This window comes from Saccopteryx bilineata, chromosome 5 (genome assembly GCF_036850765.1).
Source record: "Saccopteryx bilineata isolate mSacBil1 chromosome 5, mSacBil1_pri_phased_curated, whole genome shotgun sequence".
NCBI classification, from domain to species: domain Eukaryota; kingdom Metazoa; phylum Chordata; class Mammalia; order Chiroptera; family Emballonuridae; genus Saccopteryx; species Saccopteryx bilineata.
In genome coordinates, this window is record NC_089494.1 from 110143572 (window position 1) to 110215660 (window position 72089).

The 72089-nt window shown below is 37.6% G+C and overlaps 2 non-coding genes across 2 annotated transcripts; both read left to right on the plus strand.

The window, feature by feature from the left end:
* Positions 1–2621: 2621 nt before the first annotated feature.
* LOC136307235 (small nucleolar RNA SNORA42/SNORA80 family) lies at positions 2622–2755 on the plus strand. The gene has a single exon (XR_010725897.1). It is a non-coding gene; the product is annotated as a small nucleolar RNA SNORA42/SNORA80 family (small nucleolar RNA).
* Positions 2756–37491: 34736 nt separating this feature from the next.
* On the plus strand, positions 37492–37567 carry TRNAV-GAC (transfer RNA valine (anticodon GAC)). The gene has a single exon. It is a non-coding gene; the product is annotated as a tRNA-Val (tRNA).
* Positions 37568–72089: the final 34522 nt, after the last annotated feature.

The window sequence follows — 72089 nt, forward strand, 5'->3', positions numbered from 1 at the left end:
TGGAGGTTCTACAAGGCCCTGGCATGCAGATCAGTCAACCAAACACACCAGGCTCCTCCCACACACAGGATGTTGAGAAGCTCAAGACATGATTTTCCTAATCAAGAAATTAAAACCTCAGTAGGAAAGAAGAAAAACATATATGAAATGATTAAAAAACTTAATAATATGTACACATGGGATTCAGGATACATAAGGAAGTCTTTAAATCTGCTCTAAAGATAAAGCTTATTAATAATAATTTAAACAATGGACAGAGTTGAGAATTTCTTAGAATTCTTACAGTTCCCAGATTAAGGGTCCTACCCAATGCATATAAAACATCTCTGTGAGGCACAGAGGGCCACCAAGAACAGGCCTGGAATTTAAGCAAATTTTAGTGGCATTTTAGTTGTTTCTCAGCAACTTCTGTTTCAGTGGATTCCCTCAGGGTGTTGGCTCACTCCACTGGATGGTATGGGAACCACCAAATGAATTGCAGCAGCTTTGCAGGTTGACATCTGCAAAAGCTGTGAAGTATATTTTTCCATTGTCAAGAGAGAGATGTGAAAAATCTCACCATCAGAATATTGCCAGTCCCTTCTAAATGGACACTTTTTAAGGAAGCATGTTTCCTTTCTTGTTCCCCACTTTCTCTTCTGTCAGGGCTAATGTATAATCATGTAAGAGATTAGAAGAGGCAAAATCCATCTGAACCTATTTATTTCCCTAGCTGAGACTTTAAAGAATGGTCCATGAGGGCCCTGCAGAGCTGGCTGTTTTTTTGAAACATGACATCTTACTCTGACTCACTGCAGATGTTTTATTCTTCTCATACAAGTATATTTTTATATGTTGGCTCTCACTGAGGACAAACTTAAGAAATAGGCTGTTCTAATATAATCAGGCTGGGCCATCACAGCTCAGTGTTCTATGAATTTCAGCATCATATAGCATAGGCATACTGTGACTCTAAAAGGGTATTAATAAAATCAGTTATTGTTTTGAAAAAAATTCTATTTAAAAATTGATTTTTAAATTTTATTTTATTGATTTCAGCAAGAGCAAAAGGGGGAGAGAAAGAGAGAGAGAGAGGAACATTGAGCTGCTCCTGTATGTGTCCTGACTGGGGATCAAACCAGCAACCTCTGCACTTGCAGACAATGCTCTTACCAACTGAGCTATCTGGCCAGGGCAAAAAAAGTTCTTAATAGTATATTCATACTTTGAATTGAGGCTGTTTAAGAACCCATGTTCTCTGTCTCAATCTTATCCCATATTATATTGAGAAAAAATATCAGGCCATGTCATTCAAGTTGTTTTCATGAATTTCAATATGCTGATCAATTACTCAAGAAATACCCCAGATGATGGCTCTGAGAATCTGTTTGATTAAAAAGTATCAGAAATATGGGTTTTTAGGGAAAAAGAATCATCTCTCAATTGCAAAAGCTGATCAGAAAGTTCACAACAGAATAATTTGCCGCAAACATCCTTGAGTCCGTTTTTCCCTCTCTTCTACAGTTCAGACCTGAGTAGATAAAGTGCCGTTTTACCATTTGTTGTATATGAATTCCACATTCAGATTCTGATTTCTCTTTTTCAAGGTTTCAAGATGGCCAAAGTTTTAGTGTTCTGGATTCCCCTCTGTATCAACACGAAAATGAGTACAGTGGAGACGTCAGGAACACTGCCTGGTTTCACCTCGCACCACATTCTCTTTGAATACACTGTAACCTCCGAGCTATCTGAGAAATATTTATAAAGGAGAAAAAAATCTCTGTTGAATACCATAGTAACTTCTGGCTAAGTTGTCTTCAAATTTTGCTCAATGGAGATCAAAATGAGGAAAGGAACTGATAACACATGTTCATGTAGTCAGATATTTGGGTCTGATTGTCATGGGAGACAAAAATTCTTTCTAAAACACAGTCTTATTATACAGTCCTCTGCTTAATGTTTTCCATTTGTATTGCTAAATCTGTTTGTGTTCTGAACTTTATTATGTTGTGGTCCCTACTTACTTTCAGTCTTTCTGGGCCTTGGTTCAGACTCTGTTCCTTGCATACCAATTTCTAGCAGCTGTATTATTGACAAATTCTTTCAGAATCATACCTGGACTACCTATATCTCTTCCCTACCTCCAAACACTGGTCAGTCCCATCCTCTTCTGCGTATTTTTTTGATGTTATAGTGCAGGGATGACGTCCAACCTTCTTGAGCACCTTCTGTCTCCTTCCTTCTCGTGTCCTAACTGCTGTGTTTGATTTAATTTGTAAATAGCGACACATTCTTATTCATCTCTGTTCTTTAGATCACTACAACAGTACCTAACACAATCATAGCTACGGATAAATATTTCCAGAAAGACTGTCCTAATAAATGAATGAACAAAGAAACAGTTCATCTGTAGAAAATAGATACCATGTGAGTACATCCAGGGACAACCTTTTGCATAAGTGAAGTAAGCCTCTACCTTCTTTATTTACAGTTTGCAATTTGATTAGTCTCAGTTAAAGTTTATCTGCATAAAAGTTACTTCCTAATTTAGGGCCTAATACAATTATCACTCCTTTATGCAAAGACATTGGTTTCACTAGTTAAAGTGCACAAAATATATGGTAGGTCAATGTTATGGTTATGAAAAAACATTTATTTATGGCCGGCCCATCCCCCTGGGTCTCTCATAGTGCCCCATGCCAGAGCAAACTGTGGCTCTGAACCATTGCTCAGCCTCTGCCCACAGGCTGCAGGCACTGAAGCAGGCTGCACGTGAAAAAAATAAATAAATATAAAAGAATATTGGATCATGTTTCAGGTTACAGGCAAACCATTCTTATGGGTATTTACTAACATTAATTTATAAAAATAATAATAACAACAACATTTGAAAGAATTTAAAGGCAATAAGAGAAATTGATAAGTGCTGTGGTCAAGGTCAATGCCAAGGTAGTTCACTTATGCTGCCAAAGAGTATCCAGACCTGAGAAAGGGTTCTATATATCTAGGATAGTAAAGCCTAAAGAGGTGAAAATACATAACCTTGCTTCCAGGTGAGGTATGGAACTGGAAATAATTTGGGCCTTTCGAAGAATAGCATCAGCCCATAAAACAAGAACTCAGATGAATTTGGCCAACAAATAAAAGATAACAGAAAAGGTTGCCGTCTACTTCTCTGCTTGAAAAGAAGAATCTTTCCTGTGAGAAAGCACAATTCCCTGCCTGGTGTTGTGCATGGAAATGAGATCAGATTTACTATACACCAGTCAAAGCCATAATACTGATAGGATTGGGATTCTGAAAACAGAAATTTAAAACTATTCTACAGGAACACTCCCAACCAGGGCACATAGTACTCAAATAGTAAACAAACCTACTCCAAACAAAAATGAGTTCTAATAAAAATTATAGTCCCCTTGAGATGACCGGTACCAATAAGTGAGAGCCAGAGATTTAAAAAATGGGCAGATGATGCCCCCAGGACTATAAAAAAGAGGACATTACTTGATATTCCAAACTTTTGAGATTCAAATACACGGGGTCACATACCACTGGATTTTCATTGAAGATGAACTTGCAAAGTTGAAGTTGAAGAAAATAAAGTCACTCTGATAAATTCTGTGTAGTCACAATGACTACATCAGTCTTGTCTTATCAGAAATCTATTTGATTTGTGGAGAACTTGAAAGGTTTGTTTGTATTTTAAGAAAAAAGAACTTTAGAGTTTAGAAAAGTTTTAGAACAGAAGTGTCTAACGAATAACCTCAAACATTTAGAAGAGTTGCTACAAAATATGGGATCCAGTGCAAATAAATCTCTTCTTGGTACCCATATTCATGCTTCCCAGTTGGTCCTGAATTGGTTGGTTCTGGCTTCTGTCTGATTCTGTACTTTTACTCAGACAACCAAGCTCTTCCTGACTGGTTTCTATGTGGCTGAGTGGTGCCCCAGCCCTCAGACTCTCTGAAATGGTCAACCTCAGTCTCTGTTCTCTTTGCTTTACTGTTTCTGCCAGGTCTATGTATGTGGGGGGTGGGGGCACAAGCATTTATAAATACATTTTGCCTACAGTCACTTCTTAAAGATATCCATATTCCACACACACACACAAAAGGTTATCAAAACGATATTTGTTCATCCTAGCAAAAACCAGTAGGTAGTTTAAGAACACCATTCTCTGTATTACAACATGCCCCAAAGTCATCTAGACAGGACACCATTTTTATTTTACTACACTTGGTCCTGATCCCAGGCACCTTATATTTTTAGGGAGTTAATTGCCCTTATCCTAACATTTTCGAAGAAAATTATATCAGTATTCACCAAAAAAATGACAAATGAATTGAAAGGCTCTTTTGTTTTTAATAATTTTATTTTTAATGGGCCGACATCAATAAATCAGGATACATATATTCAAAGATAACAAGTCCAGGTTATCTTGTCGTTCTCTTTTTTTTTTTTTTTTTTTTTAATTATGTAGTTTTTATTTTATTTTATATTTTTATTTTTATTTTTTTTTAATAAATTTTTATTAATGGTAATGGGATGACATTAATAAATCAGGGAATATATATTCGAAGAAAACATGTCTAGGTTATTTTGTCATCAAATTATTTTGCAAACCCCTCGCCCAAAGTCAGATTGTCCTCCGTCACCCTCTATCTAGTTCTCTGTGCCCCTCCCCCTCCCCCTAACTCTCTCCCTCCCTCCCTCCCAAGTCCTCCCCCCCCCCACCCTTGGTAACCACCACATGCTTGTCCATGTCTCTTAGTCTCATTTTTATGTTCCACCAATGTATGGAATCATGTACTTCTTGTTTTTTTCTGATTTACTTATTTCACTCCTTATAATGTTATCAAGATCCCACCATTTTGCTGTAAATGATCCGATGTCATCATTTCTTATGGCTGAGTAGTATTCCATAGTGTATATTTGCCACATCTTCTTTATCCAGTCTTCTATTGAAGGGCTTTTTGGTTGTTCCATGTCTTGGCCACTGTGAACAGTGCTGCAATGAACATGGGGCTACATGTGTCTTCACGTATCAATGTTTCTGAGGTTTTGGGGTATATACCCAGTAGAGGGATTGCTGGGTCATAAGGTAGTTCTATTTGTAGTTTTTTGAGGAACCACCATACTTTCCTCCATAATGGTTGTACTACTTTACAGTCCCACCAACAGTGAATGAGGGTTCCTTTTTCTCCACAGCCTCTCCAACATTTGCTATTACCCGTCTTGTTGATAATAGCTAATCTAACAGGAGTGAGGTGGTATCTCATTGTAGTTTTGATTTGCATTTCTCTAATAACTAATGAAGCTGAGCATCTTTTCATATATATGTTGGCCATTTGTATCTCTTCCTGGGAGAAGTGTCTGTTCATGTCCTCTTCCCATTTTTTTATTGGATTGTTTGTTTGTTTGTTGTTGAGTTTTATGAGTTCTTTGTAAATTTTGGATATTAGGCCCTTATCTGAGCTGTCGTTTGAAAATATCAGTTCCCATATAGTTGGCTGTCTGTTTATTTTGATATCAGTTTCTCTTGCTGAGCAAAAACTTTTAATTCTGATGTAGTCCCATTCATTTATCTTTGCCTTCACTTCTCTTGCCATTGGAGTCAAGTTCATAAAATGTTCTTTAAAACCCAGGTCCATGATTTTAGTACCTATGTCTTCTTCTATGTACTTTATTGTTTCAGGTCTTATATTTAGGTCTTTGATCCATTTTGAATTAATTTTAGTACACGGGGACAGGCTGTAGTCGAGTTTCATTCTTTTGCATGTGGCTTTCCAGTTTTCCCAACACCATTTGTTGAAGAGGCTTTCTTTTCTCCATTGTGTGTTGTTGGCCCCTTTATCAAAGATTATTTGACCATATATATGTGGTTTTATTTCTGGACTTTCTATTCTGTTCCATTGGTCTGAGTGTCTATTTTTTTGCCAATACCATGCTGTTTTGATTATCGTGGCCCTATAATATAGTTTAAAGTCAGGTCTTGTAATGCCCCCAGCTTCATTCTTTTTCCTTAAAATTGTTTTGGCTATTCGGGGTTTTTTATAGTTCCATATAAATCTGATGATTTTTTGTTCCATTTCTTTAAAAAATCTCATAGGAATTTTGATGGGAATTGCATTAAATTTGTATATTGCTTTGGGTAATATGGCCATTTTGATTATATTTATTCTTCCTATCCAAGAACAAGGAATATTTTTCCATCTCATTGTATCTTTTTCGATTTCCCTTAACAATGCTTTGTAATTTTCATTATATAGGTTCTTTATGTTCTTTGTTATGTTTATTCCTAGGTATTTTATTTTTTTTTGTTGCAATCGTGAAGGGGATTATTTTTTTGAGTTCGTTTTCTAATATTTCATTGTTGGCATATAGAAAGGCTATGGACTTTTGTATGTTAATTTTGTATCCTGCGACCTTACTGTATTGGTTTATTGTTTCTAATAATCTTTTTGTGGAGTCCTTTGGGTTTTCGATGTATAGGATCATATCATCAGCAAAAAGTGATAGCTTTACTTCTTCTTTTGCGATATGGATGCCTTTTATTTCTTTGTCTTGTCTGATTGCTCTGGCCAGAACTTCTAGCACCACGTTGAATAAGAGTGGAGAGAGTGGACAACCCTGTCTTGTTCCTGATTTAAGGTAGAAAGTCCTCAGTTTTATGCCGTTTAATAGGATGTTGGCTGATGGTTTATCATATATGGCCTTTATCATGTTGAGATATTTTCCTTCTATACCCATTTTGTTGAGAGTCTTAAACATAAAATTGTGTTGTATTTTATCAAAAGCCTTTTCTGCATCTATTGATAAGATCATGTGATTTTTGTTCTTTGTTTTATTTATGGTGTATTATGTTAACCGTTTTGCGTATGTTGAACCATCCTTGAGATTCTGGGATGAATCCCACTTGATCATGATGTATTATTTTTTTAATATGTTGTTGTATTCGGTTTGCCAGTATTTTGTTTAGTATTTTAGCATCTGTATTCATTAGAGATATTGGTCTGTAGTTTTCTTTCTTTGTGCCATCCTTGCCAGGTTTTGGTATGAGGGTTATGTTGGCCTTATAAAATGTGTTTGGAAGTATTGCTTCTTCTTCAACTTTTTGGAAGACTTTGAGTAGAATAGGAACCAAGTCTTCTTTGAATGTTTGATAGAATTCACTAGTATAACCGTCTGGGCCTGGACTTTTATTTTTGGGGAGATTTTTAATAGTTTTTTCTATTTCCTCCCTGCTGATTGGTCTGTTTAGGCTTTCTGCTTCTTCATGACTTAGTCTAGGAAGGTTGTATTGTTCTAGGAATTTATCCATTTCTTCTAGATTGTTGTATTTGGTGGCATATAATTTTTCATAGTATTCTACAATAATTCTTTGTATATCTATGATGTCTGTGGTGATCTCTCCTCTTTCATTTTGGATTTTATTTATTTGAGTCCTGTGTCTTTTTTCCTTGGTGAGTCTTGCCAAGGGTTTGTCAATTTTGTTGATCTTTTCAAAAAACCAGCTCCTTGTTTTATTGATTTTTTCTATAGTTTTTCTGTTCTCTATTTCATTTATTTCTGCTCTGATTTTTATTATCTCCTTTCTTTGGCTGGTTTTGGGTTGTCTTTGTTCTTCTTTTTCTAGTTCCTTAAGGTGTGAAGTTAAGTGGTTTACTTCGGCTCTCTCTTGTTTGTTCATATATGCCTGAAGTGATATGAACTTTCCTCTTATTACTGCTTTTGCTGCATCCCAGAGATTCTGATATGTCGTATTTTCATTTTCATTTGTCTGTATATATCTTTTGATTTCTGCGCTTATTTCTTCTTTGACCCATTCATTTTTTAGAAGTATGTTGTTTAGTTTCCACATTTTTGTGGGTTTTTCCCCCTCTTTTTTGTAGTTGAATTCTAGTTTCAAGGCTTTATGATCAGAAAATATGCTTGGTACAATTCAGTTTTTCTAAATTTGCTGATATTGTCTTTGTGGCCCAACATATGGTCAATTCTTGAGAATGTTCCATGTACACTAGAGAAAAATGTATACTCTGTCGCTTTGGGATGAAGTGTCCTGTAGATGTCTATCATATCCAGGTGTTCTAGTATTTCGTTTAAGGCCACTATATCTTTATTGATTCTCTGTTTGGATGACCGATCTAGAGCCGTCAGCGGTGTATTGAGGTCTCCAAGTATGATTGTATTTTTGTTAGTTTTTGTTTTAAGGTCAATAAGTAGCTGTCTTATATTTTTTGGTGCTCCTTGGTTTGGTGCATATATATTAAGGATTGTTATGTCTTCTTGATTCAACTTCCCCTTAATCATTATGAAATGACCATTTTTGTCTCTGAGTACTTTTTCTGTCTTGTAGTCAGCATTATTAGATATGAGTATTGCTACGCCTGCTTTTTTTTGGATGTTGTTTGCTTGGACTATTGTTTTCCAGCCTTTCACTTTGAATTTGTTTTTATCCTTGTTGCTTAGATGTGTTTCTTGTAGACAGCATATAGTTGGATTTTCTTTTTTAATCCATTCTGCTACTCTGTGTCTTTTTATTGGTAAGTTTAATCCATTTACATTTAGTGTAATTATTGACACTTGTGGGTTCCCTACTGCCATTTTATAAATTGCTTTCTGTTAGTTTTGTATCTAGTTTGATTCTTCTCTTTTGTTTTTCTATCATTTGTTTTTGTTTGTTTGTGTTCCATACTTCTTTCCTCTGTTGCTACCTTTTTTAAGTCAAGTGTTTTTGTGGTGGTTTTTTTAAGGGTGGTTACCATTAAGTAATGAAAAGGGTACCTACCATATTCATTGTAGTACCCTATCTTATAAGTATTTCTGCACTTCATCATCCTTTGCTACTGTTAATCTCCATCCTCTCCCCCCTTTTTTTCCTTTGTTGTCACAGTTTAAGTTTGGTTTTATTGTGTTCTTGGTGGAGCTGTTACTTGTGGTGTTGTTTTCTTTTGTTCTTTGAATCTGGTTGGAAAACCCCCTTTAATATTTCCTGGAGTGGGGGCTTTCTGTTGATAAATTCTCTCATCTTTTCTGTATTTGTGAATGTTTTTATATCTCCTTCATACTTGAAGGATAGCTTTGATGGGTATAGTATTCTTGGCTGAAAGTTCCTCTCTTTCAGGGCTTTAAATATTGGGGTCCACTCTCTTCTAGCTTGTAGAGTTTCTGCTGAGAAATCTGATGATAATCTAATAGGCCTTCCTTTATATGTTGTACTCTTCTTTTCCCTGGCTGCCTTGAGAATTTTTTCTTTGTCATTGGTTTGTGTCATCTTTATTATGATGTGCCTTGGAGTGGGTTTGTTGGGGTTAAGAAAACTTGGTGTTCTGTTTGCTTCTTGAATTTGAGGCTTTAATTCTTTCCACAGGCTTGGGAAGTTCTCGTCTATTATTTGTTTGAGTATATTCTCCATTCCATTTTCTTTCTCTTCTCCCTCTGATATACCTATTATTCTTATGTTATTCTTTCTGATGGAGTCAGACAATTCCTGTAGGGCTTTCTCCTTTTTTATTATTTTTGAGTCTCTTTCTTCTTCTCTCTGTTGTGCCTCAAGTTGTTTGTCTTCTATTTCACTAATCCTATCTTCAATCTGGGCTGTTCTGTTAGCTAAGCTTGTTACCTCGTTTTTCAGCTTGTGAATTGAGTTTTTCATTTCTGTTTGATTTGTTTTTATAGTTTCAATTTCCTTGGTAATATATTCTTTGTGTTCATTGAGTTGTTTTCTGATCTCCCTATATTGCCTTTCTGTGTTTTCTTGTATATCTCTGAGTATTTTTAAGATTTCTATTTTAAATTCTCTGTCATTTAGCTCCAAGGCTTCCAATATGTTAAGTCTTTTCTCCATAGATTTTTCCACATCTATTTGTGTTACCTCTCTTTCTTTTGTATCCATAATATTCGATTTCCTCTTTCTTATCAGCATCTGAGGGTGGTCTTATTGATAGCACTAATTAGAATTAATAAAGAGTAAAAAGTAAAAAAAAAAAAAAAAGGTAAAACACCCCACAAAAAAAAAAACAGTAATAATTTATTATTTCCCCTTTTTTTCTCTCTTCTCTTTCCCTCCTCTCCCCTCCTCAGGGAAATATCGTGCCTATAATGGAGGGCCTGATTTGGGGTGAAGAGTTCAAGGGGCAAAAAAAGGGAGTAGGGACCTACTAAATGCAAAAAAAAAAAAAAAAAAAAAAGGAAGAAAATCTTAGACAAGCATAAGATGATTTGCTTGTAAGTGATGGTCAACTAAGAGATATAATGAGAGGGATAAGAGGGAACCAGAAAAAAGGACCAAAAAAGAATAATAAAGAAGAAAAAATAAAAATAATAAGTAAAAATCTGTTGTATTAAGTGGAGCGAAGACTAAATACAATGGAGACCTTGGGTTGGGAGGACCCAAAATGCCACAAAAATAAACAAACAAGAAAAAAAATAAAAACAAAAGCAAAAAAGAGAAATAAAGCCAAAAAAAAGCCTTGAGTCCCAAATTAACTAATTTGTTCGTGATTGAGGATTACATAGGAGGAAAGTAAAATGAGAAAAGAAAAAATGAATAGAAAGGAAAAAATAAGAAAAAGAGAAAAACAAAGGAAGAAATAAAATAGGAAGAGAAAAAAACAAATAAAGCAAGACAAAAAAAAAAAAAAACAAAAGAGGAGAGAGTGAGAGTTAAGTGTTTTGGAGTATAACCTTAAAGGAGGGTGAGGATGAAGAAGAAAAATAAAATGCAACACTCATGGGTAGTGTAGTTCAAGAAAGGGGAAGCATAAGATGGGCAGAGAATAGAAGGACTGAGGTGGAGGAAATAAAGGCAAAAAGTAAGAAGAAACAAACAACAACAACAAAAAATTAGTGGATCAAGTTGTAAAGTCTGTGGGTTTTTCTTGATTTTGAGAGGTTAACTTCTTCCTTTTTCTTTTCTCTCCCTCTTCCTGGTCGGTGACTCTGTACCCCAGGCTCTGCCCCTGTGTCACTCTTAGGTAGGGATTTGCAGTTGATGGGATTCTATGGCAATGTCATATAATTGGCTTTAGTCTTGCTGGAAGTAAAGGCTTGTTGGCGTTTGCAGGGTCCAACGATGAGAGAGTTTGCTTTCTTGGATTCTCTCTCCTAGTCCCCCCTTTCTGAATTAGCAGCCTGGTGATCCAGCTATAAGGCTGCAACTGCTTCTGCCTGGGGAGTAAGAGGCTCAAAGAGCTGGGAAATCCCCACTCTATCCCCACTCAGTGCAAGGCTTTGGGAAAGGCTCTGACAGTCAGGGCCTCCAGTGTAATCAGGCGGGGGTGGGAGTCAATTGTTGTCAAGGTGACTGTTCAGCGCCTATCATTTAGTTGGACCTCTCAACCCAGGCTTTCCACACTTTGTAGCCTGTTTTTGCAGGGAAAAAGAGGCACTAGTCTCTGCTTACGACTAGTGTAGTATAGACCTTATTATCTGCCAAGTCCTTCTTGTTAGCGTTTATCCCTGAATATGGAGGCTCTATCAATCAGAAGTTGCCCCCGCCCCTTTAGCGAGAGGCACTAAAAAATATCACGCCTCTTGTCTTGGATCGCTGAACTGAGAGAGATCTTATCAATTAGAACCGAGGGTGCGCAGATTTTATGGGTTAAGCTAATTTCAGTGATTGGGTCGCAGCTGTGCTTCCAAAGGTATTTTAGGCTGCCTGCGTGCGCCCCTCCCCCAACGCTTGATTGTTAGCTTGAATGGCTGGGTGAGGTGCCCCGCCCACGGAGAGAATCTCCCAAGCCTCTCCCGCTCGCCCCGCCGCTGGCGGCTGGACCGCACCAGGCGCAGGATAATGGAGCCCCCTGGGTGTGCGGGCCAGCAGGGCGCCCTGGGCGGGTGGAATGCCCAAGGAACGCGCGTGAATGGGGCGCTCCGGGCACCGGTGGCCGGCAACCCCCACTCACAGTGTGCGGGCCGCTGGAAACGTCAGCGGTGCTCAACCGGACCGGGCGCGGGCGCGGCTGCTCGCGGCGGCTCGCGGCGGCTGCTCGTGGAGGCCGCTCGCGGTGGCTCGCGGTTCCCAAGTATATGGGCTGACTCACCACAGGCGCACTTCCTTGTGGTTTGAAAGAACGTCCCTGTGGTAGATTCCTCCACACCCTCGTCTCTCAGATTCAAGTGATAACAGTCCTTTCGCTATCAGTTTGTGTGGAACTCCGGAATGCTCCGAGGATAAATTTTTCTGTTTCTAGTTGATAAATTTGTTGTGATTTAGGGGAGAGCTGTTGGACGCGCTGCTCACGGCGCCATTTCCGTGACGTCACTCTCTTGTCGTTCTCTTATGTTGCATACCCATCACCCAAAGTCAGATTGTCCTCTGTCACCTTCTATCTAGTTTTCTTTGTGCCCTTTCCCCTTCCCCTTTTCCTCTTCCTCTCCCCCCTCCCCCCCGTAACCACCACACTCTTATCAATGTCTCTTAGTTTCACTTTTATGTCCTACCTACGTATGGAATAATGCAGTTCCTGGTTTTTTCTGATTTACTTATTTCACTTCGTATCATGTTATCAAGATCCCACCATTTTGCTGTAAATGATCCGATGTCATCATTTCTTATGGCTGAGTAGTATTCCATAGTGTATATGTGCCACATCTTCTTTATCCAGTCATCTATTGATGGGCTTTTTGGTTGTTTCCATGTCCTGGCCACTGTGAACAATGCTGCAATGAACATGGGGCTGCATGTGTCTTTACGTATCAATGTTTCTGAGTTTTGGGGGTATATACCCAGTAGAGGGATTGCTGGGTCATAAGGTAATTCTATTTTCAGTTTTTTGAGGAACCACCATACTTTCTTCCATAATGGTTGTACTACTTTACATTCCCACCAACAGTGTATGAGGGTTCCTTTTTCTCCACAGCCTCTCCAATATTTGTTATTACCTGTCTTGTTAATAATAACTAATCTAACAGGTGTGAGGTGGTATCTCATTGCGGTTTTGATTTGCATTTCTCTAATAACTAACGAAGATGAGCATCTTTTCATATATCTTTTGGCCATTTGTATTTCTTCCTAGGAGAAGTGTCTGTTCATGTCCTCTTCCCATTTTTTTATTGGATTGTTTGTTTGTTGTTGAGCTTTATGAGTTCTTTGTACATTTTGGATATTAGGCCCTTATCTGAGCTGTTGTTTGAAAATATCATTTCCCATTTAGTTGGCTTTCTGTTTATTTTGTTATCAGTTTCTCTTGCTGAGCAAAAACTTCTTAGTCTGATGTAGTCCCATTCATTAATTTTTGCCTTCACTTCTCTTGCCTTTGGAGTCAAATTCATAAAATGCTCTTTAAAACCCAGGTCCATGAGTTTAGTACCTATGTCTTCTTCTATGCACTTAATTGTATCAGGTCTTATGTTTAGATCTTTGATCCATTTTGAGTTAATTTTAGTACAGGGGGACAAACTGTAGTCCAGTTTCATTCTTTTGCATGTGGCTTTCCAGTTTTCCCAGCACCATTTATTGAAGAGGCTTTCTTTTCTCCATTGTGTGTTCTTGGCCCCTTTATCAAAAATTATTTGACTATATATATGTGGTTTTATTTCTGGGTTTTCTATTCTGTTCCATTGATCTGAGTGTCTATTTTTCTGCCAATACCATGCTGTTTTGATTGTCGTGGCCCTATAATATAGTTCGAAGTCAGGTATTGTAATGCCCCCAGCTTCATTCTTTTTCTTTAGAATTGCTTTGGCTATTCGGGGTTTTTTATAGTTTCATATAAATCTGATGATTTTTTGCTCCATTTCTTTAAAAAATGTCATTGGAATTTTGATGGGAATTGCATTAAATTTGTATATTGCTTTGGGTAATATGGCCATCTTGATTATATTTATTCTTCCTAACCAAAAACAAGGTATATTCTTCCATCTCATTATATCTTTTTTGATTTCCCTTAACAATGGTTTATAGTTTTCATTATATAAGTCCTTTACATTCTTTGTTATGTTTATTCCTAAGTATTTTATTTTTTTTGTTGCAATCATGAAGGGGATTGTTCTTTTGAGTTCCTTCTCAGTTGTTTCATTGTTGGCATATAGAAAGGCTATTGACTTCTGTATGTTAATTTTGTATCCTGCGACCTTACTGTATTGGCTTATTGTTTCTAGTAGTCTTTTTGTGGATTCCTTGGGGTTTTTGATGTATAGGATCATATCATCTGCAAAAAGTGATACCTTTACTTCTTCTTTACTGATATGGATACCTTTTATTTCTTTGTCTTGTCTGATTGCTCTGGCTAGAACCTCTAGTACCACATTAAATAAGAGTGGAGAGAGTGGACAACCCTGTCTTGTTCCTGATTTAAGGGGGAAAGCCTTCAGTTTAGTGCCATTTAATATGATGTTAGCTGATGGTTTATCATATATGGCCTTTATCATGTTGAGATATTTTCCTTCTATACCCATTTTGTTGAGAGTCTTAAACATAAAATTGTGTTGTATTTTATCGAAAGCCTTTTCTGCGTCTATTGATAAGATCATGTGGTTTTTGTTCTTTGTTTTGTTGATATGGTGTATTACGTTAACTGTTTTACGTATGTTGAACCATCCTTGAGATTCTGGGATGAATCCCACTTGATCATGATGTATTATCTTTTTAATATGTTGTTGTATTCAATTTGCTAGTATTTTGTTTAGTATTTTAGCATCTGTATTCATTAGAGATATTGGTCTGTAGTTTTCTTTTTTTGTGCCATCCTTGCCAGGTTTTGGTATGAGGGTTATGTTGGCCTCATAAAATGTATTTGGAAGTATTGCTTCTTCTTCAATTTTTTGGAAGACTTTGAGTAGAATAGGAACCAAGTCTTCTTTGAATGTTTGATAAAATTCGCTGGTATAGCCATCGGAGCCTGGACTTTTATTTTTGGGGAGGTTTTTAATGGTTTTTTCTATTTCTTCTCTACTAATAGGCCTGTTTAGGCTTTCTGCTTCTTCTTGACTCAGTCTAGGAAGGTTGTATTGTTCTAGGAATTTATCCATTTCTTCTAGGTTGTTGAATTTAGTAGCATAAAGTTTTTCATAGTATTCTACAATTATTCTTTGTATATCTATAGTGTCTGTGGTGATTTCTCCTCTTTCATTTTGGATTTTGTTTATATAAGTTCTTTCTCTTTTTTCCTTGGTAAGTCTTGCCAAGGGTTTGTCAATTTTGTTGATCTTTTCAAAGAACCAGCTCCTTGTTCTGTTAATTTTTTCTATAGTTTTCTGTTCTCTATTTCATTTATTTCTGCTCTGAATTTTATTATCTCCTTTCTTCAGCTGGTTTTGGGTTGTCTGTGTTCTTTTTTTTCTAGTTCCTTAAGGTGGGAAGTTAAGTGGTTCACTTGGACTCTCTCTTGTTTGTTCATATATGCCTGAAGTGATATGAACTTCCCTCTTATCACTGCTTTTGCTGCATCCCATAGATTCTGATATGTCGTATTGTCATTTTCATTAGTCTGTATATATCTTTTGATCTCTACGCTTATTTCTTCCTTGACCCATTCATTTTTTAAAAGTATGTTGTTTAGCTTTCACATTTTTGTGGGATTTTTTTCCTGTTTTTTGCAGTTGAATTCTAGTTTCAAGGCTTTATGATCAGAAAATATGCTTGGTACAACTACAATTTTTCTGAATTTGCTGATGTTGTTTTTGTGGCCCAACATATGGTCAATTCTTGAGAATGATCCATGTACACTGGAGAAAAATGTATACTCAGTCACTTTGGGATGAAATGTCCTGTAGATGTCTATCATATCCAGGTGCTCTAGTGTTTTGTTTAAGGCCACTATATCTTTGTTGATTCTCTGTTTGGATGACCGATCTAGAGCCGTCAGTGGTGTATTGAGGTCTCCAAGTATGATTGTATTTTTGTCAGTTTTTGTTTTAAGGTCAATAAGTAGCTGTCTTATATATTTTGGTGCTCCTTGGTTTGGTGCATATATATTAAGAGTTGTTATGTCTTCTTGATTCAGTGTTTCCTTAGCCATTATGAAATGGCCATTTTTGTCTCTGAGTACTTTTGCTGTCTTGTAGTCAGCATTATCAGATATGAGTATTGCTACACCTGCTTTGAAATGCTCTTAAAGTAACATTTTTAATAATACAGAATCCCTTAATATGAATAATAAATATTAGAAATTAAATAAACTGATACTTATTTTTTTTAAAAAAAAAAAGTTGTACTGCTAGAAAGAAATAAAAAAAATTAATATCATGCCTTGGGAGGATGTCATTTCATTGTTTTAGTTAATTACTCATTTTAATTAGGCTGGGGAAAGAGTCAATACAGATCCTGGAAATAAGAGCTAGAAGATAAAGATGGGTAAGAATTTTGTGGAAGATGCTCAAGTTGCATACCCTCAGTTTCTGCTGCCAGGCGCAAGAATGGGGTTCTACTGGTCCCCATACACCAAAGAGGTTCAAGAAGGAGAGCCCACGCCCCATGAAGGGCCTCGTCTCCTTAAGCTAAGAATAGCAGAAGACTCCCACTTCATATTAATGTTTATTTAGTCTTAAGGATTTTTTTTCTTAAACTGTCACTAACATTGTTACATTAGTGTATTTGCTCCCTTTGTTTTTTCAGCTTCTTTGGAAACTTTCTAGAGACTATTTTGTTCAGACTGTTCTGTAGGGAAGGAATTTTTAACATTTATAACTGATAGAATCAAAAATGTTTATGTGATGTGAATGAATTCTCTAGACAGAATTTTATATAACTGCTTCATTTTGATTTAATACCTTGACTCACTTTTTCCTCATTATATTTTTATTATAGAGAGGATAAAAGCCTGGTGAAGGGAAGATCAAAAGATAATTAAAAGTAATCAAAAACTTTTCTTTCTACCATTTATTCCTGACAGCAATTTTGGCTCATATCATTTGTAGCATTTTTAAAATCAATGTTAGGAAAATTATTATCATTATGCTTATTCAGGGTTTAATGATTACCTTATAGATATTGTTAAATGGGCATTTATGTGTGGTATTGAAGGCAAGGCTAATACGATTAACATCTGCTATGTACTGAATTCTTACTCTGTATCACAAAGTATTGAGTATGTTAATTCTGTACTTTACTACTTTACTTTAGCTTAACTCTCATTTTATACTGTATTAACATCCCCATTCTTGAGAAGCTGTTTGTAGTTTGGTTACTAAATTTAGGCATTCTATAAGATGTTGAACAACAAATACCTGCCAGGCACTATGCTAGTTTAGGAGTTTAAGTACAGATAAGTAAAATCCCTACTCTTTTTTTTCTTTAGTGCACACGCATGAGAGAGAGAGGGAAAGACAAGGACAGGCAGACAGGAAGGGAGAGAGATGAGAAGCATCAACTCAGAGTTGTTACACCTTAGTTGTTCATTGGTTGTTTTCTCATATGTGCCTTGACCAGAAGGCTCCAGCTGAACCAGTGACCCTTGCACAAGCCAGAGACCTTGAGTTCAAGGAATCATATCTATAATTCCATGCTCAAGCCAGCAACCTCGTGCTCAAGTTGGATGAGCCCATGCCCAAGCTAGATGAGCCAGTGCTCAAGCCAGCAACCTTGGGGTTTTGAACCTGGGTCCTCAGTGTCCCAGGCTGATGCTCTAACCACAGCACCACTGCATGGTCAGGCAAAATTCTTACTCTTAACATTCTCATTTTATTGGCATAGATACAAAATACAATTTAGGTATTATAGATAACTAAATTGTTTGGTAAATAACAAGTCTTGGTTACACCGTAACATACATAAACTTCTCTTTTGCCTCAACATATTAATGGTTTTTTAAGCAATGATCTTAAATGTGAGTCATAAGCCTCAGCTTAGGAAAAGCACATCCCCACCTCCACAGTGTGAATGCCTATAACTAACACAATGTGTATGCCTGTAACTAACACAATTGTCCATGCAATGTCAATAGACTTGGGGTCCTCTAGAATGCCATCTGGGAAATCTCAGCATTCAAAGATGGCTGGGAAGACCATCTGTGAGACATGAGAGTTCTGCCTGCAAAGTCTCCCAGGGAAGGAAGCAAAGGACCCAGTAGTGCTGCTGTCAGGAACTGGGGAACCCTCAGGTACATCTCTGAGATGCCTTTCCTCCATTTAACGCCCACTTGCGAGCAAGTCTAGGCCCTTCTTATCTCTTACACACATCATCATTTTCCAGCTTTCTGGACATCTTGTTTCCATATTGTGCTTTTTCTAACTCATCTAAATTGCTGGCAGAATTATTTTCAAGCCAATCTGATCATGCCACTTTTTTTTTAAACCTTCCAAAGGCTTCATGATGGCCTCCGTGGGAAAACAGAAACTCACAGCCATGGTGCACACATGATCTGCACACCACTCACCTCAGCAGCCACACTTCCCCCCTCACCATTTCATCCATGCCATCTCTAAAATATGTTATGCCTATTTTATGCAAATTTGTATAGTTACTGCATATTTTTCTTTAATATAACCCTTGTCTTTTTATTGAACTCCGAGTTACTCCGATGGAACCTGAAAGGCACAGTTCAAACATCCTCTGCCTCTCCCATCTAGACAGTTAGGGTTTCTGTTCTCAATCTGCCTACTTCCATAATAGTAGGTGTAATATTTGTTATTACTGGCTCTGTATCAGTAAGCTGGAGCTGTTTTTGAATTCAAACTATACTTATGGATACTTCTATTTCAACCATGTATTTCAATGCCTGGCACATAGGAAAGACACAATAAATATCTTTATTTTAAAGAAAAAAATCCAGATGTTTACTTTAGTGCCCAAAGACACTACTCACCATGCTACAGCCAGAAAGTATATGCCTGATATCTTAAGTAGTGAATATTTGTGAGAAGAATTCTAAACACCTACATAAGCTGTATTTTAATCAAATGACCTTCTGTCTGGACTCAGGAAAACCACCCATTACACTTATAAATAAAGTGTCTTGATCTAAATAGGACAGATAAATAAACAGTCATGGTTTAATTCTATGTAAAAGAAATTTAAACACAAGCAAAACTAATCTGTAGTGACAGATGTCAAAATAGTGGTTATCTTTGGAAGACAATGGTGTCTAGTAAGAGACACGAGAAGGCCTTTGGGCATATTGAAAATGTTCTATGTCATGATCTACCTGGTAGTTACATGGGTGTAAACATAGGTGAAAATTTACCAAGCTCCAATGAAATACTACTACTATTATTACTACTAGTAGTAACACTTTCTCTAAGTAAGGCCCATAATAAAAAAAGGCTGGCTCTGACTTTCAATATGTCATCAAGAAGGCCACCATTCACATGTGTCACTAAAAGGGAGACATGGTTTGTTGGCTTTTAGAAATCTTAAAACCCATTTTTGCAATATTTGGGAGATTTTAAGGACTCACTGAACTCAAACCACGGCTCTCACCCAATTAAATTTTAAAGATAGCATGACAGTTTAATTCAATGATATGCCACCTCAAGAGTAGGGCCTAATTTCCCTCTACTTAAGTGTGGACTGTACTTAGTAACTTGCTTCTTTAAATAGAGAAAAGCTAGTGAGAAATGAGGAAGTGATACTTCAGTCTCGAGGTTACAAGAGGGAGCCGATGCTTCTCTCGGCCTCACACTCTCTGGCATCACTCATGGCGGAGGAAGCCAGCCGGCATGTTGTGGCGGGCCTGTGGAGGGGGCAGTGTGGTCAGGAGCTGAGGCCTCTACAGCGCGGGTGACAAACTGAAGCAGTCTTCCAACAACCATCTGAATGAGCTTGAAGATGCATTCCCAGCTCAGGTCAGGCCTTCAAGGTGTCTGAAGCCCTGGCCAACATCTCAGAAGTAGAGAACCTGAGCCTTTCTTGGGTTTGTGACACCAGATATCCTGTAGTATAGTAAGTATCTGCTGTTCTCAGACATTAACTTTGAGATGATTGGTTATGTAGCAACAGATAACTAATACATACTGGGAAACCAAGACCCAAAGAGGTTAAATTTCTTGTGTGAGATCACACATGAAGATTATCATAATTAAGATTAGAATCCAAACTCCTCTCCTAACTCCTAGAGCTATTATAAATCTTAGAAGAGATATGTTGGCAAAGCAGTTAGCACAGTTTTAACACATAGTGAATTGTTTGCTTTTTAATTTAATTATCATTTACAGTTGACTTTCAGAAATTATAATCCAATATAAAATAAATGTTAGGGTTTATATCTCTAACTTAACTAACTTGCCCTTCAGTGTTTTGCATAGAAAAATGAATAAAAAGATCTTCCATCTGTAGCATTCAAAAGCATCAGACTGTTCAATTTGTATGGGTACTGATTGCAAACATAGAGCACATCTGCCAGAGAAACCTGTTGGTACTCAAAAGCTTCAGGAAGACTTTACAGCCTCAGAGGAACAAGAATAAGTGCAATAGTTGAGGGCATATATGACCTTAAGTGGTAAAGAAACAAGGTTTGAAGAAGCTCTCTAAAAAGAAAAGCTATCCTTTCCTTTGTTATGGAAATTGTAGGCTTCAAGGATAGAGTTTTTATGTATTGCTATTGAATAGTCAAAATATTGGGTATTGGCTCACCCATGGGGGCATCAGATATATGGCACCTTTATTTCTTTTATGTCCTTTAATTTGTCATTAAAAAACATTTATACTTCAATGTACATTATTTTGAGAATAGAAGTTTGCAAGTGGCTGAGTATTTTACAGTATGAGAACATGCACACATTTGTGTGTGTGTGTGCATTTTTGTATACTTGTTTTAATTTAGAAATTATTTTTCTTTTTTTAATTGACATATAGGTAGTTTATATACAATATCATATTAGTTTTAGGTGTATAATATGATTCAATATTTGTATACATTGAGTAATAATCACCTCATAATTCTAGTTAACATCTGTCATTCTACATAGTTAAACATTTTTTTATTATGATGAGAACTTTTAAGACGTACTCTCTTAGAGAATTTAAATATTCAGTGTGGTACTGTGCATTATCCCCATGTCTTACTTATTTTGTACGTTTTGAGCACCCACACCCATTGTCCCCCTCTGGCAACCGCCAATCTGTTTTCTGTATTTATAAGCTCATTCTGTTTGTTTGTTTTTTTTAATTTTTGAATTTCACATAAAAGTAAGATCATCTAATATTTATCTTTCTCTGTTTGATTTATTTCACTTAGCATAATACCTTCAAGGTTCGTACATATTGTCACAGATGGCAACATTTTATTGTTTTTATGTCTAAATAATATTCCATTGTATGCGTATATACCACAATTTCTTTATCCATTCATCCATCAGTGGACGTAGCCTGTTTACATGTTTTGGCTAATGTAAATAATGCTGCAATTAACATGGGAGTACAGACATGCTTTTATGTTAGTATTTTTGTTTTCTTCAGAGTAATACCAAAAGGTAAAATTGCTGGATCATATGATAGTTCTGTTTTAATTTTTTGAGGAACTTCTATAACTATTCATTATGTTGGCTGCACCAATTTACATTCCCCCAATAGTACACAAAGATTCGCTTCTCCAGGTCCTCACTAACATTTGTCTAGCCTTGTCTTTCTGAGAATAGACATTCTTAAAGGGGTGAAGCAATATTTCATTTTAGCTTTAATTTGCATTATTCCTGATGTTTAGTGATGTTGAGCATCTTTTTATGTACCTGTTACTATATGGCTTCTTTGAAAAATGTCTACTCAAATCTTCTGCCCTTTTTAAAATTGAATTGTTTGTTCTTTTGCTATTGATTTGCATGAGTCCTTTATATATTTTAGATATTAACTCCTTATCAGATATATAATTTATCCCATCCAGTAGTTGCCTTTCTGTTTTGTGGATAATGCTTTTGCTGTGCAGAAGCTTTTTAGTTTGAAGTAGTCCACTTATTTATGTTCTCTTTTGTTGCCTTACTTTTACTGTCAAATCCAAAATATCATCACCAACACTGATATCAAGGAGCTTCCTGCCTATGTTTTCTTCTGGGGGTTTTATGGTTTCAGGTCTTACATTAAAGTCTTCTATCCATTTTCTGTGTGCTCTCAGATAATCCACAAAAATAATTTAATGTAGAAGGATTACTTTCTGTGTGAAATCGTAATTCTGATTCTATCTCCAACCTATAGTGAGTCCACAAAAAAAGAAAAGATGAAATGTATCTATTGATATATAATACAACAAACTCACTTTTTTATTTCAGGTAGATTCAATTGGAAATTCAGTCAAAGAGGAAATGTCAGGGGGGAGAAGGAGAAGGGAATGAAGAAGGGGTAGTGGGGGTGGGGAGAAGGGGAGGAAAGGAAAGAAAGAAAGAAAGAAAGAAAGAAAGAAAGAAAGAAAGAAAGAAAGAAAGAAAGAAGGAGAGAAAGGGAGGGAGAGAGGAAGACAAAAGAAAGAAAAAAAGGAAGAAAAAAGGAAGAAAGGGAGGGAGGAAAAGAAAGAAAAAGATAAAGAAAAAAGAAAAGGATTTTTAAAAGATATATAAAATGGCAGTGAAACAGATCTTTACTGTAGAACCTCTTAAAAGCACTATTTGACATAAAACAGGCATAACTTTAGAAATTTCTAGTATATGTTATCCAAATTAAAATGTGCTCTTTGAAACTTCTCCAAACTATTTGAAGCCCATATATGAATGTGATTTTCTTCTCGGTATAATATAACATAGCAGAAATCTCAAAATGTTTTTGTTTCTGCCATACACAGACCAAGGTGACTCTGTCATCTAGTATGCATATAACATATAAAGCTGAGTAGAGACTAGACTACTACCACACGTAAAATCAGCATCTTATACAATAGAAATAATTTATAAGAGAAAAATGTTAAACCCCATAAGTGTATGCAAGTTATAAATTTTTTTTCCTTTTGGAAATTCAAATTTTTCAGTGGCTTATCTTAGTATATAGTCTTGAGTGAGATGCTCTGGTATCTTAGATCTTAGATAAATTTACTTACAACAATTTCTTGAATATTTGTGTGCAAGGAGCATTTGACAGAGGTCACATGTTCAGGCATCAATGAGAGTAGTAAAATACCACCTTATTAATATTTTTTTTCAATTGGCAAATTATTTGTATCCTTAATATATAAAAAAAGTAACAAACCAGCAAGAATTAGGAAAAAAATAAGAAAAATAAGAAAGATTTGTATATTTCTTTTTTTTTTTTTTTTTTTTCATTTTTCTGAAGCTGGAAACAGGGAGAGACAGTCAGACAGACTCCCGCATGCGCCCGACCGGGATCCACCCGGCACGCCCACCAGGGGCGACGCTCTGCCCACCAGGGGGCGATGCTCTGCCCATCCTGGGCGTCGCCATGTTGCGACCAGAGCCACTCTAGCGCCTGGGGCAGAGGCCACAGAGCCATCCCCAGCGCCCGGGCCATCTTTGCTCCAATGGAGCCTTGGCTGCGGGAGGGGACGAGAGAGACAGAGAGGAAAGCGCGGCGGAGGGGTGGAGAAGCAAATGGGCGCTTCTCCTGTGTGCCCTGGCCGGGAATCGAACCCGGGTCCTCCGCACGCTAGGCCAACGCTCTACCGCTGAGCCAACCGGCCAGGGCCTGTATATTTCAACTGTCATAATACATAAGAAAATATTAAAATGGCAAGAAATATATTAAAAGGAGTTCAACATTATTAGTTATCAGTGAAATGCAAATTAAAATCCCATGAGATGTCATTATATACCCACTAGAAATGGCTTGCTTCTTAAAACAATTGAAAATACTAAGTGTTGCTAAAGTCACAAAAAATAGGCACTCTCATAAGATGTTGGTGGGAGGGCAAATGGAAGAATTCCTATTTAAATTGCCTTACGCCATTATCTAACATTAAATATACATATGCTCTGACCAGAAATCTCATACTTAAATTTATAGAGAATAGAACTGTGTACATAGGTGACAGGACAAGTAGGAGAAATTTTCAAGGCAACAGTATTTGTAAACAGCTAAAAACTGGAATTATTTCAAATGTTCACTGACAGTATAAATATTTGTTAGAAACAAAATATAGTAATAAAAATGAATGGTCTACTGTTACATGCAATAACATAGATCTCATATGTGTAATGTTTTGTGAGAGAAGCTAAATATAAAAGAAGACAGATTTCTACATTTTTAAAAGTTTCAAAAACATGCAAAACTTATTTCTCATATTAAAAGTCAGAATTATGATTACATCTGAGTTGGTTGGGAGGCTGCAGGAGAGTTGATTTTGTTTTTATCTAGGTGGTGGTTATATAAGTGTGTTCCCTGTGATAACTTATCTAGCTATACACTTGTGACTTATCCACTTGTCTGCATTTCAAATTGTACTTTAATAGCTAATGACAATGATAGTAATGACTACTGCTTTAGAGTGCCTATGCCTATCCATTATAATAAATATTATATAGCAGTTAATTATTATAATAATTTTGCTAGATACATATTATTATGCCCTTTTTAAAGTAAAGTTGCTGAGGGTCAGGAGGGGGTGTAACCATCTCATATCTTCCAGAACTAGAAATTGTCAGAACTAATTCTCACCTAGATCCATCTGTGTCCAAAATCTATCACTTTTCCTTCTTTGTGCCTGACTTTAAACAGACATGGATTTAGCTTCTAGTATGTCCAATAGAGCTTCTAGATCTATAAACAATCCATTTCTTTAAAATATTACATTTTTTCCTTACTTTAGTCTAGAAAAATAAAATGCCCCTGGGTTTTTTATGAAGTTGCCTCTGCAACACAATGGGAAGTGGATGGCAGTTTTCTACCTTCTTCCTTGCTGCCTGGCCTCTTGCACACCTGACCTCACTAGTCCGCAGGAACTTGGACGAACCAGAGCTGCTGGTGATGCTGGTGTGTTTATGACTGTACATTTGACCAACCCCGCTGGATGAATGCTCAGACAGACTGTCTGCTGAGCTCAGTTTTTGTGCCCCTTTTTGGATGTTGTCTCCATGCTTAGGAAATAAGTTTCTCTACCTCCTCACAGCCACCTCAGGACCTGCACATTTTCCTTGAATTTTTTCGGAAGGGAATTTTAGATTAGTACAGTGGCAGGATGCAGCCAGCCAGCACCAGTTCAGCAGACCATTACCTAATTTTTTGTTGAGTTCAGCGAACCGGTTGTAAAATGGCACTTGTAATCAAAGTTCTCTCTAAGGTGGGGCCTGGGCAGCTGCCCAATGTGGAAATCACAAACTTACATTCCTTACTCTTTTTTAACATTCATCTGCGCAACAGCATATTCTAAGCACCCATAGTAATGTTCATTCTGTCCATAGGTGAAAGAAATTGCAAGTGAGGATGCCGATCAAGAAGCAATATGGAAATATCTTAAATAACAGTTTTATTGTTTTTTGTCAGGTATTATTTGATATGTTTTCATTAGTATTTTAAAACTCTTATTACATAATCTAGCTTTGTGTACTTCTTTTAGTGTTCTTAGTTAAGTATTAAATGCATGAAATAATAAACTACCTTTAGGTATATATATTTTTTTATACTTAAAACGGTCATTAGGGCAGAGAAAACAGCTATTAAATTACTTGAATCCCACCACTGGATCAGTATTAGTAGCAGTGTTCAAGTGTGAAGACTCACAGCTATGGAGAAGTTAGATGCTGGGATAAAGGTAAGGTATCCGACTGCAGTAAGTCCATAGAGAAACTTAGAGGTGAAACGGTGAACAGTCTCTAAGAAGCCGTTGTCCTTATTTTAATCAACAGTCACTCAGTTAACATTCCACCCTACATTGATATAGCTGCTTCCTGAGCTTTTGTGAAGCAAGTGCAGGATAGTGAATTCTGCCTGCTTATTGTTCACATGACCTTGAGAAAGAAACTTGGTTTTTTAATCTTATTTTTTTTCACATGTAAAATAGGTATAATTGCATCTGACATATAGCTCAGTGATAATTTAATGAAGCAACATATGTAAATGCTTTGTTACTCATAGAAACTCTGAAAATATAGGGGTTTAATTAATATTATTATTTAGTTTTAACATCTATTCCTTCTTCCTGAAATTCTAGGCTATGATAATACATTTTAAGTGCTCTGTATCTTTACTTTTTCTATTTTTTTATTCTTAAAAAAACAATTCAGAGCCTTCTATGTTTCTATGAGTTAGTTCTCTGTCTCTGTCAGAAGTAAGTTGTTCTCTCTTCTCTCCAGTAGGTTGCTGATGAAATGCACATAGTTGTATCAAGACTGAACATTTTGCATTTTCTTAAAAAGAGTTTTGCAAATATGGCAACATCCTCCGTGCTTCACTTCAAGCAGTGATTGAAAAGTGCATGATCTGCTGAAACTCTGAAAATGATCAGATTATTTCATGAGTGTGACAGTTGTGAACTGAGTTCCAGTTAAGGTTTCAATGAGACATAGAAAAATGCTAGAATTATTATAATACCTACCATAAGATGTTTATAATTCATTCTGCAGGAGTTCTCATTTCTCAAAATAAGCCTGTGAGGTGCTCTTTAATATTCTCATTTTACACAAGTAGAGAATTGTGGAAAACTATTTGAGGGAATTTAGAAAACTGGATATATAATAAGAGGTAGAACTGTGATTTATATTGAGTTTGTGTGATTCTGAATCTTTTGCTCTTGTTCCCATATAAAGTTTATCAACATCACCTATCTTTTGTTATAAATCTCAACAAGGGTAGCATCTGAGATTCAAAGTGTGTTTACACAATATCATAACAAATTTTGAGAAAAGAATTATTTAGTGAATCAGTAGGTTATTAAATGTCCATCTGACCACACCATATTTTTGACAGATTTCATGTTTTACTTGATTGAAAGTGGTTTTAAATTTATATTCTTGCAACCAATTTGTTTCTATAGATTATGCAAGGGAAGAAAGAGTCAAACTAGTTATTTGATTTAGATATAACAATAACATATAATTTGAAATAGAACTCATATCTTAAACTCATATACTAGCTAAAAGTAGTACAATATTTTCCGCACACAACACAGAAATGCACACATATGTCTCACTGTGGCTCTTTTTTGTATCCATTGCCTTTCTGATTATTTATCCATCTACCCATCCATTTACCTACCTGTCTAAGATCTCTGCCTCACAAGTGATTTGGGGCATTTTCCAATTTTTAGTTAGTTGTTTTGGGGGTCACCAGAGACATACAGTGAGAAGCTGAGTTTCGTGACTTAAGGGTGAGGGCTAGAGAGGCAGCTGTTATTGTCTTTGTGCCGAGTGCTCTCCAGCACAGCCAGCAGACAGGAACCATCTTTTCTGTGTTCAGCTCTTCCTTCACTTAGACCAATCTGAACCTGCATTAACCTGGTGAATACCACTTGCTGTGCCCTGGTGAGGACCTGAGACCCTGCCTCATCCAACTTGTGAACTTCCAAGGCTCTAACACTGACTGAGCCTTACAGGCTTCTGGTATGTGGTAGCAGCCCTCATGATGCCCTGTGACATTTGCTAAGTATTCTCAGAACTGGTGCTGGCAGCAGTCAGCCTTGGTCCCCAGCATGGCCTCACCCATACTCCTCCAGGTCCATTACAGGCAGCTAGCTTCCAACCCAGGTTGTTTTATAGCTCCTACAAGGTGATGCTGAGCCAGTCAAAGGCATCAGCTGACCAGAGCCTGTACCAGAGCTCTTCCCAAGAGGCCCCAGAACCAAAACATCTGGTACACAGCATCAGAGCCCTACCCAACTAGATTCACAAGCAGCACACCTAAAAGGAGATATCATCAGGCAACAGAGCCTGCTGGTGCAAATCCATTCCATGGGATTAACCCCCTCGCAGAAGCTCATGGCTAATCCTTATAGTCACTCAGCTTAAGGGTCAACCCATTCACCAAAATTCCAACAGCAATCAAGGCTCAACTATAACAGAAGGGTGCACACAACCCACACAGGAAACAGTCCTGGAGCACACAGCGCAGGTGCTCAGAGAAACGGGACCAGTGGGCTTCACAGGACACCTACTACATACGGCCTCCCTGCCAGACAGAAAGAAGTATCAGGTCTGTCTAATCCACAGAAATAAACACAGAGAGCCAGCCCAAATGGAGAGACAAAGAAACATGTCCAAAGTGAAAGAGCAGGGGAAACCCCAGAACAATAACTTACAAAATGGAAACAAACAATCTAACAGATACAGAATTCAAAATACTGGGTATAAAGATGCTCAAGGAACTCAGTGAAAACTTCAACAATGAGATAGTATCACAAAGAAAGGACATAGATATCATTAAAAAAAGCCATTCAGAAATGAAAACACTGCAACCTTAAATGTAAATGGATTAAATGCTTCAGTCCAAAGACATATGTGGCTGAATGAAAAAAACAAAACAAAACAAAAAAACAAGATCCAGACAGGTGCTACCTACAAGAGACTCCCTTCAGATCTACATACACGCACTGAGTGAAAGTAAAGCGATGTAAAGGTATTTCATGCAACTGGAAACAACAAAAGTTGCTGTAACAATACTTATCTCAGATGACCCAGCAATTTCACTTCTAGGTACTTATTCAAAGACATTCAAAATACTAATTCTAAAAGTTATATGTACCCTTATGTTCATTGAAGAACTATTTACAATAGTCAAGATATGAGAACAACTTAAGTGCCCACCAACAGACAGCTAGATAAAGAAAATGTGATATATCTACATCTATCTATATATCTATATCTATATCATCTACATCTATACACACACACACACACACACACACACACACACACACACATTGGAGCATTACTAAGCCATACTATTTGCAACAACATGGATAGACCTAGAAAGTGCTATGTTAAGTAAAATAAGTCAAACAAAGAAATAAAAATACCATACAAAATAAATGAAGACACAAAACAGAAAGAGCCTTAAAGATACAGAGAACAAACACAATATTACCAGATTGGAGGGATGTTTGAGGGCTGGGTGAAAAGTCTAAAGGGATTAAGAAGTACAAATTGATAATTACGAAATAGTCATGGGGATGTAGAGTTCAGCATAAAGAATATAGTCAATAATATTTTAATAACTATATATGATGCCAGGTGAGTACTTATTTGGGAAATCACTTTGTAAATTATATAGATTTCTACCATGCTGTGTCCCTGAAACTAACATAAGGTTATATTGAATGTCAACTGTAACTGAAAAAAATCCATTTATTCAGTTTTATATGCAGGTAGTACAAAACCAAGGGTTTGATTAATATTTTAGGCACAATGACCTTTGAATCTTGAATAAAATGGCCTGCAAATCCATGGACCATCAAATCCAAAATTTTATTATCCATTTCAGAATTCCTCTTTTCAATGTAATGCTATCATAGACAGTATCACGAGACATAGATGGCAAAGTCCATTGAAGAAAGGCAAACAAGATAGACCTTTACACTCTGCAGATACAACTCCATCTAGAAAGCTATCACATACAACTGTCTAAGTAAAAAAATTAAATACAAAAAACTAAGAACTCACAACCTATGAAATGTAAAAATATGGTTTTTTTCCTCCCTCATAAAATGCTAAAATTATTTTTTGCTATTTTCTCCCAAAGTTTGAATACTGTGTGATACAGTATTGGTGATGTGTACACTAGTATAGTAGAAAAAAACTAAATCTTACACTTGAGAACCAGATGCTGAGAACTTTTTAGAAAAACAGACTCTGATTTTTCTTTCTATGTTCTCATTAAAATGATTCTTGATTTGGGGGCAATTATAAAAGCAAAAAGAAGCTACATGAAGAGCAGACAGAAAAGTTAAAACAAAATGAAAAAAAGAGCAACAGAAAAAGATAAAGGCAGGTGATAAAAATATATCAGAAATATATCATAAAGCCATTTAAACAGCTGGTCAGAGGAAAGTAGAAAAAGAGAAATGTAGGCTGAAGATTATGTGAACAGGAGCAATAAGGAAACAAAAATACTTGGCCAAAGTCAGGCTATGATGCATAAAGTTTATTTACATTTTGTAATAAACAAATCTCTCATTTTACTGTCTGCTTTAAACCCAGTCATTTGATAGTATATGTTGAGAGTGTTTATTTTAGGACCAAAAAAACTCCACTTTTATAAATTTGCTGTGTGGTTCCTCCATTATTCAGTAAACATGAACTAAGCTGTTTGTATGTGCCAAAGACTCTGTGGTAGAATTTATGATAAGTAGATTTACAAGTGAATGTATGTGTATGTGTGTGAGAGAGACAGAGACAGAGGTACAGAGTCAGAGAGATACAGAGAGAGAGAGAAAGAAAGAGACATTCATAGGCATCTGAAGAGCACCTCAAAATCAACATACCTATCTTTTTTATTAAGTGAGAAGTGGGGAAGCAGGGAGGCAGAGAGACAGATTCTCACATATGCCCCAACCAGGATCCACCTGGCAAATCCCTTACAGGGCGATGCTCTACCCAACTGGGGTCACTGCTCCATTGCTCAACAACTAAGCTATTTCAGTGCCTGAGACAAGGCCATGAAGCTATCCTCAGCACCTTGGGCCAACTAGGTTGAGCCATTAGAGCCATGGCTGTAGGAGGTAAAGAGTGGAGAAGCAGATGGTTATTTCTCCTGTATGCCCTGACCAGGTCAACATACTAGTCTTAATTTCTAGATTGACTAGGCATTCTCAGTGCTCCATGTTTCACCTTGAAACAAGTATTCTTTGCCTTGATGGTTACCATTTTCAACTTAAGATAACTGACAAGCTTACTGTATAAATGGCAAGGGCTAGGTTAGCCAGAATCTGGTTCTTCATGGGGCAGTGTGCTGGGCTGTTCTTGAACTTGGTTATTCTGGGGACTACATTTCTGGAGATCCCTTTTCTGTACAATTTCCTTTATTTCAATGGTTTAAGTTGATTGAATGTATAGTTGCATGAGGTTGGTAAGGCAAAGTGCAACAGAGGCCATCATGTTCTGAAGATGCAGTTAGTGGTGGGATACCAATAGGGAGGTGTTAGGAGTTCTGGTTTATCTGCACTCTTCCCTTCCCCACTCCCAGCTGCCCTTCCCAATGATCATCCCTGTTGACTAACAGTGATCAGCCTCAGGTCTGATGCTAGACATATGGATACAGACTCACAACCACACAACACCAAACCTGTTGCTGACTTCTTCATCAGCCCCTTTCATGATTTGAGTACATGTGCTTTCCCTGTGAGCTTTGACTTGTTCAACAGCATTTGTGTTGGTTAGTGATTTCAGTCTCCTTTCAGGAGCATTATTCCCTGGTTCCTCCCACAATTTTCTAAGGCTGAATTACTGAAATAAATTCACAATGTCATATAAATCATAGTGGCTCAGCTTCCCTGAATTAATGCTGATAAATACAGACAGGATGGTCTAGAAAACCATGTGATTTGATACAGGACAAAGTTAAGTTGAAGTTCAACTACATCTTTAGATACTGGAAGGCTATGGCCAGGGATGGGGGCATGAACCACATTTGCACTTCCATTCATTTGTTTATGACTAGAAGGAGAAAGTATTTTTCCCTCCCATATTTACCTCATCCTATCTCTGTCTTCTGCACACTAAAGGGAAGATGTGGATGAATAATTTGATCAACTGCTTGAGACGGGCTGAATGTCTCAAAGTCATGTATGAATCATGTAGCTGGTTGTTCATTGGCTTTCTAGGAAATGTGAGTTCCATTCATTGAAGGATTCTTATTTTGCTGAAGAGGCAGGCAATTTGGAGATGGAGCTAAAATACTAAGAGAGAATATTGGAAATACTGTTTTTAGAGAAAAATGGACTAAAAGAATGGATAAACTAATGCTAAAAAGGAAATACAGAGGAAAAACAGAAATATCCAACAGAGATTTTTATAAAGTTGTTTGCAATATTCTATAAGATATAAACTCTCTCATTTTCCTATGGAACCCAATACATTCCTCGTTGCTCACTCTTTGGCAGTGTAGATTTACTTTATCGATGTGATACTTGTTGTAAACACAGTGATGGGTAAACAGTTATTAAGGGTTCATCCAAGCACTGCTCCAACACTGGGAATATGATGTTGGCCAAAAGAACCATATCTGCTCCTTGCCAACTTTACAACCATCAAGACTGAGCAGATAAGGATGTCATTAGCAACTCACAGTCCAGGCATAATAAATAAATAAATAAATAAGCAAGTTATTAAAGAAAACAGAGAAGGAGATCAAGGGAATACACACAGTCTCACAAGATCTTAACAGCCCACTTGTAAATGCACTTGAACTCATCACAGCTAGACACTGCATTGATTGTGCTCCTGGAGAAGGAACCCGCTCATATGCTGTTTTACTTATTGATATGGATTTTGGGAGGAGTCAAGTAGCACGCGAGCAAGTAACCAAGGATCACTAGGAGCTGCCTGGTCTGTGAAACACCTTGCTGGGAAGAGCTATATGTACGTTTTGGACCTCAGTCCCCAGGGTGGTGTGTGTGCCAGCTGTGAACCTTGGAGCTCTTCTGCTTGATCGTTTTGCTAAAGTTAGGAGAGAGGTAGTCACAAGGACATTCAGACTTACCTTCTGCAGTTATTTTTTTTAAGAAATTAATTATTTGGGTAGTTAGTGTAGAGAAGTGAAGGAGGAACTACTGCTAGCATTTAGTTACCTCACAAACTCACTAGACATTTTTCTTTTTATTTTTTTAAATCCAATAGGGCTCCCACAGGTAAATGGCTGAAAACAAGCTTAGGACCTACTTTCAGCACTTCAAATATAAAATTTCAAAGATTGGCATAAAGATGTTAATGCTAGAAAGAATTCTCAGAACAATTTCAAGAGATTCATTCAAGTTTAATTTAGAGAGATATATTACAATGTTTTCCAACTGCTTAGTGACCTATCTACTCAGTTATTATGAAAGTCATCTTTATCGAGCACTGAAATTTGGTTTGGACACTACCTAAACAAGTGGAGAGTATATTTAAACTAATTTGGACAAAATAGAAGTTGTAACAAGATTCTGCTTTGTGAAGACATGCACTTCATTTAAAGTAAGTAAATTACTGGCAAATATGCACTGTAAAGCCTTATTTAAGAGGCAAATACCTAGTACTTAATTGAAAATCCATTACTTGGAGAAACATTTTTAAATTTCTCAAAATGAGATTACCAATGTTTCATATCCTCTCTCCCATCTCTCTCTGTTTCTCTGTCTCTCAAATACCTAATACATCTGATTATTGTTAGGTTTTTTATAAATATTAATTGAAAAATAAATGGTAGATCTCTAGATTTACTTTTCTATGGGTAACTTCTTACTCCAATTTTTGTTTTCTTTTTCTTTTTTTTTTCTTTTGTATTTTTCTGAAGTGAGAAACAAGGACGCAGAAAGACAGACTCCCGCATACGCCCAACCAGGATCCACCCAGCATATCCACTAGGGGGCAATGCTCTGCCCATCTGGGACATTGCTCCATTGCAACTAGAGCCATTCTAGCGCCCGAGGCAGAGGCCACGGAGCCATCCTCAGTTCCTAGGCCAACTTTGCTCCAATGGAGCCTTTGGTGCAGGAGGAGAAGAGAGAGATAGAGAGGATGGAGAGGGGGAAGAGTAGAAAAGCAGATGGATGCTTCTCCTGTGTGCCCTGGCCAGGAATTGAACCTGGAACTTCCACACACCAGGCCAATGCTCTACCACTGAGCCAACTGGCCAGGGCTTCTTGCCCCAAGTTCAACAAAACAAATCTCACAGTTTGGGGGGGAGACAATGGGCCATTCTGAGCAATAATGTAAGCAGATTCTTTTTTTATAAAAATGAAAGATTTTTTATTATTGTGCAGTCCTCCTAAGACAGGGGTCCCCAAACCTTTTACACAGGGAGCCAGTTCACTGTCCCTCAGACCATTGGAGAACCGGACTATAAAAAAAACTATGAACAAATCTCTGTGCACACTGCACATATCATATTTTAAAGTAAAAAAACAAAACAGGAACAAATACAATATTTAAAATAAAAAAACAAGTAAATTTAAATCAACAAACTGATCAGTATTTCAATGGGAACTATGGGCCTGCTTTTGGCTAATGAGATGGTCAATGTGTTCCTCTCACTGACCACCAATGAAAGAGGTGCCCCTTCTAGAAGTGCGGCAAGGGCTGGATAAATGACTTCAGGGGGCCACTTGCGGCCCATGGGCCATAGTTTGGGGACCCCTGTCCTAAGACATAATAAATTCTTGGAAAATATACAAAGAACAATAATTCATCCTAAAACTGAGGCTTGAGATGGGCACTTTGTTTATTTACTTGAGAGAGACAGACATTGATTTGTTGTTCCACTTATTCATGCATATGGGATGACACTCTAACTAACTGAGCTACTTGGCCAGAGCAGCACTTTTTACATCTATTCTAATTGTGAGTAAAAGTGACTGAATATCTGATACTATGAAAGCAGAGACAGATGCTATTAAAGTTATACTATGGTTAAAATTTTGTATTTTATATTGAGGATCTCCAGGTTTTTACACATCTTGGAAGATTATAGTTTTCATGCAGAAGTCTCAGAAGTAGAATGATGAAATAAATCCCCAAATTTTAGTTATCCACACTAATTGGGCTGAAAATAACAGTTACATAAAAATTTCAGGGTCAGACATCCACATTATTTATTGGTGGAGCAAGCTTTTCAATTCTTTATGCAGAATAAAAAAATATTTGCTGCCTGATTTTCTTGCAGAAAAGTTGAAATAAATTCATAAAGAAATTTATTTACAAAGTCCAACTGAAAACTAATGGTCTGGTTTACACATTAGGACTTAAAATGCAGCACTCCATAATGGGAATGGCATTCTTAATCTCTTCACTGTTACTTAACATGTTGAGCAACAGGTTCATTAATCATTATATATTGATATTCAAGCAAGAGAAAAGATGCTGAAACATGTTCTTTTCAGATAGTAATTCCATTTGGCTGGGTGTTGTCTTAGGCATGATGAGTAGGAAACAGGAAGGAAGATTAACTCTCTGATGCACCAATTTCCGCTTCATTATTCCAAAATTTTTTTCTGAGCCATTAAGGAAACTTAACCAGAACAAAGTCAATCTTCACATCTGCCCAGGTCTAGTAAATAGAACTTCTTTTATTAAAAAGCTTATGCTTCCTGACCAGGTGGTGGCGCATTGGATAGAGTGTCAGACTGTGATGTGGAGGACCCAGGTTCGAGACCCTGAGGTTGCCAGCTTGAGTGTGGGCTCATCTGGTTTGAGCAAAGCTCACCAGCTTGGACCCAAGGTCACTGGCTTGAGCAAGGGGTCACTCGGTCTGCTGTAACCCCACGATCAAGGAACATATGAGAAAGCAATCAATGAACAACTAAGGTGTCACAACAAAAAACTGATGATTGATGCTTCTCATCTCTCTCCATTCCTGTCTGTCTGTCCCTATCTACTCCTCTCTCTGACCCTGTCTCTGTAAAAAAAAAAAAAAAAAAAAAGTTTATGCTTGCTTATTCAAAATATCATTACACTTATAAGTCATGACAAAAGAAGAATGATCATTAATTTTATTCTAGAGTTTCACTTATTTTGAGGCATATGGTAGCTGATATGAAAAGAAAAAGAAAATGACTATTTATATTGAGATCTTATGCTGGACCCTGTATGTGTTTTTTAATATTATAATTCATGTAAATGTCCACTATCTACTATCTACTCTATGCAAAGTAATTATATGTCAACTATGTAATGTAAGAAAGGCACTGTGTGTAATCTGTAATGTTTAAGTTGACTGGTGTGAGATTAAATAACTTGTTTAGTAAATATAAAGCTTTATGAATATTAATAATAATGTTTGGAGCTTTAGGAACTTAATCTTATTTAATTTTCACAAGAGCCCTACAAAGTAAATATTTTTTATCTCTAATATTCAAGACAGCTGAGGTTGAGTAACTTGCACAACTAATAAGTGGTGAAGTTGAAAAACAAAATTAAAGCCTGTACTTTAGCCACATATGCAAGAAATGGAACAGTATTTTCTTCAGTAAATTTGTCACCCAACACCAAGTACCCTGTGACCTACAGAAGGGGGGAACCATGCTGCACAAGAAGTCTAGGACTTTCCCTTTGCTCTCTGGCTATCAGGGAGGACTGGAGACTCCTGGGTGTAGATAAAGGTCTTTAATAGCCCACATGTGATCATATTTATATGGGCAGGCTTTAGGCTTTCCTGGCTTGTTAATACTCACTTTCTAGGTTAGGGGAGATTGTCACTGGTTCCCTCCTTGACCCAGCATGTAACTGTCATTCGCTTTCATGAGAATTTTGTGTTCTGTATTAATGAGTACCATAGAGAAGGTGAAATGCAGAACTCATTAAATTTCTTTGCTTCCTTCAAGATCTTTGTTTACTTTGACTTGAAACAAAGTAAATTGTTATTTCAGGTCTTGGTGCCATGTATAAAATGACAATTCTTGAGACAGTTCAGGCACAGGTCAGAAATCTGGGGTAGAAAGTGTCCTTAGTGCATGCCTGCTTCTTGTTTCCTTTACTGATAATCACTTCCTAAATAATCTTATTCAATACAGTTTGATTGGTGGGACCTTTTTAATTATCCTTTTTGGAACCTATTGTTCAAAAAATTTTAGTTTAGTTTTCAAAAAAATAATGCCATCAAACTAGACTTATTAGACTTAAAATGTCTTCCTGAGTCCCATCCTTTTAGAAACACAAATGTCAGTTATGTCTTTTAGCTTCTTTTGCCCTCTGGGCATCAAGTGTCAGTCAATTATATTGCTACAAGTTTCCTTATGTCTCTTTCTTTATAGGTTAGAATCTCATTAAATTTTTAGCATAAGTTTCAGTAATATGTAGTGTATTGCAATTACAAGCTTTGACATCTGTTTTAACATGATCTTGCACAAATTTTGAGAGTGTTTAATTTCTGACCGTATGTCTCATTATGTGCCAACCTACAGTTTGCAAAAACTGAAACCATTTTTATGCCTACACTATGTTATGGAAGGAAGGAAGACTCTCCTGACATATTGCTCTTTTCTTCACTAAAGAAGCCCAAGAGCACAGCGAGATGTTGCTGATTGTGGGGGCACCCCGAGAAAAAGGAGGTCATGCATCACCAGTAAAGGGTCTTGGGTTGAGTTCTCCCAGACTTTACATCTGACCCTCAGCTCCCAGGCTTAGAAACTTAATCTTGTGGAGAGTATCTCAGACCTGATTAGGTCTGAACACTGAATCAAATTAACACAGCTCTCATCAAATGGTATTCAAAGCAAGAATGGCTAGCTATTCATTTGCAACTAGAGAGATTATTCCCAGAGAAATCTTACACACCCCTCGTCAACACTCTCTCCTTGTAGCCCAGTACCAATGATGGTCAAAAGCTGATTAACCTTTGAACAGGGTGAATTCCAGTTCCGTTTTCAGATGATGACAGAGGAATACCCTTAACTCAGCCCCTCATGGGGACACAACAAATATATAGCTTTAGATGAAACTGGTTCCTCTGGAAAAAAAAAAAAAACTACCCTGAAAACTGGTGGAATGACTCTTTCACACTGAGCAAATGAGAGGGAAATTACATCAAGGTGAATGTTGAAGACTTAGACACAACCTTGCCATAAACCCGACCTCCAGGCCCTGGCCGGTTGGCTCAGTGGTAGAGCGTCGGCCTGACGTGCAGGAGTCCTGGGTTCGATTCCCGGCCAGGGCACACAGGAGAAGCACCCATCTGCTTCTCCACCCCTCCCCCTCTCCTTCCTCTCTCTCTCTCTCTTCCCCTCCCGCAGCCAAGGCTCCATTGGAGCAAAGATGGCCCAGGCACTGAGTATGGCTCTGTGGCCTCTGCCTCAGGTGCTAGAATGGCTCTGGTTGCAACAGAGCAACGGCCCAGAGGAGCAGAGCATCGCCCCCTGGTGGGCGTGCTGGGTGGATCTCGGTCGGGTGCATGCAGGAGTCTGTCTGACTGCCTCCCCATTTCCAACTACAGAAAAATACAAAAAAAAAAAAAAAAACCCGACCTCCCACACGGTGGCCCACAGCCAGGAGGAAACTCAAAACCCAAAGATTCCCCCTCGGGAATAAAGTATTCAAGTCCACATTGGGCACCCCAACTTTTAAGCCTGGCACCTGATATGAGCCCCCAAAATATCTGGCTTTGAAGACCAGTGGGACATTTGTCCACAAGGCCTAATGTCGTGGTGAGCTCAGGTATGGCTTGGTTTATTCCTCACCCACATGCAGACTCACCCACCCTAAGGCCCAGCTCAGAAGAAGCCGATGAAAAAGCACTCAGACTTTAAGTGAATGAGACCCATTTCCTAACTTTAAGGAGTTGGTTTGAGGGAAAGGGCCCGTTAGGATACCCTCTCGGGTTGGAGGCATCATGATGGACACCATCTTCCTGCGCTCCTCTGCTTTGTTAAAGCTGGTAGGCACCATTTTTCTTTTCTGTGTTTCTTTTTTCCCTTCAACCCTGTTTTTCTTCTTTGCATTCATTTCTCTTTTCTCCTTTGTTTTCGGCAGTGCAGTGTTGGCGCTGTCCCTCTGCCTCACTCCAGTCAGTGCCACCTTGGTGCTCTCCCTGCTATGCCCCAGAGCACCAGCCTCTCTTAGATGGGGCTGCCACGCGCAGCCGGCACCCTGGCTCTCACGGGCGGTGACCTGGTGTTTGCCCAGGGGCCACCGTGGTCTCCTGATTCTGGAATCCAGGGGTCCTTTCATTTCATTGGAGAGACAGCTCTGGAAAAGCTACAACTCTCAGGGTCTGGACTAGATAGCAGACTGAAAGGCAGCTTTGGTTTTGTGATGAAAGAGTCTTACTTGCCTGTCTGAGAGCTTTGGCCAGAGAGACAGACTTCTGGTTTGGCACTTACAGAAGCTTATGAAGGTGCTTTTAGGGGATGAAAAACAGGAGATGCAGTCTTTGTATGTTCCCTCTGCCTCGCTCTGGCTCACCAGTGTCTTCCAGTAAGGTACGTACAACTTTGTTGGGTGCCCTGATTTCTGTGATTGCTGCTGGCGGAGACATGTACATTGCCTGGCTTGGTGACCAGCAGGGCTTATAGAGCAGGACGCACAGGAGTGTAACCAGTAGAGAAAAACTTCTTAACCAGCTACCACCTGCAGGGTCCAACAAGAGGCAACAGACCCAGAAGCTCAGAGCCTATTAGCTTATTATCATAGCTGTAGCCTGAGAAGCAGGCTTCTAATTAAATACAGATGTGAGGCCTGACTAAACCTTTTATGAGGTCATGGAGGGTGGGCACTGTCTTCTCGCTTTTTCCTTGCTGTACTGCAGAGCCCCAGAGTCTCTCAGAAGGAAACTCTTCCATCTGTCTGGTTCCCCGGTTTTTAAATTTGGTGACTCAGTATTGCAGCTGCCATTCAGGGGATACCTTTTGATTGCCTGGCTCTTGAAAGCTGGGGTTTTTTATCCTGGTGTCCTAGTTTTTTATACCTGCTACCCATGGGGATACCTCTTGCTCATGTGGGTAAAATGGCCAGGGGCCTTCCTTTCCTCGACTCGATCCCAATCAGAAAAGACAACTCTCACCAGACTATCATTCTCACGGTACTGCCCAGACATCAGACTCAAGCACATCCCCAGATAAATGATAACTTTTCTGGGTAGAGTATTTTTGGCTTGAATTATTTTTTCCTTATCATTTTGAATACACTGTGCCACACTCCCCTGGCCTGCAAAATTTTGACAGTCAAGCTGCAAATAGTTTTATGGGCATTCCCTTGCACACTACACGCTGCTTTCCTCTTGCTCTTTGTAAAATCATCTCCTTATCTTTAACTTTTGACATTTTAATTATGTGTGTTTTGGTGTGGGTCTCTTCAAGTTCATCTTATTTGGAATTCTCTGAGCTGTATGGATATGAATGTCTGTTTCCTTCTGCAGGTTAGAAAAGTTTTCAGCCATTATATCTTAAAATAAGTTCTAGGACCCTTTCTTTCTCCTTTCCCTTTCTGGGACTCCTATAATGTGACTGTTAGTCCATTTGACATAGCCCATAAGTCCATATAGGCTTTTTTTAAATTTTTTTAAAAAATATTATTTTTTCTTTTTGCTGTTTGAGTGAGTTCCCCCACCCAGTTTTCAAATTCATAGATCCTTTCTTCTGCTTCCTTTAGACTTCTGGTGAACCCTGCTGGTATATTATTCAGTTCCATTATTGTATTCTAAGTTCTGTAATTTTTGTTTGGAACTTTTTTATATTTTACATTTCTTTATTAAAGTTTATGCTGTGTTCATTCATTTTATTCCCCAGTTCACTGAGCATCTTTATCACTGTTTTATGAATTCTGCGTGTGTGTGTGTGTGTGTGTGTGTGTGTGTGACAGAGACAGAGAGAGGGACAGATAGGGACAGACAGACAGGAAGAAAGAGAGATGAGAAGCATCAACTCTTCATTGCAGCACATTAGTTGTTCATTGATTGCTTTCTCATATGTGCCTTCCCCGGAGGCCTACAGCAGACCGAGTGACCCCTTGCTCAAGCCAGAAACCTTGGGCTCAAGCTGGTGACCTCAGGGTTTCAAATCTGGGTCCTCCACATCCCAGCCCAAAGCTCTATTCATTGTGCCACTGCCTGGTCAGGCTGTTTTATGAATTCTTTATCAGCTTAATTATTTACCTCCATTTCATAAGTTTTTTTCTCCAAGATTTTTATCCTGTTTTTATATTTGAAAGAAAATATTTATATATTTTTTTATTTTACTTAACTCTCTGTTTTAGTTTCTATGTGTTACATGAAACAGCCACCTCTCACAATTTTGAAAGGTTAGCCTTCTGTAACAGTTACAATTTACTGTTCTATCCAGCCCTAACTTTTATTTTTTTCTTAAAATTTTGTACTGTATTTATCCAAGCAGCCATTTTTAATTTTAACAGATTATGATACTCAAGGGTATGCTAAGACTAGTCAGTGTCAAAAGAGGAGGAGCCTAGCCAGCACCTAGATTCAGCTTTATTGAAAGCCAGACCTTCAGGCATCAGCTTTCAATAATGTCAATCTACCCATTCCTGTGAGACAGCAAGCATATATACTGCTGGCCTCAGGGCTGAGAGTCGGGAAGTATGCCCTGGTCAGCAACTGGAAAAATTGTGGCCCCAGACACATATATAAGTTCCTGTCTGGGACATACTAGTAAGCTGTAGTAAAGGAGTTAGAAAGTAAAAAGATGGCATTGCATGGTCTACGTTCATGGGAACAGCTCTTTAGTTTTTAGATGTGTGCCAAACCTTGAGTCTGCCCTCACTAGGGCCAAAGCTCCAGGGCTAGAAAGAGAGCCCCTTTCACAGAAAGGTAGAGATGTGCTTCAGTCTGATATCTATGCAGTTCCCCGAAACTTGTGGTCTAGTGAGAGCTTTCTCTCTGATTGCTATCGTCTCTGGGATCCAAGAAGAAGAGATAAGGAAGAGTTCCCTGGATAAACAAATGCTAAAGGATTTTATTATTACCAACAAGTCTTTTTTTATTTTTTTGTGACAGAGACAGAGAGAGACAGAGAGAGGGACAGACAGACAGAAAGGAAGAGAGATGAGAAGTATCAATTCTTTATTGTGGCACTTAATTGTTCATCGATTACTTTCTCATATGTGCCTTGACTGGGGGACTACAGCAGACTGAGTGACCCCTTGCTCAAGCCAGTGACCTTGGGCTTCAATCCAATGACCTTGGGCTCAAGCTGGCGACCTCAGGTTTTCAAACCTGGGTCCTCCGTGTCCCCGTCCAATGCTCTATTCACTGCGCCATTGCCTAGTCAGGCTCACCAACAGGTCTTATAAAAATATTAAAGGAACATTAATTAATAACAAGAAACTAAATTAATGACAGTATGAATCTCACTATTAAAAGTAGACATATAGATAGTAAATTAACCACTCATAAAACTATGTTAACATGTTAAAGGAGAAAGTTGTAAAAAATAATTATAATGGCAATAATTAGTTAATGGATATACAAAATAAAAACATGTAAAATTCACATCAAAATATAAAATGTGTATGGAGAGATAAAGGTAAAAATGTATGGTTTTAAAATACACAAAATATTTTATCAACTTAAAACAGACTGTTACATAAATATAAGTTGTTATTTGTAAGCCTCATGGTAATCAACAAGAAAAACTCATAGTAGATACACAAAAGATAATAAAAAGAATGGAATTTATGTGTACCACTAAAGAAATCCATTGGCCCTGGCAGGTCGCTCAGTGGTAGAGTGTCAGCCTCAGCCTGCATTAGACATTGCAAGGTCAATTCCTGGCCAGGGTGAACAGGAAAAGCAACCATCTGCTTCAAAAAATAATAAACCTTAGAATACATTTAACCAAGGAGGTAAAAACTTATACTCTAAAACTATTAGACATTGCTGAAAGAAATTGAAGAAGACACATATAAATGGAAATGTATTCTATGATCATTGATTGAAAAAAAAAATTATTAAAATGTCCATACTCAATCAATCTACAGATTTAATACAATCCCCATCAAAATTCCAGTGGCATTTTTTTCAAAGAAATAGAGAAAACAACAATAAAATTCTAATGAAAACATAAAATACCCTGAATAGTCAAAGTAATTCTGAGAAAAATAACCAAACAAATAAAACTGAAGGTATCATGTCCCTTAATTTCAAACTATATTACAAAGCTATAGTAATCAAAACACTGTGATATTATCATAAAAACAGATATATAGAGCAATGGTAAAGAACAGAGAGCCCAGAAATAAGCCAAACCATATATGGTCAACTAATTTATGACAAACGAGTTAATAATATACAGTGGGGATAGGACTATCTCTTAAGTAAATAGTGTTGGAAAAACTGAACAGCATTTTTCAAAACATAAAACTAAGCAATGACCTTACACCATACACAAAAACATAACTCAAAATGGATTAAAGACTTGAATGCCAATCTGAAGCTATAAAATTCCCAAAAGAAAATATAGACAGTAAGTTCTGTGACATCAACCTTGTTCATGATCTGCTGGATTTGAAATCAAAAGCAAAAATAAAGGTACTACATCAAACTACAAAGCACAGCAAAGGAAATCTCCAATAAAATTAAAAGACAATTTACTAAATGGAAGAAAATATTTGTAAATGGTAGATTTGATAAGGAGTCAATATCCAAAATATGTAAAGAATTATACAAGTCAGTAGCAAAAAAACAAAACAAAACAAAAACAAAAAAAAACACAACTAAACATTTTTCTGAAGAAGACATACAAATGGCCAACAGGTACATGAAAGGATGCTCACCACTCATTGCCCCAGAAATGCAAATCAAAACTATGATGAGATATTGTCTCACACCAGTTACAATGGCTATTAGCAAAAAGGCTAGAGATAACAAATGTTGGCAAGCATGTGGAGAAAATGGAATCCTTGTGCACTGTTGGTGGTAATGTAAGTTGATGTGGCCACTTTGGAAAATAGTATAGAGATTCTTCAAAAAATTAAAAGTAGACTACCATATGATCCAGACATTCCATTCCTGGGTATTTATCTGAAGAAATAAAAACTCTAATTTGCAAAGATATATGCTCCACAATGTTCATTGAAGCATTATTTCTAATAACCAAGATATGAAAACAACCTGTGTTTATCAACAAATAAATGGAGAAAGAAATTGTGTGATATATATATACACACACAATAGAACATTATTGGACCATCTAAAAGAATAAAATGTTATCATGTGTGACATGTATGAAACTTGAAGGTATTATGCTAAGTGAAATAAGTCAGATAGGGAAAGATAATTACAGTATAATCTCACTTATATGTCTGGTATAAAAATGTTTATTATAAAAAATATGTTTATAGATATAGAGAACAGATGGGAGGTTGCCAGATGTTGGAGGTGGCATGTGGATAAAATGGCTAAAGGGAGGCGAAAGCTACAAACTTCTAGTTTTAAAATAAATTATGGGTATATAATGTACAGCATGGTGACTATAGTTAACAATAATGTATCACATATTTAAAAGTTGCTACAATAGTTAATTTTAAAATTCTCATCACAAGAAAATATTCTGTACTATGTACACATGATAGACTTACTGTAGGGATCGTTATGAATCCAACAATATTGAATCGTTATGTCATATACCTGAAACTAATCTGATCTTTTATGTCAATCAAACCTCAATTTTTAAAAATGGTGAATTCATTTTGATTCAAGTCTCTCAAGATATTTTAACCTGATGCCTTTATCTAAAGAACCACTTGTTACCCAGATCGTAGAGATGAGTCTTTGATTAAGACCTCTTCTCTCAGGGCACAGCTTCAACATTGCCAGATTTTGTCTCTGCCTACTTGCTATTCTCATGTTTTACTATGAACTAATCCATTCTTGTGATAGACACTTGATTTAAAAAATACAGCTTTTGATGTGGTCACATTTAAATATTGCTAGCCTTGGGACCATTATATTGTAAGAGGTTTTTGTAAAAAGGACATTATATAATAAGCTGATGGTGACCTCATTTATAAAGTCTAGATTTACAGTTTAATCCTCAAAGGGCAATTTATTCCCCCCTTGTACTGCTTTCACCTTCAGATCAGCCCATGATGGAGTGCTGGGAATGGGTGTTTTATCACGTAGGAGTCGTGAGGCCAACATCAAGAGACAGGGACTAAGCATAAGGCACATTCTTAATACGGTCAGACAAACGACAGAATTTCTAGCTTTTTATTAGATTGAACTGGGAAGATTTCTAGGATTCAAGGTAGATCTGGATGATAAATCCTCTAGAAAAACCCCAGACCTACACCTATATCTGACAGAAATTTCAGGGGTACTTGATCTAGGACTCAAACTTTAAGAGGGATGTAAACTGAAAAAAACATTGCTAAATGAATCCTGTGCATTATTTAAGATTATGAGTTATAGTCTCAGGGATAGCTGGCCCTACCACTTTTTCAGCTGTGTGAATCTGATTAACTTAAATAACCACTCTGAGCCTCTCTGTTTCCTCAGCTGCAAAACTGGGACAATAATGCCCACCTCATAGGGATGGATAGGTCTCATGCAGAGCTTGAAGGCAGTGTTTGCACCATAGAGAGAGCTCAGCAAATGAAAAATGCTGTCCTGTTTATTGGGTTTAAGTGTAGGTTTAATTTCATTTGAGGATTATCAATTGATTAAGAGGAACACTCTGCTTTAGTATGTGCAATAAACTGTGAGTTTAGGCAATATTGGATTATGAGATTTACATATATATATTTCATACTTAATTTGAAATCCAAGAATATTGTCTTTAGCTGCTAGATAGGTAGACAGAACTATAGTGGTACCTTGACACACGAGCACTTTAAATCACAAGCAATTTTAGAGACGAGCAGTCACTTGCAGGATTTTTTTGCATTAAGTCACGAGCGGATATTTGAATCACGAGCTTCCAACACCCTCCACTAGATAGCCTGTCAAATGTTCTGAAAGGGAGGAAGAAATAAACTTCCATGGAAAGGTTTTTGTTGAAATAGCCTCTAAGTGAAAGCAAGGAAAGTGGCAAAAAAGCCAAAAGTCTGTGAAGAAAATTATGATTGTTGGGCAAATAAGTTTATAAAATTTGTATTTTCTGAGTTTGCTCACTTTTATTGTTAAAAATTCACTGAGCAGCTATCTGTGAAATTGCTAATTACCTTCCTGCTTGGGAAGTGCCATTGTTATGCTAATCTTTCTGGAGGAGAGGTTTTCATGTTAAAAAGTTTTGAAAAGAGCAAAAAAGAAGGGTAAGGAGAAGGAAGCCATTCAATGATGATTAAGCAAAGTAAAAAAATAGCAATTAAGTTTAGCGGTAAAGTTACGTATCATATGTAGTGTGTAAGTTAAATTTTGCAATTAAATGTAGTGTTAAGTGTGTAGAGAGTAAGTTATGTTAAGTGATAGCTCATGAAATGATAACTTCCTTCATCAGTCTCCTCCCTCTCCGCCAGCATCTTCGCCTGACCTTGACGGTAAATATACGTCATAAATCAGTTTATTTCTTTACATTCTCTCTTATAATATATATATGTATTTGTTGTTTATAATGTACATTTTCTTATTTAAAAGCATATAAAACAAAAAAAAATCATGTGGTTTTGGGGGGCCAGAATAGATTAATAGCATTCCCATTATTTAAAAGGGGAAATCTGATTTGACACACAAGCAAACTGAGTCATGAGCTCAGCCATGAAATGGATTAAACTTGTGTGTCAAGGTATCACTGTAGTTGCAACAAACCTATATGTCATGGAGATGAAGCAGTTGAGAGCACAGACTCTGGAGCCAAAATGCCTGGGTTCACTCCTTGCTTGCTGTACAGACTTTGATAAGTTGCATATTCTCCTTGTAATCAAATGGACATAGAAATAGTCCATTTGTGAGACTAAGGATTGTGAGAACTAAGTTAACAAATATAAAACACCACAAAGATCTCCTGGTTCATAATTGGCACTACATAAGGGAACCAATTATCACAGGGTTGCTTCAATTAACAATGGCAATATATTGACATCAGCTCTTACCATAAATTAGATCTCCTACTACACATACTAGTCTAAAGTCTGTTTTCTCTTCTCGTCAAAACAGAATCCCTCGTACTATTTCTGCAGTATCTATGAGGCTTTCCCGAGTTACTTGTCCTATGAGACCCTGCAATCATAAGCAAAGAAGCAGTCAGAAATTCTTTAGACCCCAGGACCTAACCTCTACCCCACCTTCACCAGTGTAAAAACCTGTTCTACTTCTAAAGAAAAGAAGAAAGAGAAGTGAGAAAGAATAAGCAGAAAAGGAGAGAACTGCCCAGTTCCAGGGCTGATTGCTAGGTGTTTTTGTAGGCTCACTCGGTGTTACGGAAGGAGAGGAGGATACAGCCATATCAGTGACAGTTATGTAGTCAATCATTTGTTCAGTAAGTATGTACTTATCACTTCTGAGGAGCCACTGAGCTACTTCACCCACAGGTGTTGTAAGGTACCAAAAACTACAGAATTAATATTAATATTTTGGGAGGCTTGAAGAACATTTTATTAATTTGGGTTAAGGTGTGCAGAGAAATTGTGAGAATAGTCCCTGTACTGTGTGATTGGCATAACCAGGATGGCCCTTGGCATTGTATTGTAAATGCAAGGGGAGGAAAACATGGATTCCCAGACATTCCACCACACCTGTGGGGAAAGGGGTGAATGGCTAGCCAGGTGCAGGAAGAGAAAAGCCAAAATAAACCTTTTCTTACAACTATGAGCCATTTGCGGGCATTTGTCCCCACAGAAACTACCTCTCCTATGTAAATGCATGTGGTTAATACGTGTGACTCTGGACAGAGAGATAGCAGATGAACACTAGATAATATAGGAAAGCCTTTTAATATGTAAAGAGACATCTTTCTGCCAATGTGTTGATTTGTACATTTTGTTTTCTCCAAAATGATGTATGGCTTGCAAATTGAACGTGGTCCTATCATGTTAAAGGACATATGACTATAACCAATAGTGGTAGGGGCTCCTAATTACAATTTTTCCTTCTGTACTTCCCACTTACAAAACTATAAAAACTAAGTAGAACAAAAGGCCGGAGCGCTCTCCCTCAGAGCTCTGTGGGAGTTTCCTCCGCTTGGCCAAGCTAGACAATAAAGCTTTGATGTGTAATCAACGGACTTTGTTCATGTCTTCAATGTTTCGGGTCCCTCCAGATTAAGTTTAACACTTCTAAGAGCCTGTACAGGTGGCTGGTGAATGATAGACAAAAGCTCACTCTTTTCCCTGGAGATGCTCCAACTCCAGTGATGGTGACGGACTATATTAGTTTTCTAGGACTGCTATTACAAGTGCTTTAGTCTCTGAGGCTTAAAGTCCAGAAACTTATTTTCTCACAATTCTAGAAAACGGAAGTCCAAGATCAACATGTCAGCAGAGTCGGGTTCTTCTGAGGCCTCTCTTCTTGATTTATAAGTGTCTGTCTTCTCCCTGTTTCTGCGCATGGTCTTCCCTCTGCACCTGCCTGTTCAAATGTCCTCTTCTTATAAGGACACCAGTCATATTAGATAGAGCTCATCCTAATGATCTCATTTTAACTTAACTACCTCTTTAAAGTACCTAAATAAAGTAACTTTCTAAGGCACTGAGAATTAGAACTTTAACATATGAATTTTTGGAGGATACAATTTAGTTCATTTCACTGACTAATATATGGTATGCAATAATTATGAAGACAGAATAAGCTTATAATAATAATGGAGCCTAACTCTGACTGGAGGACAGAGTTGGTAGAAATTAAAGAAGGAGAGAGTGAGAGAAAGTAGAAACCCAAGGACGTCCTGCTATTATCGTTTCTCACATTCAGATGCACTTACAGGGCCCCAAGTGGAACCAGACTATTCTCTCCTCCCACTTACAGGACTTTCTTCTACAGAGAGTAAAAGCAGACTGACCCGACCTTCACCTACTGCTTTTAAAGAAGGACTTCTGCATTTTTGTCTAACTACAGAAGGGCAATGTGATCTTACACAAATTCTCCCAACTCATCTGAAGAAAGTACAAAGCTCTTTGAAGACTTTAATCCTGGGGGGAAAAGAGATAAAATGTCACAGTTATAGAAGAGCAGTTAGAATGAAATTTATACCTGATCTTTGTAGGAATCTAAATGACTCTTGATTCAAACTTGTTGCTTCCTGGTTGTTCCTCTAATCTTGGACATGATTTTCTACAAAGATTGTCATCCTTAACAAATAATTTTTGTTCTTTACAACAGAATATAGCATAATAGATCATTTCTTCTTAATATTCAGTTCTGTCTTATTAATATGTGACCTTTGGAAAATTTCTTTTCTTTTTTTTAAAATTTTTTTTATTTATTCATTTTAGAGAGGAGAGGGAGAGACAGAGAGAGAGAGAGAGGGGAGAGACGGGGGGGGAGGAGGAAAATTTCTTAAAGCCTCATTGTAGTTATGTATGTGAGAGAGAGAGAGAGAGAGAGAGAGAGAAAGAGAGAGAGAGAGAGAAGTGGTATAATATATGAAAAACACTGTATATTTGAATATAAACATTAAATAAATTTCATTTCCTACTTTAGCATAGAACATATAACAGTGGTTCTATGTAGGGATGAGAATGTAGTTTAAAAAACTTGCTCCATATACCAATACAATAGTTGACATGGGGAAAAGTCTATTATTTGAACTATAGAAACTACAGAAAGTAGGAAAATAGATGGGAAACTCTTGATTGGAGGAACTATACAAAGGGCTGATAAAACATTGAAAGGTGAAGATACTTCCCTGAGTGTTACAGAATCTCAGGAAAATAAGAGATTTTGATAATTATCACAACAGAGGATGGGTCTCCATTTTTGCTAAAAATGGATTTCATTGGTCAGGTAAAGAAAGATCTTAAGGATAATGAAACATTTATTAAGCAATGGAACTAATGTCAAGTACATTTTTATTTCAAATGAAATGCTAATTTTAAGTACTTTTTTTGTTAGCATAGGACATCTGTCAGAACTTTTTCATGAGCATATAGCTGGGATGGGGTGGAGAACGATGCATTTAGCACAGCATAGTTAGATTTGTTGTGGAACTTGTTGATTACATGATGTGAACCCTCCAAAGCAGAGTCATATTCCCATAGGATCAGAGGAAAAAAATGAATGTCAGCAATATCTACTCTCTTTCTTTTATGTCTAACTTTTCTTTTTCATTCTTCTTTTTATTTTTTTTAAATATTTTTATTTATTAATTTTAGAGAAGGGAGAGAGAGAGAGAAGGGGGGGAGGAGAAGGAAGCATCAGCTCCCATACGTGCCTTGACCAGACAAGCCCGGGGTTTCAAACCAGCAACCTGAGCTTTCCAGGTCAATGCTTTATCCACTGCACCACCACAGGTCAGGCTATTTTTTTAAAAAATTTAAGCAGCACTCATTTGTTCTTCTTTGTCTTTCATTTATTGCTTTTTGCAGAATGGTCAGTACATGGCTATGGCTTCTCTAGTTCCAGTCACTGGTGCTACCTAGTCGGAGGCCGATATTTACTGCCTGGCTTTCCATACTTGGGTTATGTCAAATGAGCACCTTACCCTACCTAGCTTTTGCCTGGGTTTAGAGAAGTTGCTGCCATGAGCCACTTTGCCATCATTCCTTATAACAAGGAAAGAACATTGAAGAAACATGACTTATGTCCATGAAGAAATTACAAAGAAATTCAAGATGTGAAAATTCTAAAGTGCCCCAGTCCTTTTCTAATCAAACTGTGCTAAATACATAAAGAAAGAAATTAAAGTGAATGGGAAGAGTCCTAAGGAACATGGAATAAAGGAGGTAAAGTTCACTTTGAAAAATGACCATAAAAGCTAATCATCGTGCTAAACTAAAAAGAGTTAACATTTACTGAGTTCTTGGTATGTCTGAAATTGTACTCATGACTTATTTTCAAATTTGGAAATTACACATCTCTGTGATATATATATAAAATATATATATATTTTATTATTACCTATATTTTATAGTGAGAAAACTGAGGCTTAGAATTGTTTTCTTGTCTACTGCCACACAGCTTTAAATGGAGGAGCAGACTCTTGATCATGGGCACTTAAACTCCAGAAGAGCTGTTATCAACCTCTTCTTGTACTAGTAGGGAGAAGCCGGTGATTTTGGGGGGTTTTGTTTTTCTGTTTGTTTGTTTGTTTTCTATTCATATATGCCAAATTGATAGTCCTCAAAGTCATGTCTTTATAAAACAACAGCAAATAAAAAAGAATTGATGCACAATTAGCCTGTAACCTGGATGTTAAGTCGTATTCTTCCTTGAGAGCATTGTTGGAAAGAGTGGCTCTATGATATAAGTTGGAGTTTTGTAGTTTGCCTTTAATTCATATTAATTTCTATCACCCTGAGTCAAAAGAAGTAACTGTCAAAGGTTTTGGAATTATTTATACCAGTGATAATTTTCTTCAATATTCACTCATTTATCAGACATTTATGAAAGTCTTATAAGGGGCAGGATGTTATAAAGGAGAGGAGACGGATTGAGAGGCATACAACATGGTATCTACTCACAAAAACCTCACAGCCTAGTGGGAGAACAGACACGTAAAAGGTGTAAATTACAATATATCATACTGAGTATCATTAATGCAAATTGCAATTTTTTTCTTGTTTCAGCTTATTTTAGAACTGAAATTAATAGCTTTATTTTGGTTTGACTTGTAATAAATATTACTTTGCTTTATGGGACAGTAAAAGCTTTGTTGAGAAACTATTAAGCTCAGCTCAATGTGCTTAATGAGAAATAAATTTTGAGAAAAAAGGTAAGGCAGTTCAGTTTACTAGAACTTGATCCAAATATTTAGAGAAAAATTTAGACTCTGTTTATTAAAATAAGCAGGTGGAGACAGTTGAGAAATTAGCATCAGTCAAATAATGAACAATTACTACACAATTGAATTACTGAAATTCTTGGCATAAACACATTTCAATGTCATGTGCTGTTTCATTGTTTCTAATAGAAAGGATTCATGTATAATTTAAAGAGGTATTTTAATTAGAAAATCAATTACTTTTAAATATATGTAAATAATAAAAAAATAGACAAGGGTGTTTTGAAAGCTGTAAATTTCAACGCCAACAAAATGTAACAATTTAGAATGAGTTTTCAGAAGTTCTAATATATTTCTATACTTTGAATTTTTATAAAGAATAATATATGGGTGACTTTTTAGGGTTTTGATACTATATTCAGTTTTTTTTTTGCAAACTATGGATAAAGTAAATGACTGTTCAAATATTTGACAAGGCGTTTATAAAGAAAAATATGAATGATATAAAATAGAGAACATAACATAATGAAAAGCCACAGCAAATACTTTATGCTTTATACACTCATATTTCTCAATTTCTATAACTATCTTCTAAGATATGCAGTATTGGGAGACAGATGGATTGACAAGACACAGTGAAAGTCATATTCATTATTGGCATTGCTAGCAGAGCAGGAAAACCCACAGATCAGCACAGACAAGGAATAAAGTTCTGTGCTCTATTCCACAGGCTTCAGTTCACAGTTTGCTCCATGGTTTGTAAGTGAACATCATTCAATCTGCTTGTTTCCCTTTAATTAGGATAAGAAGAATAACCAGTAGGACATGCTCTGTGCACTCCAAAGACGGGATTTTACTTTTACTAGCTTTGGAATTTTTAATTTTTGTAAATTTATTTGTTGATTGATTTTGGAGAAAGAAGAAGGGAGAGAAAGAAAGAGAGAGAGAGAAACATTGAATTATTATTCCACTTATTTATGCATTCATTGGTTGATTCTTGTAATGCACTGTTGAACCCACATCCTTGGCACATCTAGCCAACTGAGCTACTTGGCTAAGGCTTGGCTTTGGGATTTTGGACAACCAGTTTCATCTTCTTTTTATGAAATGAGAAAAATAATATATATCTATCACTGATATAAAGACAAAATGAGATGACTGACATCATCACATGGCTCTCCCCTACTTTTCCAGTTACTCCAGCCCCAAACTAGCTATCCTTGGCCCCTCTCCTTTGCTCAGTGCTTTCAACTTGAACTCCAGAATAAATCTTGTCTCTGTCTACTTTTCTTCATTTTCCCGAACATCCTCTGGACCAGACATCCTCTACTCATTGACAGTATTGATATTTGGAGCCAGAATCAGCTACATAATTTGCAGAGCTCAGTGCAAAATGAAAAGGTGGAGTCCTTTGTTTAACATATAGAAGAATATATTGATAGCATGACAGATATGTAAAGTATAAAGCTTTTTCTTTTCTTTCTGTCTCTTTTACTGCCATGGTGTTAATTTTCTAGTTAATGTCTTTCTAGTAAAGAAAACCAAAGTGTTAAATAATCACCATGAATTTTGGCATTCATCTTTATATTGCACAATGCCAGTTTTATATGCAAATATAACAATATTTAACTCATATACAGAATCATCAAAATTACACGATAAACTATTTCACAGCCTTTGCAAGATACATATTTTGTTCTTACCAGAATGATGGAAATGCTGCAGAAAAACTATCTCAACTACTTTTATTTTATTTCTTGATATGTGCACAATCTAAATTCATTCTGAATAAGTAGGGGAAATAATGGAACAAGTATGTCCTAGTTTTCTTTCATCAGTATATCATTTTCAAATAAGTCAGGTGAAACATGAGTACATGAGTAAGAAAGGGTATATAAAGTTTCTTGGTCATGTACATTACTTAGAAAGTCATTGCTTCCTTATTGATAACAGCCAATCTAACACGTGTGAGGTGGTGTCTCATTGTAGTTTTGATTTGCATTTCTCTAATAGCTAGTGAAGATGAGCATCTTCTGTTGGCTATATCACAGCATATTCACAGTGGCCAAGACATGGAAACAACCAAAGTGTCCCTTGGTAGAGGACTGGATGAAGAAGATGTGGTAAATATATACAATGGAATGCTACTCAGCCATAAGAAATGATGACATACTGACATTTATGACAACATGGATGGACCTTGAGATCATTATACTGAGTGAAATAAGTAAATCAGAAAAACTAAGAACTGTGTGATTTCATACATAGCCGGGATATGAAACTGAGATTCATGGACATAGATAAAAGTGAAGTGGTTACCAAGGGGAAGGGAACTTGTGGGATGGGGATGAGAGGGGGTGGGGAAAAGGTATAAAGAAGGACAAATATAAGGTGACGAAAAATGATTTGACTTGAGTGATGGGTACACAGCATTATCAACAGTTCAAATGCTATAGAAATGTTTACCTGAAACCTATGTACTCTTATTGATCAAGGTCACTATGTTAAAGTAAATTTTCTAAATAAAATTTAAAAATTAAAAAAAAAAGTCATTGCTTTCTTTCTGCATTAGGAAAATTTCCAGCACCATCTATCTGCAATCACTTGAGGCTCTCAGCTCTGCTTCCTCAATTTTTAATGTAATGTGGTTACTTTGTACTCAGTTTGAGTCTTGCTAAAATTCCACAGGTCCACCAGAACTCTGTGCTCATCAAGTATGGCAAAACCTGTGTGTCACCTGGTCGCCCAGAAATGGGAGAAAAGTCTATTGCACATACTTCTTTGACTTACTGGCATGCTTATTTCCCCAATGGACTTTACCCACAAATCACAATTCAAAGAAGGAGGCTATTTTGTTTCAACTTTTGGCTTCAGTCAATCTTGGCAACAAGGAGCTACTCTACTATGTGCCCAACACTAAATTCAATGTTGCAGACTCTATTGTAAACTCAGGTAATGTTTGTATCATTAGAGACATTTTTGTTGTTATTGTGGCATAAAAACGGATACTCGGCTGAGAATCAGAAAATTTAGGGTCCAATTCTTGGTTCTGCTACTTACTAACCTAATTTGGACTAGCTCCTTTTCTAGCTTTTACCCTTGTCATCTTTAAACATGGGCTGAGTCTGAAAACTCTCCAAGTTCTAAAATTCTGTAGCATTTAGAAAATGTAAAGTATTGTTTTAGAATAAATAAACTTGTAAAATGATCAGAAATAGGCTACAGTAGGTAAGTAATTTTTTTATATCCTTTGGTAATATATATTATATTTGTTTTATAAAAATCCACTAGGCTTGGTACCCAATCTTGTTTAAAATTGAACCTTTGGGAAACTCATAAGAACTTATAATTGAAATTAAACATTAATTAAAATATGTCACACATGTCAGAGTAAAAGCAAAGTAATTGACTTCAAAAATCATCCCCTTTTTAATGAAATGGTAGGCAAAGCTATTCGGAAAGAACTGGTTCTGCTGAAGTAAATTTTGAAAATTAGATGAATAAAACTCTGTCTCTAGTGTAATTTTCCAGTTTCTCCGTGTGTGAAGGGGAAGATGTAGGAGAGTGTGTATACAAATGGATTCCTTCAACCCTTAATGAGGACAAGATGTAGTACCTGCTGTTGGCAAAATTGTGGTTGACCATTCATCTTGGTGGCATACTGTCAATTCTCTATCACCCCAATCAAACTTCCATTCACCCACCATCAATTTCCACTTGAAGGAAAAGATTTATAATTGTCATAAGTCAAGTTGCCTCTTGAAGGTGTTTCAGGGTCATAACTATCCCATACACAGGCTGCTAGAGGAGGTGGCTGGCATTATTTAAGAAGTCACCCCTCTGGTTATCGCACTCTGCTTTCCTTCACCTGAGTGTGCCCTGGGCTCTGATATCATCACCCTTCTCAGGCTGTGGGTTTTTCATACTCCACAGTGGACCTTTGTTGAGTTCCAACAAACACGTATGGTTACCCTTTGCCATTTATTTCCCTCTGCTCTGCCTTCTTGATCTTTGATGTAACTGACTACTGCTTGTGGACTATTAACAGGGCCCACAGTGTCCTAGTACTTTGCATTCTATTTGCCAGAGCTCTATGATATTTGTCATCTTAGATCCATTCCTTTAGAGTTGGACAGCATTTTAGAATTAATTTTTCTAAAGCCTTATACACTGCAGAAAATTTCTTTATCATATCTCCAAAAAAGAATATATCTTATAGTGTCTGCTTGAACCACTTTCAGTGATAGGAAACTCACTGGTTTTTTTAGGCAGTCCATTCTACTGTTAGATACATCTAATTGGTAAAAAGCAGCTTCTGATCTTGACTCAAATTAGAATTTCCTCTGGCATCTTCTACAGATTTCAGTTCCATCTCATCTGAAGCAACACCGAATAAGTTTACTCTTTCTCCCTTAGGTATCAGGTTACCATGTTCCCCTAAATCAGGAGTTTAAAACTCATATTATGCAGCTGGAATACAATTTACAATTATACTTTGTTTGATGTTGGTCAAAATAAGTTTGTAAAATATGATTTTTACGTTTGCTCGCTTATAGTTTGCATTGGGGGCTGGGCAGCACCAGGTATATGTGGGTCTATGAAATTGCAAATCACCTTCCTGCTTGGGAATGGCCATTGTTTTTGCTAATGTTTGCTGAAGGAGGGCTCTTTGTGGCCCCAGGTAGTTTTTGCAGAAGGAGGAGAAAAGAAGCCGTGTTTGCAGAGTGAGCATAGAGAGAATGCAGAGTGCTGAGGAAGAAGCCTTGATGGCACAGAGAGAGAAGGTGTGCAGATGGGGAACCAGAGGTGAGGGGCTTTTGTGAACTCCGCTGAGACTGGTGGGGCCCTTGATTCTAGGAGAAACCAGAGAAGATTCTCCTGGTTGTGGAACCGGAGAATGTGTCAGTGGCTTTGGGAGCCCTGAGTGAAAGGGAAGTGTTTCCTTGTGCGTTGCTCATCAGCCAGCGTGAGACTTAAAGGCATGGCCCACCATTTTTTGGCTCCACTGTTTCTTTACCATCTGTCCGAATTCAGTGAGAACCTGCAAGTGAATGGTGGCCATGGCCGTGACTACTGGCCATACATTTGGTTTCTCCAACAATACTCTTGCTCTGTAGTTTAAAGTTTGCTGGACTTGTTTTTCTTAAATTATTATTATATAGTGCTTACTTACTATGTGTCAGCCATTTTTTAAAAAATGTTCTACAAATATTAACTCATTTGCTGCTCATAGGAAATCTATAAAATAGGGGTTTATTTCTATTACTGCTATTTTTTAAAAAAGATTTTATGTTTTGATTTTAGAGAGAAAGAGAGAAAAAAAGTGTGGGATGGGGAGAAGCAGAAAGCATCAACTCATAGTTGCTTCTGTATGTGCCTTGACTGGGCAAGCCTGGAGTTTTCAACTGGCAGCCTCAGCATTCCAGATCAATGTTCTATCCACCGTGCCGCCACAGGTCAGGCACTACTCCATTTTTAAAGATCAGAAAATTGAGAGACAGAGAGCAGGTCAGTAGTGTTGCTGGAATCTAATCCCAGGCAAACTGGCTTTAGAGTTCCTGTTCCTCATAGTCAGAATGTTATGCTGCACTCTTTAAAATGTTAACTTCTGTAGGGTAATCTGGACTTTTTGCTCTCTGATAAAACATGAGATATTTTAGTTATACTGAGTTCACAGACCCATAAGGTAAGAAAAGTAGAAGTGAGAGCCAGCCTCCACATTTAAATGGAGAAATGAGCTGTTTACTTTGCCTCCATTTTAAACCATTCCTCTGTATTTCCAATTTGTTGATGCTTCCTACCTATGTCCTCTAAGTATTTATGACATCTGACATTCAAGCCAAACTATATATTTCCTGTGTTAAATATATATTTTTAAATAACTGCTTGTAAGTTCAGAGGTCACAGTTCTTGGACGAAGAGACAGTGGAAAACTTTGCATAGCAAAGATGGGCCTTGGGAAGTCCACATGTACTTTCTTTTTCTTTTCTTATATGAATGGTCATAAAGAGGAAAAAAAAGTTGACCTGATGATAAAACAGTTTATAAAAGTAATAGTATGTGAAAGAATTTCAGCCATAGAGAATTAAAAATATTGGAATGCATTGAAATAATATAAATGATTTGAGATTTCATGGAGGACATGGCATTGTGAATATGATAAAGACCTCTGATTAGACTTTCCAGTTACTATGTTGAATGAATATCTTTGCCATTGAGAATAAGGGTGGGAAGAGCAAAAAGTACCTTTAAAAATGTTAGGTTAAGAAATGTCACATGTAAAATCAACCTATCAAACAACTGTATGATATACTTAATAGTTATAAAATGATAGCAAAATATAAGAGAGAGAGGGTCAAAAATGTCCTCATTAAATACAGACAACTTTCAGAATGGTGCATTTTAAAACATACAACTTTAGCCTTAAGGATCCATTATAAAATTGTCGGAATAATTCAAGAAAAAAACCCTGCATATTTGTCTACTATGCATCTATGTGTAAAAATTGCTTTCACATAGCCTTCTTTTTTTGTTTCCTACAACAAGCCATTGAGTAGGTCTAGTAAGTACCTTCTATACCGGATCCAGCTTTCTTTCTGCTTGCTCTGAACCCCTCCATGCTGACACAGAGAGCCCTCATTTCTCAGACCAATTTAGCTCCAAATGTGGGATTAATTTCTTTATCTAGTCTATCTAAATGGAAGTTCTGGCTTTGTACTATTTGCACTGGATCGCCTCTGCTGTTCATGTGGGACAGACATTCAACTCAGGCTGCAAATGTTTCCTAATATCTCGGGCTCCTGGCTCAAGACCCCAAGTCTCAGTCCCAGTTTTGCAAGGTAAGGGATCAGACAGTATAAAATGAAAGCAAACAAGTTCAGTGATTGGGCTATGATCAACACTGTTACCTGTCACTCAATCACTTAACTAACCAAATGGGAGTTTTGTGACTTTTAAATTAAATTGATTGGTTTAAAGTATGTAGAATAGCCTGTGCCTGTCCCAGAAGGTTATCGTCATTATCCTCATCATCATTAACAAAGCCATTTTCATTGTTATTATGATTAGTATTAGCTGATTAGTTGTAAAGCTTCTTTAAACCTTTGACTTTTGGTATCGAGGTCTCTATTCTTTGTATCTTATTTAACATGTACCTAAGAGGTACGATAGTTGCTAAGTATTTGCTGACAAGTTTAACAAAATTAAAAAATTAATTAACTATTGAATGACCAAGCTGTTTCTTTCCCTCCTCATTTGGGTGTATTTATGAGTATTTTTGTCCTGTCTCCCTACTTCCCTGTGTATCTCTGACCCAAAGTGAACATTTAAGGAGAAAAGCATTACAACTCCAACATCTATTTGGCCACATTTAATAGTGAAATAGTCAAAGATTGGGAAAGAGAAGACTGCTGGTTGTCTTGTATGTCTCACTCCCCTACCTGTGCACAGATTAGACAATAAATGAATATAGCATTACTAAGAAATGAAGAATAAGTAAAAAAAAAAAAGTATTTCATAAAGTGATCTACAAAGACTTCAGAATAAGAAACAACATTAAGACAATTTTAAAATGATTTAGTCAGACTTTGTCCAGTGGGGAAAGTCTCTGGCACTGACTGACTAGCTGAAGTCGCTTACAACAGTTGAGTTCATTATACACAATGCAAGAAGAGATCTACTGTACATCCATTATCTTAAAGACAAAATACACTTGGCCCAGTGGTCCTTCATTTGTGTCATATATGCCTGGTGTGTCCATATGGAAGGAACAGGATTTACAGGGAAGGTGCATTATTTTTTTCCCAGGAGTCAGTGACAGTTTGGCAAATAATTTTTGTTATATCTTTGTGTATAAAAGATGATTCCAATAGTAGATGACTTTATAAGTAAATTTTTTTATCATATTTTTTCTCTATGTTTTTTTTTTCTTCTAACCATTAAACCAAAATTCTTATGTATTTACTGATCACTTAACCACAGGACAGGCAGGGCTTGTGTGCTAAAGGTTTTAGAGGATAAAATCTCTGTACTCAAGGAATTTACTCTCTGTAAGATATTTTTCCCCGCCAAGAAAGAAGGAAGGGGCCAGAGCCACTAAGTGTGGAATAATAAAAGGCTTTATTGAGTACAGAGTGCATCCCGCCCGATGAGGTCCTCTGGTCCTGGGGATAGAGACCAGAGGAGTCACAAAGTGTGACCCGCAGGAGAAATATTTAAAGGATCCCTAGGGTGGTCGAGCTAATATGACGTGGTGAAATCTCACTGGCTAACAGGTGTCGCTCTTTTCCAAAGGGTTCCTGGGAAGTTTTTTTTGGCACGCTTGGTTGTGGGCGGTCCTAGTCAAAATTCCCAGGAGGGCCTGAGTTCTCCACTTGACCTTCCTCCATTGCCCACCGACCTTACATTCTGACCTTTTGTGTTAAATAGAATAGGGGCACCGTTTATTCGTCTGGGTACTTACTGCTGATTAGGGGCATCATGGGGAGGGGGAGATCAGAAGGTGGTGGCTTTGAGGGGTGTCAGGAGGAACATCTGTTTGGCCGTGAGTTGAGAAACTTTGCAGATGTGGTCCTGTAAGGATTTAAAAAAAGAAGAGTGGCCCTGGCCGGTTGGCTCAGTGGTAGAGCATCAGCCTGGCATGCAGAAGTCCCGGGTTTGATTCCCAGCCAGGGCACACAGAAGAAGCGCCCATCTGCTTCTCCACCCCTCCCCCTCTCCTTCCTCTCTGTCTCTCTCTTCCCCTCCCGCAGCCAAGGCTCCATTGGAGCAAAGATGGCCCGGGCGCTGGGGATGGCTCCATGGCCTCTGCCTCAGGCACTACACTGGCTCTGGTCACAACAAAGTGATGCCCTAGATGGGCAGAGCATCGGCCCCTGGTGGGCGTGCGGGGTGGATCCCGGTCGGGCGCATGCGGGAGTCTGTCTGACTGCCTCCCTGTTTCCAGCTTCAGAAAAATACAAAAAAATAAACAATTAATTAAAAAAATAAATAAATAAAAATTTAAAAAAAGAGGAGTAATGGGATTTGTAGGGTCCAGCCTTTTGGTGAGTTGGAGATGGATGGAGTTCAGTGGTTCTGGCTGCCAGTGGTCCTGTAAGGAGGCAAGCTTGAGGCAAAACTGCATGTCAGGAGTGGCGTAAAAAGGGGAAAGGAAGGGGTCCCATCCATTCCCATAACCAAGACCTGTGAGGCAATTAGAGGTCCAGAGTGTGATGGAAAAAAGAGAAGGTAGCCCCCATGTCCACAAGAAATGAGATGAACTTACTCACTATTTGCAGCATACCCTGGGTTGTCTGAGTCCAGGCCGTGTCCTAGGAGTTTGAGCGATGCATCCACCTGGCTGGATTGGCCTCCCATTCAGGCAGATTGTCCTCCATGTAGAGGTGCTGAGGAAAAGCCTGTTTCCCAAAGGGGCAATCACTCCGCCAGTGACCGGGCTGCTTACAGTCAGGGCAGGGCTCAGTGGGCAGCCGCCGGCAGGGGCCCTGCCTGGACCAGTGACCCGACTTGCCATACTTAAAGCAAGCTGCTGGTGGTATTCCTCTTTGTGGCTTGGACTTGGGTCGGGCACTTCCTGTGCCTTGACCCTGTTGCTCTGCCAGCCTCAGGGCTGCCACAAGAGCCTGGGTTTTGGAGCATTATCTTCTGCTGCATTAGGGCCTGGCGAACAGCCTTGGCCTGTTTCTACTAGTTGGGACCATTAAAAACTTTAAATGCCATGTTCACAGGTTCCGGATAGGGGTTTAGGGGTTGGGAATAAGAGGAGGGCGGCTCATGGGGAGCCCTGCACCCAGACCTGGCAGGAAATGCTGGAGCCAGAGGCAGGACAGGGCCATAACTTCCTGTAAGAAAATTGGAGTTGGGCCTTGGGATCCTGCAAATTGGTGTAAGAACCAATAGTAGGTGGAGAATGGCCTGACAGAGGAAGGACTTAAGAACACAATGGAGAAGGGAGGGGCCCCTGGCCAGCAGGGGAGGAGAAAAAGAGATAATAGTGGTGAATAAAAAACAGGTTTTTGCTAAGGGAGGGGAGGGGGCTCTTGGAGGGAAGAGACCAGAGCCAAAGAGGTCCGCAGAGGGACCAGAGAGAAGTCCTGAGAGAGGGGTGCCCCCGGGGGTCAGGCAGGAGGGAGAGAGAGTTGGGAGTCCGCGGAGAAGGAAAGATCAGGAGTGGAGGTTTTAGGTGAGGCTTCTCTGGCCAGAAAAAGACCTGTGCGGTGGAACAGGCAGCACAGAGATTAAGGACAGGCGTGCAAATAATTAGAAGCCCTGTATGTAAGGGATCTCCAACCAGCTCCCAGCTTTTTTGGCGATAGTTAAATTGGTGAGGATGTTAAAACCGTGAAAGTCCCTTCAGGAGGCTAATTCAGTGGGTTTTGTGGCCTGGCCACAGGGGAGAAGAACAGTTTCTTCTTCTTTAGGGAGGGAGATTCCTGTGCCCCCATGGCCACCCTCAGTCCTCGGAGTGGTCAGATTTGAGAACTGGCATTCCAAAACTCAAGCTCTGGTCATGAACAGATAAGGTAAAGTGGATGTGCTCGGGATGTCTCCACGGCACATGCACTCTGAAGGAAAGAGGTCCCTGACGTAGCTACGGTTTCTGGACAGGGAGTCTTGGCGAAAAGAACTCAAGGGTGGCTGGAGGCAGGGGACTTACCGCACATGCGCTGAAGTGGGTGGAAGGTCAGAGATTCTGGTTCTTTCTCAGAGGAGAAGAGGAGAGGAGCGGTCCTTGCGGACTTCAAACTCCTCCTGGGTTTTTGGCACCAAAAATATAAGGTATTTTTCCCCGCCAAGAAAGAAGGAAGGGACCAGAGCCACGAAGTGTGGAATAATAAAAGGCTTTATTAAGTACAGAGCGCATCCCACCCGACGAGGTCCTCTGGTCCTGGGGACAGAGACCAGAGGAGGAGTTGCAAGGTGTGACCCGCAGGAGAGATATTAAAAGGGTCCCTAGGGTGGTCGAGCTAATATGACGTGGTGAAATCTCACTGGCTGACGGAGGTGTTGCTCTTTTCCAAAGGGTTCCTGGGAAGTTTCTTTTGGCACAGTTGGTTGTGGGCGATCCTAGTCAAAATTCCTGGGAGGGCCTGAGTTCCCCACATGACCATCCTCCATTGCCCACCGACCTTACACTATCTAGCAATGATTCATGTTTCTATTATTTTATAGTTTTCTGCTCAATAAATGACATGTTCTTATTACTATTATCATCTCACAGATACCCTCTTTCCCCATTTGTACTCCATTATAGACCTATCTGACCAATTTATCTAAATTCTAAAAATTATTTAACTTTGCAGTCTCAGAGGGATATTAGAAGTTGGAAAGAATGAAAATTATCTTTACATGTGCAATGCAACTAAAAAAGCAAACAGCTGAAATAATTCTCAAATAATTTCAAAGTATGAATGGGAAAGCTGAAATTATAGTGAGGAAAAAAATTGAATGTGATTCCAAATATTGTAACACATAGCCTCCATGGGAATGGGTGGGTGGGGGCAGGGTGTCTGTGGTAATTGAAATACTTGGCAGAAATAAAGCAAAACAGAAAAGGTAATTTGTAATTGATTTAAGAGGTAAATAACTCAAGTGGACTTTTAAATAACTTTATGTAAAAGGTTGTAAAGTCCCATGGCCATGTCCATCATAGACACGAGTTCCTTATAGTTTCCAAGAACTTCTCAGCAGGCTTTTTAGGATGCTGGGATCTTCAGAGTTCAGCAGAAGAGACCATGCTCACAACTTAGAGAATTCAGCACTAATAAAGAAGATTATTGTATGGAAAGGGATTTCAGGATTTTAGTAACCCCAGTTAAGGTGACAAATGACACTGAATGAAGTATTTTATGACAACATATAATAAAAGAGATTATACTTGTTCCCTGAGGAGCTTTTCACCTCTGCTTTACCTGCTTTTAGGATCATGAATAAATGAAGTAGTTGAAGCTGTGAAATTTGATTTCTTCCAAACACTAAGAGGAAAACGTTGAGTAAATCCACATAAAAGACACCCGCGACATAAAGCTGAGGAGCTTGCTCACTGGCTCATCATTGTTTTGTGCTGTTTGCAAACAGTCATCCAGTTTGGCCCAAGACAAAATAAAGAATATTGCCTCATTAACAAATTTGGCAGTGTTTTAGCGACAGTAATCAAATTTTTATTCTATTTTCATATTCAAGACTTCAAAGAAGCTTAAAGAACTTCATTAACAAGACAGGTTGCAGCCTGCCAATGAGGGGCTGCGTCAGCACTGCCATGTAATTCGGGGGCATTCTCTAGAAGGGCAGAGTGTAGTTTTAACTGTGGGAAGTACACAAAGAAACATGCCAGATAAGATGAATGAAATTGTTCTTTTAAAAATAAATGAGTTTCTCACGAGAAGGAAGACAAAATTCTACCATGTAATTTGTTGTTTGAATTTTAAGTGCTGTGGTGAGTCACTAATGAGCAATATTAATACTCTTTCCAAAGACTAAATTTTCACTGAATATAAATATAAAATAAAAGAAAGCATACAAAACTATTCAAAAAATGAAATTTTCAACATTTACTTGTAAAAGAGATGGGAATGAAACAAGTCAGTTTCAAAACTAAATACCATGCAAATGTTGTAGAATTGTGTGCATTCATATTGAAAACACATATGAAACTGAGAAATTCAGAAACTCTGTTCTCTACAAGAAGATTTGGGCAAAAGGCCAGACAACAGAAACGTGCACTGACAGCTCTCTGGAGGCCATTTCTTGCTAATCTTTGTGATGTTGGTGAGTCTGCCATTCTGACAAAGGTTTTACTTACTTCACCTGAGTTTGACTTGACATATGATCATCTATATTGGAAATGAAACTGACATTACCTGTGTATTTTGTGGAGGGTTTGTGGGTCTGTACTCAAAGATTTAAACATCCTAGAAAATAATTTATTTTGACTTCAAAATTAAATCAGAACCCTCAGTACAGAGGACAAGGAGAGGCCCATTTTGCCATTGATGACAGGTAATATGGCTTACATTCAATCCAGCATTTGACTGGAGTAATGGAAGAAGTTGAGACTCTTTGACTTTAATATTTAGCAGATATCTTGTCTCCAATATCTAGAAGAAGCTTAGGCTTTTTCCAATGACATTTGGACTCCAAAAAAGCATAACAGTTTGGTACATTTGCTCTAATAGATTGTATTAAATCTTCTTTGATTTATATTATATAACCTTTGGGGAGGCTATCAATCATTTCTCTGTTTCTCTATCCATCTGTCTACCTATCTATCTATGAACTAATAAGTTCAATTAATGAGGGAAATTTTTAAAAAGATGAGGAGTAATTGAGTGACCTAGGCTATGAACAAATAAATTATAGAGATTATGGAACCAGCCCTTTTGCTATTAGTTATTATGTCACAGTTTGTCTGGGGAATAGTCTTTCTTCAGGGAAACTCAAAGAGGCACCAGAGTGCCTACATAGTACAGTGATAGTCCATTGCCCATAGGCTGACAGCAAATATTGATTTGGTATATATAAGTATTACAGAAATCTAAATATTGACCAGATAGTACATGGTGTTCTAAAACCATATCATGTGGCTCAATTTGAAGGACAGAGAGCTTCCCAGACAAGAAAAAGCTAAAAAAGTTTATCACTACCAAACCAGTGTTACTAAAAATAGTAAAGGGACTTTTTAAAGAAATATATAGAGAGATCTAAAAATATGAATAATAAACTGACATAAAAAAGAACAAAATGTGTAGCCCCTTGAAGCATATGGTTTACTTCTTCTAATCCCTATGAGTAATAAACTTCTTTATTTTAGTTAAAAAAGAAGGAACAAAATCTTACCATTCACAACAGCAAGGGAGGACCTAGAGGATATTATGGTAAGTGAAATAAGTCAGACAGAAAAATACAACTACCATATAATTTCACTTATATGTAAGATCAACAGAACAATATAAATAAACAAACAAAACAAACAGATTCATAGGCACAGAGAACAGAAACAGACTGATGGTTGGCAGAGTGGAAAGGGCTTGGGGGCTGGGTGAAGAGTGTGAAGGGATTGAGAAGTGCAGATTGGTAGTCACAGAACGGTTATGGGGACGTAAAGTACAGCTCAGGGAATAAAGCCAAAAGATTGTAGTAACTATGTGTGCTGTGAGGTGGGTACTGGACTACCTGGGCAACACTCTAGAAAGTATATCATTTTCTATCCATTATGCTATACCCCTGAAATTAATACAAGATGCTATTAAATGTAAACTGTAATTGAAAAAATATATAATTTAAAAAACATAAAGAAATTAAAACATAAATGAAAATAAACAGATAAAAAGTTATGTGTTTTTTTTTCCCACAGAAGATTTGAAATCCTTTATAAATAATACATATAAAGAATTCAAATAAACAATAAAAATACCTAAAATAAAGTAAAAAGAAAAATATCAAGAAATCACGATCCGGGAAAATATGAATTATAATCAAAAGCCAAGTAAAAGAAAGGAGAAAATATAAACTTATTCAAGAATGTCAAATCCACACGGTTGCTTTAGTTTACTTTCCTGACGGGTGAGGCTAAAAGAGAAGAATAAACCAATCCAAGTCTTCTCTTTAAATACACAGGCTGAAATGCATATTGTTCCAGTTAATAAACTTTTATCTGCGCTGTTCAGTTCTAAAATGCTAAATTCTGTTACATCACTCTTTGAGACGAGAAAGACAATTTCTTTCCTTTCAAACTCTAAGTACAGAATATGCAGACTCAGAAAAGTTAGATTCCAAATCTGAAATACACACTAAGAGTTTGTGATTGAGATCAAGTATAGTATATTGGTTTTTGGCCCAGTATACTTTTTGTAATGTCTCAGGCTCATCACTACTTTGAGGACAAAATGAGAAGCAACCATACATTGTCAGGGTTAGAGGAGCCTGATTTTGCTTCCCAAAGTTCAAATGATACAGAGATGGACAGGTTACAAGAGCTTGTACTGGTACAGGGGATAGTGGCTGTGCAACAAGTGTTTGTTGATTGATTAAATCCAGTTTCCCTCCAATAACAATCATAGGTTTCAATACAAATTAATAAGGTTAGATATCATGAGAAGATATCATTCCTCCCATGAGCAGTTAGACTTTAATTCTCAGTGATCTAGGAGTAAATATGAATAAACATAGTGTAAATTATTTAAACATGTTCATTTAGGTTCATTTACCTTGTTCATCTACTTGGACCTCTTTCAATTCATTAGTAAAACCATTTCTTATTTGCTTGAGTGATGACAGCATGTTTCTTAGAGTGATATTCTGATGGAAAATAAAAAATAGATACATATCTACAATGCTAACCCTGTTATTATAAAGCAACTGAACCTCAAACAATGCTTTAAGATACATCAAAAGCCAGCCTGATCTCACCTGGGCTCAGGATATTTCAGATGGTCTCACTCACACATCTGGCACGTGGGTTGTGTGATTGGAGCAATTGGGACCTCATTCTCAAATGTCTAGCATATAGTTTAGGCTGCTTCAGATGGTGTTTGGATTTTAAGAAAATCTGGAGAGTAAAATCAAAAGGTGGAAGAAAAGTAAGTATTTCACAAGCTTCTCCATGCATCACATTTGCTACTGGGAATAATCAGAATTATTGGGGTCTTTTTTATTTGCAGCCTTCTATTTCATTTTATTTTTTTTCTAATTGCCTTGTAAAATACAAATGAGTTATTAAATTGACTTGACTTTCTCCTGTTATAAAGATACCTTATAAATCAAATGAATAAGAATGTACTGAGGAGCCATTATATTTAGGGCACTGCACTAGGTTATAAGGGAGGTTCAAAAAGAGCCCCTACATGATTCAGTTACTCTATATGATGGTGGTCTCCTTAACCAGATCAATTTCTTTACAAGTAGGGAAGATTTTATAAAAGAGAAATGTTACCTTCTAGATTTTGACCGTTCTAATAGGTGTGCAGTGGTATCTCACTGTTGTTTTCATTTACATTTCCTGATGACATAGGATGAAGAATATCTTTGCACATGCTTATTTGCTATCTGTATATCTTCTTTGCTAAGATGTCTCTTAAGTTCTATGGATATATATTTTTTTATTTAGAAAATTAACTTTAATAGAGTGATATTGATCAATAAGAGTACGTAGGTTTCAGGTGAACATTTCTATAACATTTGAACTGTTGATTACGTTGTATACCCAAAGTCCACTCACTTTCTGTCACCTTATATTTCTCCCTCTTTACACCTTTTCCCTGATCCCCTCTTCCTCCCCATTCACTCAAGTCCCCTTCCCCCTCCCCCATGTTCCCTTCTTCCTGGTAACCACTTCACTTCTATCTATGCCCGTAAGTCTAAGTTTTATGTCCCACCTATGTGTGAAATCATACAGTTCTTACCTTTAGCTTTTGCTGATTTATTTGTGTCATTCAGTATAATGTTCTCACAGTCCATCCATGTTCTTGTAAATGTCACTATGTCATTGTTTCTTATAACATATATATATATATGTACCACATCTTCTTTATCCAGTCCTCTAATGAAGGGCACTTTGGTTCTTTCCACGTCTTGGTCACTGTGAATAATGCTGCAATGCTCATGGGGGTGCATTTTTCTTTACATACCAATGTTTTCAAGTTTGGGGGTATAATTTTTTAATCAGATTGTTAGTTTTCTTACTGTTGAGTTTTAAAAGATCTTTGTATATTTTGGATTAACAGTCCGTTATTAGGTGTGTTTTTGCAAATATTTTCTCCCAGTCTGTGGCTTGTCTCCTCATTCTCTTGAGACTATGTTTCACAGAGCACAGTTGACTTTTTTCCCTCTGATTTTCATAGAGATCTCTTTATGGATTATTTCTTTTATTGGTTATGTCTTTAGTGTTGCTTCTAAAAAAAAGCATCACCATACTTAAGGTCATCTAGGTTTTCTCCAATGTCATCTAGGAGTTTTATAGTTTTATGTTTTACTCTTAGGTCTATGGTCCATTTTGAGTTAATTGTTATGAAGGATATAAAGTCTGTGACTAGGTTCATTCTTTTGTATGTGAATGTCCAGTTGCTCTATTATATTGTCTTTGCTCCATTGTCCAAGATCAGTTGACTGTATTTGTGTGAGTCTACTTCTGAGATCTCTTCTGTTCCGTTGATCTATTTTTCTATTTTTCACCAATACCGCACTTTATTACTGTAACTTTATACTGAGTCTTGAAGTCAGATGGTGTCAGTCCTCCAACTTAGTTCTTCTCTTTCAACCTCCCTTCATTTTGAACTCTTCCTCACATCTCATGAGTAAGAAAAAAAACAAAACCAAATTATCATAGGCATCCTTTTTTTCCCAAACATAACACCAGCAGCAAAACTTTTTCTAAGCTCTATTTGCTACTTTATCATATATAATGTTTGCCACTGAACATCATATATTTTCATTAATATAATGATATAGAAAAACTCTTTAAAATGACTACAAAATAGATTATCTCTCTCATGAAATCACTTTGTAAAGCAGTTTCTATTCTGAAAAAAAAATCATGATCTACATGTTGAAATAACTTTAACAGTTTGTTAAGTATCTATTTTAGATATAGGTTTAGCTATAGCTATTATATCTATGGCAGTGTATTCTTTCCTTAAAATTTCAATTATTTTATTTACTTAAATTATCAAAAGTCTGTATATATATATGTAGACTATATATATATATAGTCTACATGTATGAACACTCCTCCCTGGGAATCCTTGTGACTACTTTTCTCCCTTTCACTGAGCAACACCAATTCTTCAGTCACGCAGCCAGATACCTTGCCCTGGATGTAATGACAAGCAACACGGTGGAGTAAAAGTAGGTTCGTGGTTATTCATATGGAATATAATATAATAATTAAGACACAATACTACAAGAATAAATTGTTTCATGTCCTCACAACTGTAATCCTACGTTTGCTCCACCCTGTAAGAAAAGAGCTATTTAGTTACACATACCATTGAGTCGCTTCCGTGAGTGCCTTCTCAGTAGCTTTCCTCCTCCCCTCAAGATGCTTGTCATTTCCTCCAAACTGGACTCATTTTCTCTCATGCTATCTCCATTAGCGTGGGTTATTTATTTTATTTTGCTTTAATTACCATTCATACTAGTCTCTGTTATTCTTGTCCTTCCTCAACTTCTTCCTTTCTCTCTTCATCGTTTCTACCCGTTTCCAAACCTCTCCCAGTGCTCAGGATCCGCAGTCTCTCTCTGACTTTGCTAGGTGCTTACAGACTTGGAGCTTCTGGATTCCTCAGAAACGACTGATGCCTGTGAACACTTTGGCTATTGGGATTGCAAGTGAAAGATTATTTATTTTACAATTGCATATAAATGAATTAGTTCAAATAATTGAGTTAGTGACTCAGTGAAGACTAAAATTTGGGTTACTCAGATAGGCTCAAGGGGAAGAGTTATAAACCAGCTGTTTTTTAAAAATCTGCTTTGGACCCAAGGTCACTGGGTCCAACAAGGGGTTACTCGGTCTGCTGAAGGCCCGCAGTCAAGGCACATATGAGAAAGCAATCAATGAACAACTAAAGTGTTGCAACATGCAATGAAAAACTAATGATTGATACTTCTCATCTCTCTCTGTTCCTGTCTGTCTGTCCCTGTCTATCCCTTGCTCTGACTCACTCTCTGTCTCTGAAATAAATAAATAAATAAATAAAGACTTAAAAAAATACTTTAAAAAAAAAGAAAATAAAAGATGATCAAGGAAATATATACTAGTTAAGGATTTAAAGTTGAGATTAGTTTGTAGATAGAAATTGAAGTTCATTCTGAGGGTAATTTAAGATTGGATTCACCATCTTGTCATGGAGGTCTCGTCATGAGACAGTCCACCAGAGACAGCTCTGCCCTAAAACTCCTCATTACCCACAGCCTGCACAGGCAGCCCCGCCTCACAAAGATCTGCTTCTGAGGACACTTCATATTCTTTATTGAGGAATAAGTTGCATCCCCCCCGCGAAATTCTTACTTTGAATTCTTAACTGTTAGTACCTTAAAATGTGACTGTATCTGGAGATATGGGCTGGTGGAGAGATGAGCATGGTTTAATGTCACTTAGTATAAGATGTGCAAAGAGAGGCACCTGGTATTCCAATGTTGATCAAGCAAGAAGTGATCTCAGGTCAGGTCGACTGGTGCATTAGCAGGTAGTAAAATGGATTTGAGGAGGAAGAACATTCTGTAACTGCTTTTGTGTGCTGCAGCATGTTGCTCAGGAAATAGAAGAGGGTTGGGAAAGGCAGATCAATCATGAAAGGTACAAGAAGCAATATTGAGGGGAAAACGGGGATAAGAAATAAAGTTGCCCAGGTGATATTAATGTGTGTTGGGGGGCAGGCAGGATCGTTGTAGCCTGGGGCTTGGTTTTGGGATTAAGCCTTTCCCACCCTTTTTGATGTGGGGCAGTACAATCTAATCATGCCTCAGAGAAGTGACTTTGTATTAGAGACTTCCCTATTTTGTATATTGGATTAAAGGTTTGGATTTCTACACTATAAAATGGGGGCAGAACGAGAGTTTGCTCTCTTGGTTCCTGAGATTATGATTAGAGGAGAGAGCAGAGAGGATAGCAGAAAGAGGCCAAGTGGCCAGGAGAAGCAGCCAAGATGGCGGAGTGTTAAGTGAGAGGCCAGTTTGTGCAGTTTGACGCTGCTGAAGGAAGGAGATGGGGAACAGAGGTGAATAAGTCTGGTGAGCTAGAAACCTTTGATTCTAGGAAACTCGGATAAGTCAGTAGCTTTGTGAGCACTGAATGTGGGTGGGTTTTGGAGCCCAGTGTGTGTTTTTACTTGCCCGCTGGGTGCAAGCTAGAATTAAAGATGACAGCCCATCAGTTCTTGGCTCCACTGTTTCTTTACCAACTGTCCGAATCCAATGCGAACCTGCATGGGCCGGGCTGCTTTGATGGTGGCCTTGGCTGCTGGCTTTACACCGTCACACAACTGATAACTGTGTGATGATGAGACAAACTGAGCACAGAAAGAGGCAAGTGTCACAGGTAAAAGATCTTTTAAGGACATGTCAAAGTAGAAGTTCAAGTGGGGAAAAAAGCCTTATAGGGTCATACAATAAGCCTATTTACCAACTGTGCCATTTGCCATGTGTAGTTAATGTACAATTAGGAACCTAGTTCTGACTCTTCCTCTTGGGGCTATTACAAATCTGATATGGCACACAGGTGTTACGTACTGAAAATATTAAACATCAGATAACTGAAAAGGTTTATTATTAAAAATTAAGCTTAAACACATCAATAAATGCCACAAGCAGACAGAAGTACAGAAGGGTTATCTTCAAGTATGTGGTTATGGGGAATGAACAAAATATGAAATATAAGTCTTAATTAATTGTGCTCACACATAAAACTTTTGCCACCTGCAGCGCTTTTATTAAAAAGGAGCATAATCAGTCATTAGCAAACAATTTCAAATCACTGCAAGAAAATCATGTCACCTTGCATTAGAGTCATTTTGTAACATTTTTAAATGTATCTTTTCCTGGTGGATGATTAAATGGGTGGCTAATCATTTTTTGCCACATTTTCCTTTCAATATCACAAGTTCTTCTTGGCAGAATGTGCCCTGCGCTGAGGATGTCTGTCTGTAGAAATAACTCATTTCCTTTTGTGTGGACATAGCATCAGTTCTCCATAAGGCAGAATTCTTAACCTTCTTTTTTTTTTTTTTAATAATTTTATTTTTTTAATGGGGTGACATCAATAAATCAGGATACATATATTCAAAGATAACAAGTCCAGGTTATCTTGTCGTTCAATTATGTTGCATACCCACCACCCAAAGTCAGATTGTCCTCTGTCACCTTCTATCTTGTTTTCTTTGTGCCCCTCCCCACCCCCTTTCCCTATCCCATTCCCCCCTC